Source organism: Canis lupus, chromosome 26 (genome assembly GCF_048164855.1).
Source record: "Canis lupus baileyi chromosome 26, mCanLup2.hap1, whole genome shotgun sequence".
Lineage (NCBI taxonomy): Eukaryota > Metazoa > Chordata > Mammalia > Carnivora > Canidae > Canis > Canis lupus.
This window is the reverse complement of record NC_132863.1, coordinates 30,435,000-30,507,088: the sequence shown is the minus strand read 5'-3', so window position 1 is coordinate 30,507,088 and position 72,089 is coordinate 30,435,000. Positions and strand designations below refer to the sequence as shown.

The following is a 72,089-nucleotide window of genomic DNA, read 5'->3' as shown; positions in this document are numbered from 1 at the left end:
TTCTCTTCCATCTGCCCCTCACTGCCAGCAGCAGCATCTTCCTGCTCAGAATTACCAATGGGCTCCAGTACCCTGCAGATTAATATCCAGAATTCACATCTCGGCCAAATCCCCTAACACCTGCCCTGAAAGCACCTCTCCTGTCTTAGCTTTCACTCATGAGTTCCATAATCTCCAGGCTCAACCAGCCTGATCATGTTCTCGACTTCCCAACTTAACCTCTTCCCTAGGCCAAAAGTACCCTTTCCTATCCCCACCTGTGACAAATTCTCACTGGAAAGTCCATCTTCCTTTTCAGTATCCAAATCAAAGGCTGGGTCCTCCAGGAAGTCTTCTTGTACCTCTAACTCCACCCTCCACGGTCGACTATCTAACCTCCAACCTCTAGCTTTTGCCCTCCAACCTCTACTCTCCAACCTCCAACATCTAACCTCCACCCTCCAAACTCCACCCCTCACCCTTGCCGATCCAGCCTCTACCCTCCAATCTCTACCCTCCAACCTCCAACCTCTAGCCTCCACCTTCCACCTTCCACCTTCCACCTCCTACTGTTTAAGCCTCGAAGCTCCAATCTCCAATCTCAACCTCATACCTCCAACCACATAGTTCATCATTAGAAAGGATCACAGGCCAGCTCAGAGCTCTCTACCCACATCTTCTTACCTCTGTTTTAGCTCCTTAAAGAATTATCTGCATTCACATCTACTGTGACCTCTGGCTGGGATCATCATGTGTGAATCACTGCATTCTCCAAACCCCAAACTGTTCTGGCACACGGTACACTTATGGGAGTATTGTAGGTTGCAGTGCTGTCCCCAGTTCTTCAACTCCATCTGTATCTACACCCTTTGGCTTATAATTTTAGAGCCCAGCCATCCAACTCTGACTCTGGGTTTCGCCATGACATTTATTTTGACTAATAGAATGAGGTGGAATGAAGATGCTCTAAGTTCAGGCCTGACAGGTATTGTTTTCAGTTGCTCTCTTGCAGTTCCTTGTAATCATAAGAACACAGCAGGGCCAGCTGCTGGAGGATAAGAGATACACGGAGCAGAGCAAAGCCACTCCATTTGCTGCAGCTGAGACCAGCACAGAGAAGCCAGTCAACCCCCAGACATGTGAGCATGTCCAGCCAAAGATAAACTCCCAGCTTACCCAGAAGCCATCTGCAGGTGCCAGTAGATAGATCAGCAGCAACATTTCTCCCTAAAACTCTTAGATCCAATGGTGAAAAATAGTTATCTCCAGCTAAAATAATGCCAGGTCACCCAAACCCACACTTACAGTGGTAACCTCCAGTGTAAGAATGTTTTACTTCTTCTTACAACGAATAGGTCACAATTTAATGTCACCCAAACCCACACTTACAGTAGTAACCTCCAATGTAAGAATGTTTTACTTCTACTTTTTACAACGAATAGGTCACAATTTAATAACTGACAATCTGATGAAAATAAGTAAAATAAACATGCTATCCATAGAAAATTTAAATAAAAAAGAATACAGCAAAAAAATTTTGAAAACCTCTTAAACATTTTGTTTACGGATTCTTTGCTTTTATGATTAGAATGCCTCCACCTTGAGAGGAAACCTCACTATTTTTGGCCAGTTCTTTTAATATTTCATCTTTACTATTTGAACTTTTAATTCGTGTAAATTGAATCGGGTCTATTATACAGGGTGGGGGGAGGGAGATGCTTGTCCCAGCACAACCCTGAAGTGTTTAACCAATCACCCATGCATGTTCATTTAATAATCTGGCCCCACAATTTCAATTATTTCATAATCTTACTTTTATTCCACATCTGAATTACTGTAGCTTTACAGTATGTTTTGGTATTGGTAGGGCATGTTTCACCTTTTTAATTGAATTTAATTTTTTACACGTTTGAGCCATTCTCATGTGTTTAATATCCTTAGCTGAATAAGAAATAGGCTGCCAAGTTTTCAACAGAGACCCAATGGAATTTTGAAAATTCTTCTCTCACTAAGATTGGGGAGTTTCGTTCCTCCCTCCCTTCTTCCTTCTTCTCATTTATTCTCTTCTTTATCCTCGTCTCCTTTTATTTCCACTTGTCCCTGTTCCTTTCCTTCTTTCCCCCCTCCTCCTTCTCTTCTTCTCTTTATTGATTACTACCTAAATGATAAAGATTTCAAACACACAGGAAATATAAACTTCTTGGTTTTTTTTCCACCCGGACCATTTCCAATGCTTTTCATTCCTGTTGCATAGATCTAGGTTTTCATCAGCTTCCATTCTCCTTCTATCTGAAGAAGTTCCTTTAATATTTCTGGTACTGCAGATCTGCTGTGGTCAAATTATTTCAGGGTTTATTTATCTCAAACACTATTTCATCTTTATATTTGAGATATAATTTTGTTAGACTATGGAATTCTAGGGTGGTAGTTATACTTTGCACTTTGCCCAGTGGAAGGGACATCAAAGTGTTGACTCGGGAGAGTTTATGAGTGCCATGATTTTATCTTCATTTCAGGAATATTCTGTGAACAGTATTCTGGAGAATTGTTTGGGTTGGGGAAAGTCTAAAAGCAAAAGGAATGGTAAGAGGCTGCTGAAGTAATCCAGAGGAGATAGGATGACATCTCAAATGAGTCGAAGGAAGTGGGGATAGAGATGAGAAGACTGGCTTGGAAAATATACTATGTCGTCAGCCCTTGGGAATTAGATACAAGAGGTGGTAAAGAAGATAACTTTGCCATGACCTTGGTTTTGGCATGTGAGTAAGGAGAAGTCCCATGTATTGAGATGGAGATTTACAGGAGGAAGAACAGGTTTATGAGGTCAGTGATGCTCAATTTCATAGCACCTTAGGTTCTAGATCTGGGTGATTGCTCCAGATGCTATGTCTGGAATTCAAGTTCTCTTCTGGGATGAATCCCTCATCTCTTCAAGGACCAGGTACACTTCTAGCTCTTGCCGTCCTGCTCTGCCAATGAAATAGATCCTTATTTTTCTGCAATCTATTGAGCATGGACTCTCACTTTGGACTCTGCATACACAATATTGAGGATCTCCCACTTCCAGAATCCTGGGCCTGATTCTCTTCTTCCTCTAACCTGGCCTGGAGATTATGGATAATGTCCTTAGATGAAACTAAGTTTGGGTCAGCACCTTTGTGCTTGGTGCTGGTCTCTTGGCCACTGGGCAGAGGCATTTCTAATCAAGTCAGCCTCACCAGGCCCTTGTTCTGTCTGCTTTGACTATCCCACTGGTTCCAGCAAGTCGTATGGCTGAGGTCACCCTAAGTTATGCCATTATTTAGACTTTTCCTTTCAACTTAGAATATGAAACAAGGATAAATCATTCAGCCTCCATCACCCATTTAACCCCTGTGTAAACTGTCTGAGGGATATAATGATAATTACCTTTTTCGGGGACAGAGTTGTGGGGGGAGACAATTAAGTCTTGCACTGTGCTTTGAGATCTTTCAATGAAAGGCTCGGGGTTATTACTGTTAACAAGATACCAAAGGGATATTTGCCAGCAATGACTCCCTTTGAGCCAGCATGTCTGTCATTAGTAATTTGGGGGCTTGGCACAGAGTCATGGGAATGTTTTAATGGCTTCTGTTCAACCCCAGAAATAGATCTTGAAGTTGCAAAAAGAAATGCTTGTTTTCTCTGTTCTCCTCCACTTCCGTACACATGGTGATCCTCAGGGGAGATCTCAGGTTCTCTGGCAGGAGCCGAAGAAGTGGGCAGCAGAATTTTATGCCGCCCCAATAAACTCTGACAGCTGATAGCATCGGGTCTGTTCCAGACACTGATTTAGAGATGGTTATACCACTAGCTAGTAACTTTGGCTTATGTTGCATTTCTGGAGCCACTTGGCCACCATGCTAATTCAATGGGGTTCAGGAATGGTAAGTCCAAGACTCTTTCTCTAAGAAATATTTGGGAAATGTTTGTTAATTTGAACAAGTTATTTTTCTCCTAAGCCAACTCCCAAGTTTGTTTTCAGAGCTGTCTTTATGAATCAAGAAAAACAAATGTTTTCTGTCTGGGAGGCCTGGATTCGTTTCTAGAGACAAGGGCGAGGAATATGTATGTCCAACCAGGTTTGTGTTTGGCCCCTCATTGCAAAAGCCCATGTTATAGCTCCATTTTCAGTGAACTTATAAACTGGTCTTTGAAAACTCCCTGCTGTTTCTCTGCCTTATCTTTTCCCTTCGTTTTTGCTCCATTATTTCTTTATGTTTAATCAAATCTTTTGCTTGTCAAGGCAGGATAAACTGTCAAAAAACAGCAGATATGTTAAAATGAGAAATGGCTTTGACCCTTACTGATGGTGGTCTTGGGTGGGTCGCTTAACCTCTATGCGCTTTACTCCACTCTCTTTGGTGGCCCAGAAGGACAGCTGGGATGATTGAGCCAACATGGACACAGTCACTTCAAGTGTTGCTGACACAGAAGGTCACACAAACCTGTGAAATGGCTGAATATGAGCAATACTATAGAATGTGGTGAGGACTGTAACAAACTGGCACACACATACCCCATCCATAGGGAGTAGTGGTATTCCACTGTAGCAAAAATTGGCCAGACTTTTTTTCTTTTTCTTTTTTTCAAACTCACAGGAAACTCAGAAATTTATATAAATTCTCCTGGTTGTTAATTATTGGAACTAATTCAAAACTTTTTTATTTTATTTTATTTTTTTAGAAACAGCATGGAATGAAAGAAAATGGTTGTGGTTGAGCTTAACATTTATGGTTCATTGAACTCTTCATTTATCAATTTCTGCCTTCTGTCCTTCTGTAATACTTTGCCTTTTCTACCCATTTCCCCCTGACATCAACAATGTTTTCTGTGCATTCTCCTAAAGTAACACCAGATTCACTGCTTGGGACATATCCACAGAAACCACAATTTCCTTATTCTTTGACCAGGCTAATTCCGACCCCCATCTCTTTTTTCAGAGCCGGCAATACAAAGACACCACCAAGCCCATTGGGTTTTGAAGCAGTTAAGTCTACTCTTCCATTCCCAAGAGGAACGTGGAGAACAAACCTCCTTACTTCTACTTAAAACAAAAAACCTCAAAATTTGGCTGTTGATCTGATCACCAGGAATGCTAACTCATCAGCCACTTCAGGCCATAACTGTGGCAGAGTTTGCCAATCCTTGGCCACATAAATAGTGCCAATCCTGACCCTGGGAAGGAGCTGGCCTGAAGGAGTCATGACAGTGTGGCTCCATTGCCTTTCCAGAAAAATATGCTAAAGAAGCCCAACCACTGATTGTTTAATAATAAACTGTACCATAAAAGGTATGTTCTATCCTAAAATGAGAGTGACTCTTCCTAGTTGTAATATCTTGCCTTCCTTTGACTCTTTTCTTGGGAGAAATGTGACTATTCCATTAGATCAAGAACACACCTCTTTGGAAAGGGTGCCATCATTCTTTTTTTTTAATATTTTATTTATTTATGAGAGAGAGAGAGAGAGAGAGAGAGAGAGAGGCACAGACAAAGGCAGAGGGAGAAGCAGGCTCCATGCAGGGAGCCCAATGTGGAACTCAGTCCTGGGTCTCCAGGACCACATCCTGGGCTGAAGGCAGCGCTAAACCACTGAGCCACCCGGGCTGCCCACACTTGTATACCACACTTCTTTGCTGGCCTACCAGTGGCAGGTGTCACGGATTGTTCAGGGAACTCTTTCTACCACATCTAGACGTAGTCACAAAATCCTTAGTATGCATGGCAGCTGTCACCAGTCACTTGGGGTTGAGATGAGTGTTACACTACAAAAGGCAAAAAAGTGAAAACAACTCAAATATCCATTAACTAGTGAATAGATAATAAAATGTGGTAATTCATGCAATGGGACATTATTTGACAATAAAAGGGAATGCAGTGTGAATGTGTGCAACCATGTGGCTAAGCCTTAAAACACGCAAAGTGGAAGAAACCAGCCATGTGAGAGCACATATTATGTATCATATAAGTCCACATACATGAAACGTCCACAAGAGACAAAACCATTGATAGAAAGTAGACTAGTCGTTACCTGGAGTTGAGGTAGGAATGATGAATGACTGCAAATGGGCTTGAGGTTTCTATTTTGAGGTGATGGAGATGTTCTAATAATTAGATGGTAATGATAATTATGCAATTTAATAAATTTATTTAAAAAAAATCATTGCACTGGAGTGCCTGGGTGGCTCAGCAGTTGAGCATCTGCCTTCAACTTGGGTCATGATCCCAGGGTCCTGGGATTGGGTCCCCTATTGGGTTCCTTGTGGGGAGCCTGCTTCTCCCCCTGTCTGTGTCTCTGCCTCTCTCAGTGTGTCTCTCATGAATAAATAAATAAAATCTTAAAAAAAAATCATGGTACTTTGGGCTTGAAATAAGTGAATTCAGTGTTATATAAATTACATCTCAATAAAGCTATTTTGAAAACATACAATAGGCTTGCCTATTTGTCAAGACATTAACTATCTGGAGTCAGGAAGCCACAGAGGACGTTACTCCAGAACCTGCCCCTTGACTGGCTAGGTGATATTAAGAAAGGGCTTGATTTTTCCTGTGTGAAGTTCCTTTATGTATAATTTGAAGTGTTTGGGCTAATGCCTTCTTAAGAACTTTTAGGCTCTACAGTAATCAAGAAGAAACAAAAGCAGGAATAATCACTGCTGTTATTTTGCCACACAAGCCAAGCAAGCTGGCAAACGTATGGGAAACTGTATGGAGAACAGGTTCGACTCTGTCAATACCTGGCTCATGCCCTACAGAGTGGTGGATGTTGCCTGACTATTGGTACCAGGAAACTGGGAAGAGGAACATTTAAGGGCCTCCAAATATAATATCAAAGCTATTTTCTAAGAATGCCATATGCTGCAGGATGCAGGGCAGTGTGGCATTCCTCCCCTTTCCATTGGGCTTTGTATTCTTCTCCAAGAATATGAAACACTGGGAGCAAAACACCTCCCATTACAAGCTGGTCTGGTTGGGTTGTGGTTTCAGTGAGGAATAGAGGTGTGCGTGTGTGCCTGTGTGTGTGTGTGTATGTATACCCCCACTTGTGTTGTGTGTGTTGTGTTGGGTGAGGATGGGCTTTGGGAGAAAGACAAATCTGAATTTCCCTCCTGGTCTTGTCATTAAATCCTGTGGGAGCTTCACATCACCTTTCTGAATCATCTGTATAATGGGAGGTACAGGTGAGATGTTTGGAAATTTAAAAGAGATCTTCAATATTCAATATTTAAAGTAGTTTCAGAAACAAATTAGGTCCTTCCTAAATGGTTGCTTCTTGATTCCTGTTCTTTCTGCCCCCCTTTACCAAGTTCAGGGTCTGTCTGAAGATGGAGGGACCTAGACAGCAGAAACTACAGAAGTTGTACAATTATGGGGCTAATTACATGCAATTACACATGAGCGCAGTCAACTGAGGACATGTGAGTTTTAAGGAGACCCAGCTCTTCCAAGTGACTGTGAACTCAGCCCTCTAGCTGGTGACCCTGAACATGAGTCCCCTTAGCTGCCACTTAGCCCATCTTTACTTCTCTCTTTGACTTTAAACTTCCCCAATTAGAGTTACAACTGTTTGGTAAGATTTTTTAGATAGTTAATATTCTTTTCTATCAAGGCCACACCAAAACCTCAGATGAGAGCTATTTCTAAAGCAAATGAGTCCAGGAGGCCACCCAAACCTTCTACTTCACATTTGGCCCAAAGCACCCAAGTTTCTCTTTCTGCTTGGGGACAAACCAGTGGCTATGTTTTCAGCCCACTTGTCCTTCTTAGACAAAAAATCCAGTAAACCTTGAAAGGCCGGGTGCTGTCAGATTTTGCAGGGCCACACACACTGACGGACAAACTGATGTGAGTAGGACTCTGCCTATCTTTGCACATCTCATTCCAGTTACAGAGAGGCAGAGATGTGATAAATATGTTTCAGGGGCAAGGGAGGGGAGGGGATGAATGTCTACTGGGCCTCCTTCCTGCACAGCACTTGTGATGTTTATTTGTTCTTCTCTTCACTTACTTACGATGTAAGGATAATTTTGATTGCATTTTTATTCAACAAAAGTATCTCAGACTCTTTGTCAAAACAAATTAAGCGTTGCAAAGCACGTGGGGTAAAAAAGCAAAAATATCCCCGCCCCAGCCACCACATCTCCTTTCTCCCCGCAGCCTTCCTTGTTGAGGTGCTGATCGCAAGTGAAAGTAACCATTCTCAATAGACCAGTATGGATTCAGCTCCTGGCTACCCCCCCTTTTTCTCTAAACATGTAAATTGTTCTACAATCCCCTCACCCTGTTTAAATACTCAGTTTACCTCTTACAGGATTACATGTACAGCTGTCTCACGTTTTTTGGTGACAACCAGGATTTTATTTCATGCAAGGATTTATGTTGGGTTAACCACGCTCCAACCATGGTTATAGGCATTGCTTCCCATGGGTTGCACACAGGTAACCCCCTATGTGTAGATCCATGTACACTTGCAAGTAATTTTGTAAAATTTTGTCAGATTCTTTGACAGAAATTTATGGACCAAAGTATATAGCAGGTGGAGGACTCGATGCTGTGAATACAGCAGGGACAGGATTTAATTGCCTCTTGCCTTCGTAGAGGGTGGAATCTGGCTCAGCATTGCATTTCAGATGTGCACTCCATCTTGCCTTTTCCCCTGCTCTGCCCACTAATGTAATGATTACTCCTTGTTTATAGATCAGTAGCCTCTGACTCGAAAAAGTCTAAGAAGAGTCCAGGACCACCCAGACCATTTGTGGCATGACTGGGAAACATTTCCACATCTGACTCTAGAACTCCCACATGATCCATTATCTTGCCAATGACTAGCATTTCCTTCCTTCCACCCAAGGAAGATGTATCCACGTGACATGTTGGCTCTGAATCTAAAGCTTTAGAGATCCAGGTGAAATGAACCGAAGCAAAGAGGCTAATTCTCCTTTGTAGAACCATGCCCCACAGCCCACAAGGGAGAGCAGGGAGGGACCCCTGGCCTCCACTATTCATTTGAGGGTCTTCCCCAGAGTTAGGCAAACCATGAGAGACTCCTAACTCTGGAGTCAACAAAGGGTTGCAGAAGGTGGGCGGGAGGATGGGATAATTGGGTGATGGGCACTGAGGAGGGCACTTGATGAGATGAGCACAGGGTGTTATACTATATGTTGGCAAATCGAACTTAAATAAAAACAAGTGTAAAAAAAAAAGGCATACCAGATTGAATGAGGTCTTCCACTTTGCATCTGAATAGCCTTGGGCAAGTCACTTCTCAGACTCAGGCTTCCTTAACTGTTGGGCAGAAAATATCAATTGTCAAGCTTTCCAAGTGGTTGTGAGCTCATGTGTGTAAAATGTTGACCCTACTTCCTAAGAGAGAGGGGGAGCTTCATAAATGTCGGCTATTGTGATTGCTCGTATTTTAATTTTTTTCTTGTGCTAAATCTGATTGCCCTCTGGAGTTCCTGGCTTGTTTTGCCAATTCTGAGCCAAGTACCTGATTTCTCACCACCTTTGCTGTCCTCAGGAGCCCTCGGGCAACTCTCAGTATGGCCTTAGCTTCCATCTTAGGAGAACATGAACATGATCTGTCCCCGATATAGTCTAGGGGTGCAGGGAGGCTGCTAATCAGACATGGAAGGGCAAGCACAGTTAATGGTTTTCTGAGTAGCCATTTACGCTCACAGTTTGGGAACTGGGTGTGATTTCTTCTTAGAATAACTCCTTAGAGATTTGTGGCCTGTTCTGATGTTGTCATTTCGTTTCCAGAGTCTCTTCTGTCCTTTGAAGACCCAGCTTTGGAACTTGGCTCTTTGGCTCGGCTCTGCCTGCCAGGAGGGACAAGTGCAGATGCCACTTGTCATGCTTGGGCCAGGTTGCTCGGCCAGGACACTCGCCACTGGGCCAGGCTATTCCTTCACCAAGCTGGGCTCTCTGCCATGGCTGGAACGATGTCAGGAGGGAGGAGGCGGGGTCTGGGCCGAGCAGGGGTGGGTAATTGCTGCCGGGAGCCTGAGGTGGCCTGCAGCTACACGGCAGGCTTAGTGACATCAGCCCCTCCCAGGCAGCAGGTTCAGACAGGACAAGAGGGAGGCCGCCCGCACCCGGGTCAGAGGGGGCATTGGCGGCCAGGAGAGTGAACCCTCCCACCTGGGCTCCTTGGGGCCTGCCCGCCCTGGCGTGGCTGTTGGGAAAACCTGTTGGGTAAGCTCCCATGTGTTTCCCCGTAAGACTGGGTCCTGCAGTCCAGGCTGCAAAGTGGGGTGAGGGGCAGGAGCTCTTCATTGGCTCTGGCATTTGCTTGAGAAGCTGCCAAGGGGTGGTTTATGTTTCTTAAACAGTGATGTGTTATGATAGCAGGGATGCTTCTGTGGAGGTGATAGCAAGCCCTGCCCGAGGCTGGGACTCCCTGACCTGCCCCTTTGCTAAACTGGCATGGCCAGATTTGGGGGGTGGCAGATGTAGCTGCCCCCTGCCACAGTGCATGACCTTGGGGCTGTCATGTCATTTCCCTGAGCTCCATTCTCCTCATCAGCTGGATAGAATAGGAGCTGCCCTCAGCAAATGTTCCTTAGCTCCATACTTACCCTGTGCCATTCCGGGAATTTCACAAATATGATCTCGCTTAATCCTATAATGTTCACACGATATCAGTGCTGTTAGGATCCTTGTTTTGCAGTTGAGGCACAGAAAGACCCAACAATTTGGCCAAGAACCAGAACACATAGCAGAGCTGCAGAGCTGCAGAGCTGCAGAGCTGGGATTTGACCCCCAAGCTGACTGGCTCTGACATCTCTCATCTTGACCATGATGCTATGCTTTCAGGAAGCTGCCCAGGACCCCATCCTCTCCCACTGAGCACTCAAGTCATTTTGGAATAGCACTCTTGTCGATGTGATTGTTCTGTTGAATACTCACTCACTCCAGTGTTGCATTCTGAGCTACCTGCTTCGGTTTTTGCACACCACCACATACCCGCCATCTAGCTCTGCACCCAGTAAGAAACTTCGGTGCAGTGCACGTGTGACAGGATTCCAGGAGGCTCACATGAGATCAAGAACTTGAGGTAACAGGTGGCTCCCTGTGAAATCACATGCCCTACTCTGAGCTCACGACAGGCACTTGGGGAATGTTTATGCCCGGACCAGACTCACTGTATACACTTGAATGTGAAGATCCCCAAAGTGCCTACTTTTGAACCTTGAATGCTGACTCAGACCATGTTCTTGCCTTGGGGAGTCCTGTTTCCATCACTCTGTTCAGGAACCAAAATCTTATGTTCTCCCCTCTCTTCTCTAGATTTGTGGGACCTGAAGGGATGAGAGGAGTTAAGGGCCAACCTCAAACTGTGGTCCTCAGATGGACACTCTTCCCATCCTTCCCCTGCTCCTGTAGCCAGCAGTGGAGCAACAAGGCAGGTGTGTCTCTGTCCAAGGAGACACTGAATAATCCATTTCTAACTGATGAATCAATGCCATGCCAGTGAAAAATCAGATATCTTTTCGAAGATGTCTTTGCTAAATTGGGATGTACTATTTTCCTTTTCCAGAATGTTCTCCCTGGCTCTTGTTCCTGAGCACAGTGAACCCTACCTCTGGGCATGGCTAGGTTGGCAAAGGGTTTGGCTGGTGTGATGCAGACATGCTACTGGCCTATCAGGGAGACAGACTGTAATAATCAATAAAAGTCTCATTGATCTTTCGGTTGGGATGGATGATTTGGATAACAGAAAAAGAAACATCTGCCAGAATATTATATTTATGTATTTAAGTCCTGTTAGCAGAGAGAATATTGTAGGAACAGGTTTGAAACAACACTCATAGAAGGAGCATCAGGTAATGTATAAATGACTTTGGTTTCTTTGCTCAAAATGGGATCTGGTCAATCAGAAAGTCAATACAAATTTATTGAGAGCCTACAATATGCCAGGTCCTATTCTGGAATTGAAAGATGCTTCACTGGGACTCAATGGTCCCACTCCAAATACTGTATCTAGAGGGATAATAATAAATAATAATAAATCCAGAGAAAGAGTGGGTCAGAAGAAGAAACTGATTTTTTTCCCCCCTTAGCGATGTCTTCATTACCTGTTTGAAAAGTTCACTAGGACCAGGCTGGTTATCTAAGATAGAAAGTTATCTTACTTTGGGGCAAGATATCTCTTGGCATTTGTGGCTGAGGTCTTTATTTTTCAAGGAGGTGTCCTCATTTGCTAAAGACAATTTCTTGGCTCAAACGAACCAACTCAGCAGTCACCTGCGTTCCTTGACAGACTGTTGCTTCCTAATATTGCCACACCTGGGGTGTGTGCTGAGGCTCTCAGAGTGCAGCATGAATATCTTTATCCATTTAGGGTGAGGTGGAGGCAGCTTCTGCTACACTCCCCACAGGTGGCTTGGCTCTTAATCAAACTCGTTTTGATTCACATGGGACGTCTTCTTCAGGAATTTCTAATAGTTGCTCATATACTTTGCTCAAGTATATGTCCTGTCACTGTGGGCAGCATGAGACTCAGAAAACATGGGGCTCAAATGCGGACAGGAGGTTGTGATCTTGTCAATAAAACTGGTATGTAAATCTGTGTGATTGTATTTATGACGTAGTAAGATTTGTTATACAAAGGCTATTTCAAAATAGAAAAAAAGAATATTTTGTTAGATTCTGTTGATTCTGAAATAGTGTCATTGATTTTATAAAGGAGGAAAATTGGAGCCAATCATTTTAGAAGTATGAAGAAGTCTGGCATTGTGGATGAATCAGATATACCTGTGCTCTTCTTACACCACCTTATCCCTGAATGGCTACGAGTATGGATGTTCATGCATGAATGTGCAAACACACACATTCACTCACACACACACACTCACACAGACACACACACACATGCATGCGCACATTTTCTCTTCATCTTGGTCTCTTTGGACAGCCCTCTATTTTCTCTTGGAAAGTGGTTTTGGATCTCTCACCAACTGTCTGAGTCTTAATCCTTTCAGAGTTATCAATACTCATCTGCCTGGCCTTGTTTGTTTCACAGGAGCCTTTGTGTACCCAACACCAGGATCTCCAGTTTCTGGGAGGTGGTCTCACCCAGGTCATTAGGCACCTGTTCTGGTCCCCACTCGAGCTGTCACTTTTGCCCTCGACCTTCAGCTATAAATTCTGCTCAACAAAACTTCCAATGCACACTGGGGCCACTAGAGGATGCTCCTCCTCCCCTGGTGTGATCAACACCAAGGCCAAATGAGGGTGTGCAGTGCGTGCCAAAGATTGTCCCAGGTGTTCTTACTAAGCCAGACTGAAGGAAAGTGCATCATCACTAGCAAAAATCCCTGGACTTAGTGGTGACTCATGCCCACCCCTGCCAAGGGCATGGCAAGGAAAGCCTCATCTAGAGGATTGAATCTTCAGATCAAATTACCAACCAGGTTCTCTGAAGGAGCATAAAGCAGACATGAGGAGAAGTAGATAGAGTGAGGCCAGATCCTGGGGTCCTGGGCCATTCATAAGCCACTTTGTAAGATGTTTATATGCCAAATAACATTTTAGGTAGGATCCTTGAGCTTCAGGTTGATTTTTAAAACTATCCCCAGCCCCAGTTGATCGAGAAACTCTTTGAACAGCATATATAATAATATTATATAACATTCACAGTAATAAGTTTATATTGATTAACACTAACCATTTGCCTGGCAGTGTGTGGCATACTTTACCAGGTGGTTCCTCTAATGCTTTCATCAACCCAGTATGATAAACTAGTATTCCCATTTTACAGATGTGGAAACCAAGTTACAGATAAGTTAAATAACTTGCTCAGAGTTCCAAAGCTAGTTAAGTGATAGAACCAGCATTTAAACCCAGGCAGCCTGACTCTAGAGTCAGTGTCCCATGATAGTACAAACCAGGGGTTTACATACTCTTTGTATAAAAGATCAGATAGCATATATTTTACTCTTTGTGGGCCATGTGGTCTTCATGGTAATTATCACTCTGCTTCCGTAGTACAATAGGATTTATAGACAATATGCAAATTAATGATGTGGCTATATTCCAATAAAGCTTTATTTATAAAAACAAGCCATGGACCCAGATTTGCCCTACAGGCTATAAATTGCTGACCCCTGGCATAAACCAAAGAAGGGATTGAAGTTTCATATTCAACAAACATTCATTGAAACACTTATTATGTGACAGGTACTTCAATTACTTTATTTTATTGAATCCTTCAAAAGCTGCGAAGTAGGGAAGGAATTCCCAGTTTACAAATGAGAAAAGCGAGGCTCAATGAAGTCAACTTTCCTAGAGACATACAGCTAGTAAATGGCAAAAGAGAACTGACCATAACTCATCATAACTCATGTTCTTTTGTCATTTTTCTCTGTAGGCTTTCCAAGTATACTGAAACCCCATAAATAATCAAGTCTCCAGAAGCTATATAGCTGCCTTTTTCTTTTTCAGGGAAGTGTGAATGTGTCATAACTTGGCCAGGACTGGCTGCGAGGCATGCTGGGATATCAGAAGCATGAGGCATCTGGAAAAGGACTAGCTGCTGGGGCTCAACTGGAGGGAACTTGCCTGCTGGAAAGCTGGCCATTGGTGGGGAGAAGGATCCCAGTTGTCCAGATAGATGTGGGAAATTCTGACAGGTTCCAGATTAGTCTCATCTCCACAGTGGGGCATGTGGGGTAGGGGCATGTGCAGAGAGATCAGAGGACCATGATGATATGGTGTGACATCCTAGTTTGGAGCAGAATCCTGTTGGAGGCTCTGGGGAGGAGGGAATTGGAGGGGTTGGCCATCACTGTGGCAGGCTGGTTCTCAGGAATGAGTTCTAGGCATGGAAGGCAGTCGGATGGAGAAAAACAAATCCTAAATTGAACACAGTCATAGAGTCGCATAACCAAGATAGAACACTGCCTCCACCTCCTTCTTCAACATAAATCACCCCCTCATCGAGGTCTTTGCTGAACGCTCCAGGTAGATTTCCCTCCTCTTCCTCGCCTCCACGCTGTATCTTTCTTTACTCAGACACACTCCTACTGCAAGTTCTTCACACTTCCCATTTCCCCTTCTAGGAATACTCTCCTCCCAGACCTGCTCATGCCTTCCTCCTTCTTCCCTCATTACTTCAAGGACTTTTTACAATGGTCACTATCTCAGGGAGGCCTTTCCTGACTTGTCATTCAACATTTCAAAGCCTCTTCCTCACCTGATATTTTATGAACCCCTTTTTCTGTGTACATTTTTTTCTCCTTAGCATTTACTACCAATCCATGGTGTATTACCTTTTTACCTTGTTTCTTGACTGTTCTCTAGAAGGTCCAGGAAGTTAAGAAGTGTATGTAGTTTTGTCACTATGTCCATAGTGTTTAGAGCAGTGCCTGGGACCTTGCAGGCACTCAGGAAATATTAGTTGAATTAATGAATTAATTTATCATAATCTGTAATTATTTACTTATTTATCCATCTCTCTGACTAGATGGTAAGTTCTGTGAGAAATAAAACTATGTCTATGCTTTCAACTGCATTCCCAGTGCCTAGAATACATTTGGTGCTCAATAAATACTTGTGTGAAAGAATGAGTGAGAGTTTGGAGCATATATGGCTCCTAACTGGCAGAAGAAGTCTAAGAGCTTGTATATTTCATTAACTGAGCCCTCCTCAAGTTGGATTATGTTTATGTAAGTATTTTTGAAGAGTTAGTTTTCCCCAGTCATCTAAACAAAACATCTAAATAAAATTCTTTATTTTTTTATTTATTTTTATTTTTTTAATTTATTTTTTTAATAATAAATTTATTTTTTATTGGTGTTCAATTTGCCAACATACAGAATAACACCCAGTGCTCATTCCGTCAAGTGCTCCCCTCAGTGCCCGTCACCCATTCACCCCCACCCCCCGCCCTCCTCCCCTTCCACCACCCCTAGTTCGTTTCCCAGAGTTAGGAGTCTTCATGTTCTGTCTCCCTTTCTGATATTTCCTACCCATTTCTTCTCCCTTCCCTTCTATTCCCTTTCACTATTATTTATATTCCCCAAATGATTGAGACCATATAATGTTTTAAAGGGCATATGTTGTGTCTTATTCACCTCTGAACTTAAGTTCCTTCATCACAACCAATGCTCAGTAGATGATGGTTAATTATCTGTCAAATGGATAAAGGCATGCCAGAATGGCAAAAACCAGGCCTAAAGTGCAACACTCATTTGAGAGTTTACTCCCCCATAAGGCTGAGCCTGCCTCATTTAGTACTGACACAGAGGAGGCAAGTCTGTGTTTGTAGGTGTGAGTGTCAGAGGCAATACCTGGGAAGGACTTGCAAGACTAACACAGAAGACTCTGGAGACCTCTCAGAGTCCCAGAGGATGAACCTCCTTCCAGACAAAGCTGAAGTGGCAAGAGCAGCCAAAGGAGAGGAGGCAGGAGGGTGAAGTGAAGTGAGACGGGATCATGGGAAGACCAGGCAAGAACGCATGGCCACTGGGCTTCATTCATGCATTGAGTGATGAGAGGCAACATGGGGGATTTGGGTCCCTATAGCTCTAAAAAAGAGGCCAGGAATCAAGGTGCTCTTCAAATCAGGTAGGAGAAGGGATGCTAACACTTCTCACCTCCTTCATGAAGCACATATCCTAATTTGCTTTTGTTAATATTCTAAAACCTATAGAATACCCCAACCAATATTGGTTGCTTACACGGAGTTGCTAAATTGCAAACCATCCATGAGATAGGTCCAGAACAATTCCTGAAGTAAGCATTTACAACAGGGATGTGTTAGGATGGTTATTTTTCTTAAATAGGTAAATGCCTTAAATGGATGCATGAATGCATATATGAGTGAATAGCCATAGCAACAAATGGATTAATGAAAGAATAAAACTGCATTTTTTTTTTTTTTAGGATAGGGTATAAGGGAGGGGTGGATTTAGGGATCATGGAAGCTGTCTAAATGAGAGACAAAGCCAGTTGGATTTCAGAGACATAATCATGACCATATTGCATGGAGCTCTCAGAGAAGGATCTCTGAAAGGGGAAGAATCTGAAATAGACTCTGAGTAGGGAAAACAACTTTTTGTTGTTTAATTGGTTTTTGAGATTGGAACCTAGCGAGATTTTCTGTTAGCTAATATATGGATGATATGCATATATGAAGGAACATTTTATATGTCCATTACTTTCCATTTTATGCCTGTGTATACTTCCTACTAAGGCATATTGAGCTGAGAAAAGCAAGATTAAGTCTTCTCATTTTATGGATGTGTTTCACAATGTCTCATTATTTCTACAGTTGCCTCATTGTACATTTTGGTGCTATGTTACTTGGCATCCAAATGTATATTAGTGTTTGATCTGAATTCTATTTGTTCCCAGTTAATGGGGACAAAAAACCCAACATGACAAATGGGGAGTCTTAAAGCAGAGAGGTGACAAAATGTAGAGACAATGAGGATCCTATCCTGTCTATGATGGATAAAATATAACATGGCAGTGGAAAGAAAGAGAGTTGTGTATTTGTTGAGTATTGTTTGTTGGTCACTGGGTACTTTGGCCCAGTGTTTTGAGATGGGTGTCCAAAGCTTCCTTTTTTACCCAGAAGAACTGATAATAGTGAGGATAAGTGACTTCACAGAAGTTACTCCTCAGAAATGAGCTGCAAACCCTAGTCTCTGTGAGTCAAGCACTTTTTCTGGTGGGGAGCCTAAGTGGCTCAGATGATTATGCCTCTGCCTTGGGCTGAAGTCATGATATTGGGGTCCTGGGATCGAGTCCCATGTTGGGCTCCCTGCTCAGTGGGGAGTCTGTTTCTCCCTTTGCCCCTCTCCACCTACTTGTGTTATCTCTGTCTCAAATAAATAAGTGGAATCTTAAAAAAAAAAAAAAAAGAAAGAAAGAAAGAAAGATGGAAGGTACTTCAGACTGCAAAGACAAGACTAGAGAAACGGAAGGTAATGAGAGCAGAAGTGGGGGCAAGATCATGGAATGTAGGAGCTAGAGTGAATTGAAGTCTTTGTGGCAATGGAGAGCCTCTGCCACTATGACTGAGATGTGGTTAGCCGCAAAACACTTCTGGATCCCTTGTTTTGGTAGAAGTTGGTGCAGAAGACTGGGTGCATGGAACTGAATCACAGGGCTGAACCTTAGACCTGCAGCTAAGAGTAACCTTGAAGTGTTGGGTCCTGATGCTCAACTGGGGATAGTAGGTCCAGTTTAGGAGAGTGAATCTGATATAAAAAAGGCAAAGGTGAGATGCTGAAAAAGTCACCTGGGGGATCATCATAAAAGTGTAGAACCTGGCACTATGGCCTTGATTAAACCGGGCAGCAAAAATGGAAGAGGATTGCAAGCATAGCCAAAACATTTGGAAGGAAAAAATTGTCTGATTTAATTGCTGATTGGGTATCTGAGACAGACAGACAGAAAGAAAGAAAAAAAAAAAGAAAGAAAGAAAGAGAAAATAATATATCTGGAGGACAAATAATCCCATGGGTGAATAGCACTGTGCTGGGCCTTTTCAATTCATTTTCTCATTTTACCTTCATAACAACCTTGTGAAAGAGGTGCCATGACCTCTTTTTTTACAGAAGAGAAAATTGAGGTTCCGGGAGGCAAGGTGACTAGCACATATGGTTACAGGTGGAATGCAAGTCCAGCAACTTCTAATTCCTGAACCTAACCTCTTCACACAAAGCAACTTGGGAACAGTGGGTTCTGCCAATATAAGGGAAGCATAAGTGAGCATCTCATGGCCATGCTATTCCAGAGACTATGTTAAAACAAATATCTGGTTTCTTTAAAAAAAAAAAAAAAAAAAAAAAAAAAACCAACAACCCAGCAAACAGAAAACAAGGCAGAGTGCTGAGTCATTCCCTCCAAAAAGCCAGAGGGAGGTGATTGCTAACAGCTGGACCAGACATCATGAGGCTTAGCTCAAAAAGCCAGAAGAGAAGCAGGAAGGGACTGGGTCAGAAACGAGAAGGAGAACTGAAGCAGGGAAGTTATTTCAGAGGACAGAGCACAGCCAGACAGAACTGGGTAGAGCCAGACACAGCCTGAGCTCGTGGTTGTGGACGAGAAAAAGAAATCAAATTCTAAAAACTCAGGAGTCCTTCATCTCCGTCATCTCTCAGTTAAAGAGTAAGGGAATGGACACAGGCCCCCAGACCCTGAAAGCAGGATGGTCCATCACATGAAAATAAGTTTGAGTTGGGACAATACAAATGGTAGACAATACAAGTGGGGAGGCTGATGAGAATCCTACGGGGGCAGTGTGGAGCTGAAGGGTGAAGTGCCATATTTGTACTTAGAGGTTACTCTCTTACCGTCTCTCTTGTAGGTACCGGAGGTTTGTTTATCTTGAAAGGCTGAGTAATTAACTTTTTTTAATTGACCACATGACTTTGGATATACCATCACTGAGTTAATTTTTCCTTCCTGAAATTGCTGCACCCCTGAATTGGCATACCTGCTTGGCTACCCCCCACCAGTGACCCTGCGATCATTTGGGCAACTGCCGAGGCCCAAGCCTTGGCTAAAAGAGCACTTATGTAGCACTGGCTTCTGCAACCTTGTCTGATATTAGAACATCATTCTATCAACCCCAAAATGGGAAGTCAGGAGGGGAAGTGAATTAGGAATGTGGGGTAAGACGTGCTCATGTTCTGCACCCAGCTAACATCATTTGGCACCTACTCTACTCCATGGCTTTAGCTAGAGACCCAAGGACAGATTGGATTTGGGGCATTTCGCATCAAGTGAAAAGGAGTTTGCAGAAGTGTCCGATGCATTCCTTTAGACTTAGATGAGTGGGAATGGGTAAGCAATTGGACATGAAGATACTAATTGCAAATAAGAGACCTGGTTGAGCGAGCAGGGTCCATTTGCAAACAGAAATAATGTAGAGGGAGAAAGAATGCATGGAGTACAAGAGGACTCATCATTTGTCTTTGGTGTGAGTGTAAAAATGTGTAAGTGTGATGCCAAGGGTCAGAGAGAGCTGGGGCATAGACAAGCATTAGATAGACTTGGGTCTGAACTGTAGCTCTTTATTTCAGGGCTTTCTGAGATAAGATAACCTCTGAAACCTCTCTGAACTCATCTATATATGGGGAGAAAGATACGTGGGTTGAGGATGAATGTGGATTAATGCCTGTATGGTGTCTGATAGGGTACCTGGTACGGAGTAAATTCTCAGCAAGTATTCCTTTCCTTTCTTTCTCTCCTGAGAAGAAACATGAATAATGAGGATACCATGGTAGGCAAAGCTTATGCTTAGAACTGGGTTGGAAAATCCCATATTTGTCACAATTTAGATAAACAAGAAGTATTAAGTGCCGGCCACATTAATGGTGAAACCGAAGCACAGTATGATAGTGTAGCTTGCTCAAAGTCACGAAATGGCTAGGTAAAAGACATATTCAGTTTCCCCAAAGCGGCTTGGAAAGTTGGCCCTGGGTTCCTCATTCTGTAGCTTATCATATCAAGGTCACAGAGTCTGTGTTTTTAATTAAAACCAAAATGCTTCCATTCTATGAACATACCTCATGTCTCAGCAGCCATTAGGGGCATAGTGGGTCCTCCCCCTAGCCTTAATAAGGTCAAGAGCGAAACAACAACACTAGTCACTGTCCTCCCTATCTCCCTTGGCTCCACACTGCGTGTCTCTTTCTCTCTGGGAAGTCTGTAAGTCAGGATCTGTTTCCAGGAATGTCAGCCCTGGAAGCTGCATTCAGCTTGCCTATGTTGTGCAGAGGACCTGGTCCTCAGGGACTCTGAGGAACAGCACTTGGTCTTAGGCTGTGTCCTGAGCTTTGTTCTTGGGTGGAAGCTGCCTTTGGTCCTCCAATTGCCATCCTGCCATCATTCTTGCCCAGGATGCATGAATGAATGAGCTCTGTTCCTGGTTGTTCAGTAGGCGCCCTCTGGGTCAGTTCAATGAGGAAGGTGAAGGGACCTTCTGCAAAGACTGGGGCAGAGGAAGGAAGCCCCTCTCCCATCTCTTTCATCACACAGAGACACAGAACAAAGAGTCCTGTCTTACTTGAGTTCTTGTCTCTTTTCTGCTACTTACCAGTTGACAGGCTCAATTGTCCAGCTACATAATATTCAAAGCTTGGTAAGCTTAACTCTGTCTATTGAAAAGTTCTGAAAGTCAGTGACTGTGGAACAGGACTCATGGGGATGCAGAACCTGCTCTGGATCAGACACACCTAGGTTAAAACTCCAGTTGCCGTCCTCACTAGTCCTGGGATCTTGGGAAATTACCTGTTGGGTTTCCATTTTATCAAAGAACATTGTGTGATGGATGTAAATGCGTAATATACAGTGCTGTTGTGTCATACATGCTCAGTAAGAATATATATATTCCTTGACCTACATTGCTAGCAAGAAAAGCCCCTTCAGAGTCTACCCTCGAGCCATTTTCTATTATTCAAACCAAGCAGGCAACATTTCTGATCCTGAGGTCTGTTAAGCAATAGGAAAACACCCTTTGGGGGTGATTGCTGACAAAAAGGCCTTCCTGTTCCAAACTGGAGGCGCAGACTGGAGCACAGGGAGGAAGCAAGCCAGCAGTGGTTTTGTTTGGGACCAGCTGGCTCATCCTCCTGAGGCGGGGACCCAACGCTGGGCCTTTCTCTCCCCACGCCTTGCATTCTGTGAGAGAAGCCATCAGAATGGGAGGTCGCCATATTGGCCAGAGCTCCTCCCTTGGGCCCCAAGAGTGACAAAAGTGGCACAGAGTTCTTTTTTCAGGGTGGTCTCTGACGGGAACAGGGACTGCAGGAAAAGTCTTGACGATAGAACATTAAAACAGAAACACATTTTTGGGGCTGAGATTTCCAACTTGGGGTCTAACTTCCCAGGAAATAGTGAAGTCTTAGTGTAAAGAAAATGCTCTTTGGGGTTCAGATTGCCTAGATTTCCTCCCTATTACTGCTTCCCCCCCTCCACCCCCCTCTCCCGAACACACACAAAAGAAAGTTAAGCTCTGCACTCCAGGATGGAGCTAGGGAGAGAATGATCCATTTATTTGGAGCAGAGGAGATGGTTTCCAGAGGATTTGTAGGAAAATGCCCTTTGCCTGCAGGCCCCTAGCGCCCAGGCTGGGCTAAGCTGATTAAAGCTCTATTCAGAATTGCAATAACCCAAAAGATACGCCAGGGCCACTGATGGGCCTCAAGATTAGCCACTAAACTGATCACTCTCCTTGGGATTGTGGCTGCTGTATTTTTGGAAACCAAGCACTTTAAAAAAAAAAAAAGAAAAATTTTCTATTTTCTCAGGCTCTGTGTGCGGACCTCATTAATTTCCCAAAGTCTCAGCAGAAGAACAATTGCTCTAATTCCATCTGGCAAGGTTCTAAGGCTTGAAAATTTCTCATATAATATAAAGTATACAGAAAATGAATAGACACACTTATATATGACCTCTGTAATAGATGGCCCAGTATGCATAATAGGCTACACCTCGTACACAAACACGCACATATGTGTATATAAATATTTTTTTTCCTTGCCTTCCTGCCCTAATCCTGGAATTCTTAGCAATTTGGCCTGTCCTTGCTTATTAATGATGTTTCCAGAGCAGAGCTCATTGGTGCATTTTCAGCAATGGGCTGATTAATAGGTGGGCACGGGGGAGCTCTCTGGGAGCCTGAGCATTGCCGGCTTGTTGACCTTGATGCTGGGGGATAGTTGAGCTTCAAACTATGGAATCTCAGTTAGCATCATAAATTGTAGAGCCACTGGTTTTATTACCCTTCTGCCTCCTGCTGGGAATGTTGTTTCTCTTTAATAATGGGCTGAGCAGCAGCAATGAGCACTTCCCCTCCTCCTCCTTCCTTTGAGGCTTGCCCCATCCACGCTTCTCCCCCACCTCCACTCTCTACCTCCCAGCGCTGGTCAGCAAGGCGGATAGACAGACAGACACACTGACACAAACACACACACACACACACACACACACACACACACGTATATGTATATACCTATCCTTCCCCCTCTTCTTAGCTCCAGGACTTGGTAAGGAAACACCCCCCACCCTCCTCCTTGGCACAGCTAAATCAGGCAGGGATTTTCAAAAGGCACTTTTGTAAACATCAAAGAAAAACAGAAAGTAACCAATCTTAGAAAATATAAAAATAGTCATGTTTTCAAAATAGTGATTTCTAGAATCTCAGTAGAAATAGAGAAAAACTGGCCTGCCTACTAAATACTGTTCTCAAAAGAGCAAAGATAAGTCTCTTTGCTTCCTCATTTCCTCACTTCCCGTGGTGTCTAAGAGCCATCCCACTCCTTGGGCCTCAGGGACTCATCTCCATACACAAGTGCACCCTCGCCTTGGACCCAAAGGAAGATTCACTTCCCTGCCTGATATCAGCTTCTTCCACTTCCAGATCTACCCCACTCCCACATCTAGAAAACTCTGTCTCAAAACTTCAGACTTTTGCTCAATTGTCACTTCTTAGCGGAAGCCCTCTGGGGCCTCTTTGTCAATCAAACTCCTCTCTTTATCCAGGAGTACTGTGTCCCTTTCTCCCCTTCACAGCAACCATCACGGTTGTAAATGCATGTTTATTTGTGGGAACATTTGGTTAATGTCTGTGTCCAGAGCTGGAATGTAAGTAAACTCCTTTGGTGCAGGGAAGCCACATTGATGGTGTTTGCCTTTAAATCCACAGCATTGTTACCAGAGATGTAGTTCACATTAAATAACATTTGTTGATTGGGTAGACAACCCTCTGTATTGCACCACACACACAAGAGAAGTGGCTTCCCCAATCCATTCTAGTTCAGATGTCTAGGACAGCGATCTGTTTCCATCTTGTAGGAGATATGGCTGGTGTCCTGCTGAGCTGGTACATCTGTCTCTCAGTGGTGCTGAGCACTTTTCTAGAGAATTACTCTGAGATGAGGAGCTATCGCCCCCCAGAAATGCCTGGGAAGCTATGTTCCCCCAGAAGGCTGTCAGTAGCCAATGGCCAAATAATATGGAGGTAGAAAAGCCTGGTTCCCTGGCCTCAAGGTGGTAACATTGTGTGCTACTGTCCAGACTGAGGCAAGTCATCAGGGTCACTCACGTGTTTGCCTGCCTTTCTGTCTTGCCACATGCTGCTTCCCTCATCCCCTCACAGATCGAATTTGAAAGCACTCCCTTAATAACTCATTTGCATATGAATATCTCAGGACTGGTTTCTAGTATCTAAACTAAAGCACATTCAATATTTATAACCGAGGGGATACTGGTAAACCAACTCTCTGGAAAAACCAGCAACAACAACTCTGGTTTGTACTATTTGCCAATTTTCATGGTGTAGGGAACTCCCACTATGGCCAATTTCAAGCTACCAGCATGGTATCATTGAAAACAAGGTTGGAAAGAGATGCACACAACTGGTTCATGCCAGTCTGTGGAACCATGTCTGGCATATCATTGCTCACAATATAAATGAGCTAAGAGTTGTATACATATTAATATTAGTAATAGTACCACTGTGAGTACTAACCATACGCTAGGCATTATGCTAAATTCTTTATATTTACCTCAGTTCTCGCAACTCTGAGAAGTTTGTACACATTAGTATCCCATTTTAAAGATGTAGAGACTCTGGCTTCTGGAGTTACATGGTTTATCTATTATCACACTGCTTATAAATGCTGAGCTGAGATTCAGGACCATGTGATTCAAGAATCTTAATGTATGACCATATTTGGTGTTACCTACCAAAGGTAATAAATGCTCCTTTCATGCATGTGGCATTTTATATTCTGCATGGTGACTTTTTTCTGCATAATAATTTGCATTCCTTAGCATTTTTTATTATCTCAATAGTATAAATTGGGGACAAATACCATTATTTTCAAGATGGGACATTGAAGCTCACTGATTGTTCAGGAGTTCTGAGGAGTGGATCTAGAACTACAGATCAGGATTCTCATGGTCCAGGCATCCTTCGAGCAGACCCTGCTCCTTCCTCCCCAGAATTTCAACTCTCAATGGCAACTTCACTATTTTCTGGATATAAAATCTACCCCACCCTTAGCTAGAGAAGGTCAGCATTCAAGGGATCGTAGGGACTGTCATTCATCAGTTCTTCAGCAGATTGAACACCTACTGTTGTCAATCTAGAATGGAACCTCAAGTAAGGAAGATATGACCAGGACTCCTAAGTAGGTTTTGGCCAAACCATTCAGTTTGGTTTAGCCCCCAATTACCAACCACCTGAAGCAGTTGCCCAAGAACACCTCAGAGGTTTCTGAGAGTTGGGTGTCATGCAAAGGACTTAATGTGTAACCTGGCTCATGATAGGCAGTCAATATATCTAACTAGATCCCTTCTCCTTCTGTGGTTCAAAACCATTAGCAGGTCCTGCCAGAGAATGACAATGTGTTTATGCTATGGTAGATCTTTGTATGTAGGATATCCAGACCTGGAGGTGAGGGGGCTCCCCTCTCAATGCCATCTTGTGGGCAATGGAAACTTTTCCAGGGTTTGGGGAAGCCTGCCTAGTTTTGTGTAATATGACTTAAAATCAGAATTGATAACCTATAGGGCTCTGGAAGGAAATCTAGACGTCATCTCAATATGCAGAGGAGTTTAGAAGTCAAGAATAATGGAGTTTAGGGTCACCATCACTGATGCTGAGTTCTGGACAAGACATCTGCCTGCAGTAGGTTTACTTTTCAGTTTCCAGCACTGGCTGCAAAATCAGGCAGACTTAGGCTTGATTTTGGCTCTGTGGCTGTGTCCTTGACCAAAGCCTTGACCTTTCTCAACCAAGTTTCTCCATGTGAAAAATGGAGATAAAAGTAATGCTTATTTTACTTCTTTCTTCAGAAAATATGACAAGATTATTCACAATTAGCAAACTGTCCAATGCTTGGCTCTTTATGTGTATTCATCAATGGTAGATATTATTGATATTATTATTCTGACTTATTACTTTCATAATGGGCTATTACTTTGGTCTTCTGTACCAGCTGGAGCTGCCATCTTGATTATTCTATACTTGCAAATCTGATTATTCTAAATCAAATTCTAGGTATTATTAACAGATAAACTTTCTTCCCCTTCTGCAGGAGAGAACCTCAGGAAAGCATCACTTGTCTCAGCAATTGCACCATGGATAATTTAGGTGGATGTTAAATGGGACAGAAAGCCAGTGACTGAGCACAGTCCATTTAGCAGCTGTAAGTCAGTTGTTCAGAAAAGCGATCAGGAAGGTCTGATGATTCCCCTGAAACGCATGTTCATTGAGTATTTGGTGTGAATAAGGACGTCTAGAGATGACTAAGGGGTAGATCCTCTTTCAACGTTCTTACATTTGATAATCTGATGAAAGCTATCTGTCCTCTCTTCTGGGGGGGGAGGAGGGGGATAGAGGAACTATATAGGCTTTCATGTATACTGTTTCACTTATAATTTCAAACTAAACTCAGTCATAGACTTCAAACTTTAAATTCATTTGGCATTTATTGAGTACCTAGCATCGTGCCAGTTCCACTGGTGGATGCAAATAAAGCTCATTAGCATTGCTTTAAGGCAGTGAATCATGAACTTTGATAGATGGACTTCGGACCACAGCCAGAACTGAGTAGACCCAGGTGGGAGGGGCATTTTAAAGGGCTATGGGCTATCCCCAGGAGAGAAAATGTTCCTGGCTGGAGGTGGTGAGATTTATTAATCACCCAAGACACACAGTATACTTTGCTCTCTCTGCTGTTCCATGACCTTTCTGGGTGGCATTACTGTCTCATGGCCAGCCTCAAGCTCATCCTAGCTATCAGTCTGAAAATATCCATATCACCCTGAACCCAACCTTCCTCCGTATTCCAACTTGTCCTGGATGTATCAGGGAGACAGGTAGAGGTAGCTGGACTTCTTTAAATCTTCCAATGAGACAAATGCCCTGGCAGACATATACATACCTATATAAATAATGCAGTGGGCATTATTATACCTATTCCACTGCTGAGAAAACTAAGGCTCAGAGAGTTTGAAAAAGTTATCCAGTGTCTCATGGGTGGGGGCAGGGGACAGGGATCAGTGTGCTTGACTATAATTTCCCATGTTTTTCCATCACACAGGCTGGCGGCTGGGAAGGTAGGTAAAACATCTCATTATGGGTGAAGATGGAAGATCAACATGCCTTCCATCAGTGAACTCACAGTCAAATAAAGAGGTTCTTAACCTCTTAGGGAAAAGGGACAGAGTGTGGAAATATTACCTAACCTGCAGCATCTTCCCAGAACAATACTGAAAACTCTGCATCTAGTTTTGGAGGAATATTTGTACCCCTCCCCCATCCCGATCCCAAGCAAAGACTCTAAGGCTCAAAATATCCTGGAAGCAGGCTCTTTAGCAGTTCCAAGGTGTGCCTTCCCTGTAGAGGAAACGGTTCCAAGTGTTCTATTGGAGCCCACAGGAAAATAAGTAAGTGCTGGTTGTGGAAATCACCTGTTCCATGTTGGCTGCTGCCTCAGAGTTTAGAAGGATGACGTGCAGAACATCAGTCAGTCAGGAGGGTTCAGGACATTCATCCAGGCATAGGGCCAACTTCTGAGTGACTGCATAGCCAACAGCCACCACGAAGGGCTATAAGTCCATTCCGTGGAGTCCAAGTGAATCTCCACTGGCCTTGCTGGGTAAGCCAGAGACAAGGCGTCTTTCCCTTTGTAGGAAAGATCTGTACAAAGAATATGCGGGAGAGTGAGCGCCTGCACACTGTATCGGATTTCCTTGCTTGTTTTCAACTTAAATCAGAAAGATATTTCTTGGAATTGTCAGAGTTGCTAAGTTAGAATTTTTTTTTAAGGGAAGAGTTAAGAGTTACAGAGACTTTTGGGGGTACTGGTGTGCTGTATTTCTGGTTTTGGATGCTGGTCGCATGAGTGTGTTCAGTTGTGATACTCAGTGAGCTCTGCAGTATGTATGTATGTTATACTTTTCTCTAGGTTTGTGATACTTCTCTCTATATGCATATGCTACATGTATATATATTTCTCCATGTATAGCAAAATGTTTTTTAAAAATGAAGCAAGCTATCTAAAACTCAAGCTTTTATGAGGAAAAACAGTGTAATTTTCTGACATAATTTAAATGTTCAAAGACACAGTCAGCCAAATGTCTGCCATGTTAACTTAAAGATTCTGTGAAACAGGATCGACAGCTCAGCACATGTTAATACACTGAGCTGAGAGCTGCAGTAGGATCTGCTAACTCCCTTCCAGTGTGTCTGGCGGCAGGGACCCTGTGCCCTCTCTGGGGCCCTTCTCTAGGGCCCTGCCCCTTTGGTGCTGGCTCCTCTGGATGGAGTCCTGGCCGCTGTTAGCTACATGGTTGGATTCATGAATCCCGACCTGAGCAACCTTGAAGACCCACCAGATTGTGGAATGTGAAAGGGGTCTACGGCTAGATGCTTAGCATTGCTTATACTGGGATGGTGGGATGCACCTTGCAAATCCCACCCACTCCTGTCTTTCCGATGGGCTCCATTCATCCACAAGTGCTTCAGCCCTGGTTTGCTGAGCAGCACTCAAGAGTCCCAATTCCAAGTCTCACCTCTTTGGCATATGCCGGGGACTTTGAATGTGAAGAGTCACCTGGACCCCCAGTTGGCTTCTGTGTCTGACATCCTCAGTGTCAGCCTCTAAGGCTCCCCTGCACACATGCTTCTTCAGCTCAGCCACTCAGCACCATTTCATTCCTTCCTCCCCTCCCTGTTTGGTGGCTGAGTTATGACATCCTGTGTCACTGTGCCTAGGGAAGCTGCTGGCTTCAGAAATAAGAAAGTCTGGCTAAACTACACGAGGAAGGGAAGCAGAGTCAGAGCTGAGGTCCCAAGTCAGCAGCAGCAATATGGAAACACGAGGGATGGCCCGAGTGCTGAGCCACCAGCAGTAGGAGATAAGGCCCCCTCTGGAAGGGGAGCAGGCACAGGCTGCTGCCTCCACCATCCCCAGGGACTCAGGCTGGTTGCTCCATCGGTTGGGGATGGGGAGAGAGGGTGGGCTATAGTGACACACAGCGATGTGTTTCTCTGCGTTTTTTCTCTGTCACTGTGAAAATACTCTAATAACAGGTTTAGTCCCCTATGTATTTCTTTATTCACTTTCCAAAGGACTGAAGGAAGTTAGCTCTTCATATGTCAAGGGTCATGTGGATCCAAAGTGCCCCTTGAAGACCCTGAGCTTAATTCCTGCAGATAGGTCTCAGAAGACACAATTCTCTAAAGCCAGGGTCAGGTAGAGAACAGCAAGCATGTTGCAGGATGCTAATAAATCTGCAAGCCCTCTGACTCTATTGAGCCTCTGTAACTCATTCATTCCTTCCTCCTCTGGATGAACATAGTGACGACAGCCCTGCCTGACTCACGGTGGAGAGGCCCCGACCAGATGGGCGAGAGCTCTGACTAAACTGTAAAGACTTGTGAAGAACAGAAGGTGAGCAACTTTCCAGAAAGGAGAAGCCCCTGGATGGCAAGAGCCTCATGACATGCACGCAATGTCTCAAAGTTTGGCTTTGTAAACGGCTGTCACAATACGGACAACACAGGACCTATGTCGCTTTCTGACCTTCTGGCCTCTGTGTGAGTGGCCTTCGCCTTTCTAGGCTGCAAGGACAGGATCCCATGGATGCCGCCTTTCTCTGCATTCCCTTGCAGAATCCTGGATCTCCTACGTTTCTGACTTTTCCTTTCTCTATCACTGCAACCTTCTCTCTACTTGCATTTAAAATATCGAGAGTTATCAACAGTTGTCTTCTTTACCTGTTACAGCTTCTCACTCCATTCGTTCAGTTTGGCAATCTTACTCTCCTGAGGCAGCTCCTGAGAAACCCAGACTCCATTCTGCCCCTGAGTTCCAAACCCATGTGTCTTCCTGCCAGCTCTTTCTGTTACCCTCGTCTGTCCTTAACTGACCTCATGAACTTCCCTTACCAAGTTGTTCTTCCTTCTAATTTTCTGTAGCTGAGTGGACAACACCATCCACTCATCCACTCAAGCCAGGACAACTGGCTAAACTACAAGCGCCCTTGAGCACAGCCCCCACATCTGTCTCTGTTTACCATGAAATCTCAGTGCCTTGCACACAATGGAGGTTCAGCAAATTTCTTTTTTAATATATAAAAGCTTCAGCATCTCCTTCTGCTTCATTTCCTATTAAATAATAATAAAATGACAAAATTATATGAGATAGGTATAGATAGATGAGGGTTGCAAAGTGCTTACCACATAGCTACTTGAGTGTCTTCTGGGTGTCAGGCACCATCAAGCACTTTATACCTTCATGTTATACATATACATATCATGTTATACATACATATCTAGGTATATAGTGCATATGTATGTGTGTATATATACATTTGCATATATGTGTGTATGTGCACCTGTATAGCTAGATAGGTACGTAGGTATATATGCAGTATATATGTATTTGTGTGTGATGTAGATACATACACGTATATATATATTTGTGTGATTTTCGTATCTATAATCCTTAGCTGTTTAATTTATCAATTTTACAAATAAATAAACTGATTCCCCAAACTCTTGTAGATAACAAATGGTGCAACTGCATTTGTATTTCATTTCTAAGGGCTTTACAAATGTTAATTCATTTAATCCTTTTAGCAACATTTTTGTGTCTGAGGCTATCTTCCCTACTTTATAGATAGGAAAATGAGGTCAGTGAGGTTCAATGCCTTGCTCAGGGTAATAGGTGGTAAACCGTAGAACAGAAGTCTCACCCACAAGATCCTGGTTCCAGAGTCTGTGCTGTGCTGACTCTCCAGGCCAGAGTCCATAGCGTTACTGTTGGGAGAGCATCTGCACGCCTACCAAGCACAAGGCCCCAGTGCCACTTCCTGAGCACTTTCTAGTTTGTCTTTTTCTCCCTCGTGTCAGGCAGGGTGCATACAGCACTGATGAGTGGTGTGTATTGACTAAATGAATACATGGGTTGAGAAACATAAAATAACTAAATGAATCTCCACATTTGCTTGGACTCCTTTGGCCTCCTTTCTCAACTTTATTATTATTATTATTATTATTATTATTATTATTACTATTATTATTATTATTTTGCTAAAAGGTATTTTTCTTCCTGCTTCATGTTTTATGCTGTTCAACATTGCTTTCTGGAGATGGTTATCTTTATTCCTTCAGGTCTTCTCATCCATTATCATTTTCCCTTTAAACAGCTGATTGAAAAGGATTTGTTTCTTTCATACAGGTCACTCTTGCCTAGTAGTGAGGCCAAATGTTTTGTCCCATGGGAATGCATTTTCATTTTTTTAATGGAAGTCAATGGGAGTTAATAAAAGGAATGGAAAAAGCACATCGCTGCCAACTGCTTAAGTATGTCTCCCTTCTACTCCAAGAGCCTCACCTGTCCTCACAGCATGCCTCCTGAGGAATCCTCCCAGCAGCTGGATGGAGATTCTAGGAGACAATGGTGGTATGACTGTTGGGAAGGCTGGGGTGCTCACAGATCTCAGTTTAGCAAATTGGTCATTAGCAGTCTTGGAACAATGATCCATAGTCTTCCATAAAACTCTTGTGAGACTGGAATTCATTTCCATTTTTTTTTTTTTGTCCAAACCAATTCCAAGACACTGCCAAACTTAGGGGCCAGTTTGCTCCACACACCATTATGACCTTCCATTGTGCTTAGTTCTGTGCTAGGGAAGAGGAAAAGTGGCAATGAAGATAGGAGCCAGGCTCCCTGGGGTTTTAGTTCTAGCTCTGAGGGATGTGAAGGAAGTGACTTAATTCCTCCATGTTCCTGTGTTATTCATATAAGACTGAGTGGTAATCATACCTTCTGCTGGGGTTGTTGGGAGAATTAAAATGAAAGAAGCCCATTCAGGCAGCGGAGGGTGGAGTGTGCATGCTCAGCTGATATGACCTGTGATGATGATGATGATGATGATGATGGCGATGATGCTGTGTGATAGAAGATACATAGCCAACTCAGACACAATCCCCTTTCTCAAGACCCTGCAGGCCAGTTGGGGAGATTGATAGACATGCCCTCATGTAGTCCTGTGTCAGGAAGGTACAACAGATGTCTGTAGAAGGCATTCCTGGCTAAGCTTTTCAGGGAAGCCTTCATAGGAATGTCAATATCTAAGGCAGATTCTCAAATATATAGGCTCTGGAGATGCAGGGACATACCGGAGAGCCAACGCTGTTGAAACAGAATCAAATCTGGCAATAACTCCTTCTGAAAAGCTGAGATATCTTCAAGTTGTCTCTGCTTCATATTCTGCTATGAAAATTGTGATTAGGATTTTACATGTATACAGCACATTTATTTTTAGAATCTCCAGTGATATTATTAAAAACTAAAACCTTCCATTTTAATGTTGGTCTGGCTTAAAAAAAACACCTATACCTTTTCTTCCAATGAGCTCTCTAACTCATGCAAGAGTTAGTGAGATGTTGGGACTAGCTATGAAATCTAAAATTATTCGGATATTAAACACGCAAAAAGTGAGCTTCAAGAAACCTTTCAAAAATAAAGTGTGCTGAAAAAGCCCTGGTAACAAGGGAACACCGATTATGTTCAGAATTGCCGGGGAGTCAGAGAGAAAAAACATTTCAGGAAAAAAAATGTTGAGATGAAGGGTATGTTAAATATGCTGTCATGGTATCCTTGGGAGATAGTCTACCCTGGAGGCAAACAGCAGAGGATTCTGCAAAATAGGCCAAAGACTGATGGAGAATGTCTCCTGGGAATTGTGCATGGATACAGCAAATGACTTTACTTCCCATTGCCCAGTGATGACACTCTGAACCCTGGATCATCAGTCTGTGCTCACAGGTCTTGCCTGCTATGGCATGGTGATTGTGCCACATTCTTGCACATGATGGCCCCTCTAGGTGAGCATTGTCAAAATCCCGCCTCCCTGCCAAGATGGAGCAAGATCTGCTGGCTTTGGATCCACCAACATCCTGTTTTAACACCACTGATTAATATAATGGTGCACAAGTACGTAATCCTAGCAGCCTGAGAAGAGGGAAAGCAGTGACTATGCGGTCTAAAGTAGCCCCAAATCCTTCAGTGACACCCCCTAAGCTGTAGCTCATTCCCTTGCCTTTCCTTACTGAAAATATTCTCAAGTGTTTGATCGTTTAATTTCTCCTCCAGGTTCTGTAGCCTGGTGTCCTCGGCATTTAGGAGAGCATTTGATTTACAGTAGAACTTTCACAAAAATGTCATCTGGTCTACCACAATAGCCTTACAGTGACCTCTAACTTATTTTTAAATTTGTAAAAACCTTTTTATTGAAGTCTATTCAGAAAAGCACAATATTGTAAGTGTGCTTTTTCTGGAGCAATGAATTTTTACAAACCAAACACACCTATGAAATCAGTTCCCAGATGGAGAAATAGAACACCGCTAGCCCTCCCCACCTCTCCCAAAGTCACCTTGTTGCATTCTTGCAGACCTACATTGTTTCCCCGGCCACGAATAATCGTTATCTAACAGTTAATCTTAGTTTTGACTGGTTTTGCACTTTTTATACCCAGACTCATTCAATATATACCCTTTTGAGTTTCTCTTCTTTCATTCAATATTGTTAGGAGATTTCTCTGTATTGCTTTCATAGACATAGAGCATTCAGCTGTATAGTAACCTCTGGCATGAACACGTGGCAGTTTGTTTATCCACAGTGTACTGTCCAATTGGGTAGTCTCCAGGTTGGGGCTATTGTGGATACCACTGCTGTAAACAGTCTTGTGCTTGACTGCGGGTCTACGTGTATGCACAGAGCTGTGGGACATGTATCTGGGAATGGAATTGCTGGGTCATAGGGCCTGCAGATGTTCAGTATTAAACTTGGATATTGCCAAGAAGTTTTGCAAAGTGGTTGTACCAATTGAGACTTGCAGTGATTGTCGTGTACAAGAGTTTTGGTTACTCCATGTCCTTGCAAACACTTTCTATTATTTTCATTTTAGTGCAGTAGCTCTTTAGCTATTCTTTCTTCATACAAACTCGTACCCCGGGACATGCAACACCTCCTCCTTCCAGGCTCCAGAAGGACTTGATGAGGTCAATACCTGGTATAAAGTCTTTAGCAACTAATTAAGCCCAAGCAGGGTTGCCAACTCAGACCCATCAGGGCTACCTGGGAAGGGGTGCAGTATAAGACAATATGGCACAGTGGGCTCTGTGGCCAAATAAGTAGTACATGCTCCATATTCAATGCAAAATTTAAAGACACTGACCTCATTAAATCAGGGTTGCTGGGTGGCCATGTGTTTAAAACTCCTAATTTCTAGGAAAATGTCCAAATCCCTTCATTCATGTTACAGTATTTTCTGGTTCTTGCCCTTTCCCCCATGTAACTTACTGCAGCCATTCCTTTTACTTTTGCCAGAGTCAATTTTTTAGTCTCTCCTGTTAGGTCATGTGTGTTCACACCTCCATGCTCCTGAACATTCTGTTCTCCTGGTCTAGAGTACCTTTTTCCTCTTTGCCTGCCGAGTACATTCAGAGCCCTGCTTGAATAACCCACTGGGGCATTCCTAATCCCAGAAGGAAGAGCTAATCCCATCTCACTCAATTTCCCACAGAACCTTGTGCTTGACTCTGTTACCTACTTATCACTCAGTTCTGAAATCATTTGTTTACTTGCCTGCCTCCCAATTTGGAACTGGACCACCAGAATTTCAATAACCAGGGCTGAGTTTAAATCATAATTATACCTCAAGGACCCCCCACAAGCGCTGGGATCTAGTAGCTGCTCAATAAACATTCACTGAATGAATAATGGAATATGTGAAAGGCTTGGGAGTGTCGTCCTAGACTTCAGATAGATGAGATCCAGGCTAGGAAAATGTCATTCACCATGTCAGATGATAACAAAAATACTAAAAGTGCAGGTTTCAAAATACTGCTTGATTGAACTGAGAAGGAGTGTGGAGGAGGTTAAGAAGAGAAGGTAGGAAAGAATGCTTGAAAAGTAGGACTTTCTAAACTGGGATTACTGTAATTACAAGACTGGTTCTAGGTCTTGTTATAATGCTTACCCGTTTTATACAAGGTAATCCTCATAATAATTCTTTTTTAAAAAACTATTTATTTATTTATCCATGAGAGACACACAGAGAGAGGGAGAGACATAGGCAGAGGGAAAAGCAGGCTCCCTGAGGGGAACTCCATGTGGGACTCGATCCTAGGACCCCGGGATCATGTCCTGAGCCAAAGACAGGCACTCAACCACTGAGCCATCCAGGTGCCCCTCTCATAATAATTCTATGAGAAATCTCCATTTTCCAGTTCATAAAACTGAGCATGAAAAGTAAACTTTCTCTGGGATGCCCAGCTATGGAAACAATATTTAAATCCAAAACGTCTGGTCTGTCTCAGAGTCTAGGCCGTCTTGCACATGGCCTGTAAATCAGTTGTGTTTCTCCCAACAATCTAGTAATACAGGCAGAGCAGGCGTTGGCCCAATGCTCTGGGTGAGAAGGTCACCACTCGTGGGCTTATGTAACTTATCCACGATCATACAGCTATTTGGTGAAGGATCTGGGCTCTCCAAATCCAGCATTCTTTCCACTATTCTAATAGGTAGGTGGCCTTTGATGCGAGGGGAGTGGCAACTCCATAAAAGAATGTCACAACTCTTTCATGGTCCACCACAGAGGTAGCAACACTGGCCATGCTCGGCACTGAGGCCAGAGCAGACACAAATCAGGAAGAGCGGGTCTGGAGCTGGGCCCCTCCTTGCAGCCTCATCCCCCTGCAGGGATCCTGAGCATTTCCCAGGGCCTGACCACTGCAGGCACTGCGCCAAACAGAGCCAAAGGTTTAGTCTATAAGATGCCTCTGGGGACTCCTTCTCCAAGGAAGACATTTCAAAACAAACCCCAATCATTATTCTGGAGGCAACCCTGGGAGAGATGAAGGTCATGTTCTGGTTCCCATCTGTCTGGGCGCCTATTTAAAACTTAGCAATGTCACACTCACACAACATACATGCATGTGAAAAATTATGATTTACAGCCATTCTCATTTGAAGAAAAACAAGTTTTGGAGTTGAAGAATTTGTCATTGTCTGAAACTGATTTGAGTAGTAACTCAGATGTTCCAACAAGGAAATGTAGCATGACTGCAAGCCGATGCCCAGTTTTGCTGTATTTTTCATCATAGCTTTCTTTAGTTGTTAGAGATTTAACATTTCTTTATCTTTGCCTAAAAAGTGTAGTTCATATTTAGTAAACAGTTCTTTTGTTCATGTCCTTTGCCCATTTATCAATTAGCGTGCTGTTTTTCTCATTGATTTGGAAGGCTACTTCAGTATGTACTCTATTGTACACATAATATTGTGAAATATTATGCATCCAGGAAAATGATGTTAAGTGGAATTTTAATGATATAAAACATTATCTGTGTTATAAGTTAAAAACCAATATAGATACATTGGGCATAAAATATAATCTTGATTATATTAAAAAAAACAAAACCCAAACCATGGAAAGACACATCCCCCCACTGTCACACACACAATAAATAAAAGTTTTAGAAGAATATTTATTGATATTATCAACAGAAGATTTTTTCAGTTGCTTGGCCTATTGATGATCTTAGTTTATTTTCTTATATTTTGTTGTATGTGTTGGTTATCAGTTTATACCTCTCAACTACACATCCATAAATCAGTGTCCTGCTTGCCACACTGGAATACCATTCTATTGCGGTAGACATAATGGCAAAATGTATCAGTAGAGGGCGCTGGAGAGACCCTGGTCTAGAAAAGTGCTTTTCTTCTGACTCTGGTATTGAGTCTTGCTTCCATAGCAGGGGTGTGGCTAGTGGGTCACCCAGTGATGCTCATCTCCAGAGATGTTCAGCCACACTCCTACTGGGGATCAACATTTTACTCCAGGAACACACATATCAGGGAACTTCCCCACCATCCTTTGGGCCAAAGCAGTATCATCGCAAACCAAATTTGGATCTCTGCTCTGGGAAGTTGATGGATCTTCCGAAGTTGTTCCTCTCTTGGGTTCTCTGCCTCAACCCTATGGTTAGGGGCTGTTTCCTATCCCACCATTACTGTATTCCTTGGAATTCTCTTTACCCCGTAGTAGGTTATTCCATGTTATAGTTAGTAATTCTTTGTGTGAAACTTTTCTTGTTCAGAGTGCTATATGACTTTTGTCTACTGTTTAGACCCTGACTGTTTGGTATGTTGTATTTTCCACATTGTCTACAATTCCTATCATAATCAAAAGGTAAATTAATGCTTATTTTCCCCTTATTAAGAGGACCATGATGTACATATATGATTATATGTACATATAAATCATATAAACATAATAATATAAATGTACAAAAAATGCAAATATAAACAATACAAAAATAACATAATGTAATACATAAATATATACACACAAATATATACTTTTATGGTAAATATACACACAGACATGTTATACATAAGTGTGTGTATATGTGCATGTCCTCTAATATAGAACTCTGCTTTATTGTATGAAATAAAGCATTCCTTTTTATGGTAACAAATAATACAGTGATTAAAAATAATAAAAGTAATCTTTTTCATAAACCACTCAGTACTTTTAACTAATTTTGGTACAATTCTTGTGTGGGCATAAATATAAGTGATAGTTTTCTTTGGTGGGAGGTAAAATCATGAAGATTTGATTCATCTTACTGAATTTGCCATTTTCCTGGGAAAATGAATATGCTGTAGAGATCATCATATAGAAACTTTAAAGAGATCATCAGCAAAATCTTCTGGGTTGTTAGATGCTTGAGGAAGTAATTCTTCTTCTTTGGTTATTGGCAGGATTCTGTGTCTAGCTGATGATGGACCCAAACCATGGACCGAGGACCATGAAGAATTGTCCAGAAATTCAACTCAGTTTCCAACAGATGTTCAGTGGAAAGCAGTGCACATCCAACTCTCTTCTGTTGTGAAAACAAGGTAGACATCCTTCTTCTGTATCCTGATCACTCTTAAGCCAGTTTAAATCAATAATGTTTGTGATGGCACAAAGAAGGAGCTTTGAGAGATGCTAAGTCATACAAGGACTCAAGGAGTTAGCAGTCCAATTGAAGAAAAGGAAGTTACTCTGCAGTCACCATGAGCCAAACATAATGGTAGACTCTTCTGCCTCATTTCTCATACAACTCTCAACCAGTCATGAGAAGGATGGATTATTATTCCCTCTTTGCAGAAGAGAGCAAGTCTCAAAGGTGAAGAGAGTTGTCCAAGACCATTCACTTAGCACACAGCAGGGACAAGCAATAAACACAGGTCTAATGGCTCCTTGTCTCTTATTGTTTCCCCTAAACCATCATTTCTTATAAACATATAATTACCCAGCAAATCTCCTGTTTAAGTTACTGATTAAGGGCTCAGAGAACCAGAGAGGATGTGAGGTGAGCTGGGAAGAGTTCATGGAAGCGCCAAATGGTTGCTTGCCTTTGCTTTGTTGGAGCATCACCATCTTGTTCCCCTAAACTGACACCTCATCATGTGCTGCTTTGTGACACTGCTTGTGTTTGTGCCTTGGGAAGTCATTTCTACTCCATAGCGTGGCTCGTCTGCCCTTCCCAGTGAGGTTGTCAGCACCCAAAGACTTGAGCACAAGTCTTTGGGACCCAATGATCCCTCATTCTGATGCCAGAATCTGAAGTGACTGGATTCCTTGGAATTATTGGGAGGGAGCCTTTTCTGGCCGTGGGACACTGGTCTCATACCACTTTACATTTGTGCTGAGACTCCTTTTTAGATTGAGAAAATTGGCTTTAGCTTTATCTCTGCCACCAATTTACTATGCGATCCTGGGCAACTGACTTTTCTTTTAGAGGCTTCAGTTTCTGGATTTGTAAGTGATGGATTGATGTTCATGGTTTATAAGTTCTTTTCCAGCAGCTGCCTTATAATTTTTTGGGGGGCTGGGAGGGAAATTCCTTGATCTAGGAGCACACAGATCTAGGATAACCTTCCAACTCCTCCCACTCTGCTCCCTCTTGCAGGTCGGAAGGGTTGCATCGTCTGTAGACAGTTAAAAAACAATCAGAAAATTAACTTAAAGACCCACTCTATTTTCCTTTTTTTTGTGTGTGTGTATATATATATATTTTTTTTTTCTTTTACTGGAGTTTGATTTGCCAACATATAGTATAACACCCAGTGCTCATCCTGTCAAATGTTCCCCACAGTGCCCACCACCCATTCGCCCCATCCCCACACCCACCTCCCTTTCCACTACCGCTTGTTCGTTTCCCAGAGTTAGGAGTCTCTCATGTTTTGTCACCCTCTCTGATTTTTGCCACTCATTTTCTCTCCTTTCCCCTATGATCCCTTTCACTATTTTTTATATTCCCCGTTATGAGTGAAACCATGTAATGATTGTCCTTCTCTGATTGACTTACTTCATTCAGCATAATACCCTCAGTTCCATTCACATTGAAGCAAATGGTGGATATTCATCTTTTCTGATGGCGGAGTAATACTCCATTCTATATATAGACCACATCTTCTTTATCTATTCATCTTTCAATGGACACTGAGGCTCCTCACCCTCTTTTTCAAGTCTAAACAACGTTAGTGACAAAAAAACATGCTTCACTGGGGCAGATTGCCCCCTCCCTCTACCTTTTGGTAGATCACTGCCCTATTCATAGGGCACACTGCTGTTCTGGTAGACGTTCTTATGCCCTGTCTTCTCATAAATGGGTTGAAGACACAAAGAAGGCAAGCGTTGGAACCCATGTCATGTGGAAGAGCTTGGAACTGGCTTTCCTAATTCTTAATCCAGGGCCCTCTGTTCCAAGTCCTATCCTTTGTGAGCTGACTGTCTCTCTTAATGACAATGACCTGGCCAGAAGAGGCAGAGGAAAATCTCCCGGCCTAAAGGACCACATTTCCTGGCTCTTTCAATAGAAACATCTAGGGGTGGGGGTCTGGTTTTTATCACTTTAAGAAGGCACTTGAGCATGGGCAATTCAATTGAGCAATTCAAACTCTTCAGCTGCATCAGATAGAACACGCCAAGTAGTCACGCAGGCTTCAGACACAAGAGACCTGGAGATCAGATTCCAAACGCTGGGCACATGTACAGACACAGGGAAACCTCTGTAAAATGGGGATAATATTACTTCAACCAAAACGTTGTTGGAAAGAGTAGAGAGATAATACTCATTAAATCTCTAGTTCGGTTCCTGGCCTGCAACAACCGATGTCAGTTTTCTGTTTCTGCTGCCACGGTTAAAATTAACAGCCGGCTGGGTCCCAGGGCTCAAGCACATGGAGGGTGAAGGATCCTCCTCACCCTGAGGTTGTGAGAGCAGGAGATGACGGCAGCTCTCTGCCTCCATAATTCAACCCACGTGGGTAGCGTGTGTGCTTCCACGCTGTGCTGAGGCTGCAGAGCGTGTGAGCTGAGAGCACGACCAGGGAGGCCAGCTACAATTTTAGCTCCAGCATGGAATTTCCTGGTTTTGGGGGGTCTGGAGTCCGAACCCTCTCTGGTGCTGGTGCTGCTTTTGCTGCCAGAACCGGGCGGCAGACACAGCTTATTTCCACCCGACCGCCCAGGGTGAGGGGGGAGCCCTCCTCCTGGGTCCTCCAGCACTTGGTGCTAGCCAGGGCCTCCTGGGCAAGTTCCAGCAGCTCCCTTCCTGTGCAAGCGCACGTGGGCTCGAACAATCACATCGCTAAGTCAGGCCCGGGTGGAGAACTGTTTGTCTCTGCCTGGGGAGGAGGAGGCAAGGGTTCACAGCTTCCCTAATAAAAGGTTAATTATCCTGCCCTTGGGTCCTGAAATCCAGTTAAAGAAATCATGGCTTCCATGTACCTCCATTTGTACACGAATAGAAACAGCCTCATGGCTCTGAATGACTTACAGTCCTGACGTTGCAAGAAATAGAATCCACATCAGGCTAAAGGAAGCAAATAAAAAAAAATTTTTTTGAGGTATATAGTGGATAGTTCAGAGAAGTAAAGAAGCTGAATTGCCAGGCTTTGGGAAGGACAGAAAGCAGGACAGCCTGAGGGAACTCAGGGAAAGTCTCCAAAAAGTTCTTCTAGAACTACTCAGTTCCAGTGATTTATGACTTTTTAATACATGGCTCAAGGTTCAAGTTCCCTCACAGGGGGAGTCCCGTGGGCTAGGCTAAAGAAGTGACAGCCCCTTCAACTTTGTGTATCTTGAATTATGATTTGACTGATTGTTGTTCTGATGATCCGACTCTTGGAACCAACTCACAGTAATAAAACTCATAAATAGTAGATGTATAAACCAGATAGCAGACTCAATTTACAGAGTCATCTCTACTTTCCAGGTGAATAGATAATTTCTGTTTATTATCATGCATCTCTCTGTCAACATTCCATGAAAGCTGAGTCAGGTATTAAAAAATGGTTCAGTGAACTTGGGGATAGGTGATCTTCAGTGGTAATTCTATCCAGTCTGAGGATAATTCTGGACATCTTGCTTCTTTGTTCCATTTTTTTCCCCAGCCTCCGTTCACATTCCTTCTCATTACTACCCCATCCACATGGCAGATATGATACAGATGGGTGTCTAAATTTCTAGTGTAGGGGGCTCAACAAGGCTGTCCCAATGAGATTCACAGTTTATAAATTTCACCCTAAAAGAACGACTCTGCTTCTCCCTATAACTGGAAAAAGCCTTCTTTAACAGAGTTATTCTCTCCACAGCTAATGTTGTGCAGCAATACATCTGTGTCGTTTTTGGAAGCCTTCAAGGAGGGTTGTAAAAACTTTTTGTATCCAATAGTTTACTGATAGAGAGTGGAGAATAATAGGACATTGCCAAAACAGAAAGTGCATTCTTGTTATGATATTTCACTGGATTGTCTCAGTTAAGTCACACCCCACGGCCCGTCCTAGGTCAAAACAAAAACATAAAACCAAATGAGAAGATCCCTTATCAGACCACGATTCTTAAACACATGTAAAACACAACAGTCAAGAATGGGCACTCCTCAAAAGGTATAACAGCTGCCGTTCTGGGCTAGGACGAGTATTTTGATACTGTGCTTGGTTGTGCGAACCAGTTGGGTCCTCACGTCCCACAGCTGGCAGGATTTTGCTTATTCAGATCAGGCTGAGATGGCTTCACGAATTACACGGCTATGAAGGACACATTGATAATGTGTAGAAGAGACATTTGTGCAGGTTGTTAAGTTAACAGGAAACATAAGGCCTTAGGCTGTGTCTGGTTCTGTGTGATGCCAGGAGAGTAGACATATCCAAAGATAGACAGATTGTGGAACGCTTTCAATCATGCTGAAGTAAATAACACCCCCTCTGTAAATCAGAGTTCAGACTTCCAGCAATCGCAAGCATCTGGAGGAGCACACAGGTAAACAATGTGGGAAACAGAGAGACAGATCGATGCATACATACGGAAACACATCAGTGACAAAGCATCCACGAGGCAGCAGCCGGGACATCGGCTCTGGTGTGGCAGCATGCCCGGGCACGGTGGGATTACAGAGGACTATAGGGGATGACCGGGTCCCAGGAATGAATGGGGTCCATCTCCTTGGGGAGTTCCCAGAAGTTACCTTGAGGAAGATGCTGGGGCCTGCTTCAAGGTCTGGACATCCACCGCCCTTTCCTCTGCCCTGTCGGTCTTGACACCTTTTTATAGTCTGAGGCCCCTGGCGATGGCTCCCACTCACAGAACCACCAGTTCAGGGTGGTCTTTGTTGTCCTGTGATGTAGGAGGATGCAGAATAAGCTAAAGCTTACTCACATCTCAAAGGACTTCAATGTGTCTTGGGACATCTTACACTAAGGGGACATAAAGCAGATGATGAGTCATTTAGGGATGTGTAGTGGCAAGTCGAATCCTTAATCTTGTGGGAAAATGTGCCACCCTAATGCTGCCCATGTGAGGCCCAGGGCACGTCTGACTGTTCCAGAGGCATAATTCAAAGATGAGAAAGCCAAATTTTCTCAAGTGCAGAGGAAACTGGTAAGTGACACAAGCACCCGAGAGGCAAACCTTCAGGCAAAAGCACTACGAGATGGTTCTTTGATGAGAGTTCCATAATTTTTCTGGAGAGAATCTGCAGCTATTCATTTATTAAAAATGTTATTCTTGACAAAAAGGTGGCGGGAGGAATAACACTGCGGCAGCATCCTTGGAAGTGTGTGTAGCTGGCTGGCAAAGAAGCAGCTCCCTGGTCCAGGCACGCCGGCCAGAGGAAGCTCAGGGGGACACTGGCATACGCTTGATGGAAGCACCAGAGCTAGGGAGGATAGTCAAAGCAACAATGGGGGTGAAGTCAAGAGTATACTGGATAAGATAATGGGGAACTTAATGCAAAGAAACAGAGTAAAGGCAAAATCAGGAGAAAATGTAAAATTGTGGTTGAGACATTGGGAGAGTGGAATCGATGGGAATAAAGGTCTAGAGGAGAATAGATCAGAAATACATTATGCAGAGCAAATGATAAGATCTGCCTTTGTGGTGAGTTTAGTGTCTGGGCTTGCTTGCAATCCTCACCCTGTCATTTAGAGGTGCAGAGCCACAGAGGGATGGGAACTTTAGGGTACGAGTGATGGCTGCAGGAAATTGGAATGTTGGGTGTATGTTGGTGCAGCAGAATGTTTGGTTCTGGTGTGTTCAGATGTTATGTCATCACAGACGGGTTAAGGTTCTGAATCCTCTACGTCTGGATGACAGAAGCTACTGTCTTAGTTCTATCCCCTAACTCCAAGCGGGTTAAGGTTCTGAATCCTCTACGTCTGGATGACAGAAGCTACTGTCTTAGTTCTATCCCCTAACTCCAAGTGGCCAGAGGGCTACTGACAGGCAAATTTAAGTTACACCCTTTCTGAGTACAAAGTCCGGGGTTATGGAGAAGACCTTCATTGATAAACTAAGTCTAATTTTGTAATGAGTAATATGAAAGATTGGACTTGATCCATTCTGGCTTATGGATGAGGGAACATGTGTTATTTCTTGGGTATCCAAAGACTTTTCTGTAGTGTCCTGTTGCATTTTTGGATTATGAAGAAATGGTCTTCTCATAGCCATATGAGACTTATAGAACAGGGATTTCTCCATTATCACTTGGCTCAGACTCTGGAACCAGTGAAGGATACTCCTTCTTACCCCATGGTTTCATGATGTACAAATGAGACAGGTGAATGGTAACTATGGACCAGAAAGGGGTATGTTCTACAACTTGAAAGATACTGAACATAACAGGAATTTCTGCAAAGTGAAGACTTCACAGAGGAGTAGCTTCTCTGGCTTAAACAAGGCATCTTTGTTAAGATATAATCAACCACACAGCCATGACTTCACCTTTATGAGAAAGAGAAATACTTGGAAAGACAGGGTAAGAGCACTGGCCTTCTAAGAAAACAGGATCTAAGACAGAGGGGGCAAAAGATTTTTTATCTCTTGGGGCAAATCTAACAGGTCCATAGTTGTTATTTGGAGAGGTAGACTAGCCTATGCCGACCGGCGTTATCTGGCATGAATGTGAGAATAAGAAGATGAGAAGTTGTGTATGTTTCACTGCATGGCTTGGGTTCACTGAATCTGGAATTTTAGTCCTTAAGAAATGTTTTCATAGAAAAGATGAAAGAGGGACACCTGGGTGGCTCAGCGGTTGGGCATCTGCCTTTGGCCCAGGATGTGATCCCGGAGTTCCGGGATCGAGTCCCACATCGGGCTCCTTGCATGGAGCCTGCTTCTCCCTCTGTTTGTGTCTCTGCCTCTCTCTGTGTGTCTCCCATGAATAAATAAATAAAATCTTTAAAAGAAAATAGAAGAAAGAAGAAAAGAAGGAAGGGAAAGAAAGAAAGAAAAGAAAAAGAAAAAGAAAAAGAAGAGAAAAAAGGTGCCAACAGGTAATGAGGATCTACCAAGCTCTGGTCATGGTTTTTTCCATGGTCTCTTTTATAAGAGAAGGGTGGCTATCTTTATTCTAAGAAAAATAAGATATGTTGGGTAAGATTGGAAATAGGATGGCTTGTCTTGTTATAAGGGTGCATTTATTGCTCCTAGTTCTGGAGGCTGGAAGTCAGAGATCAGGGTGCCTGGCTGGTTGGGTTCTGGCGAGGGGTTTGCTTCAGGGTGGCTGATGGCAGACTTCTCACTGTGTCCTCACTTAGCAGAAGGGGTGCGGGAGGTCTGTAAGGCCTTTTATCAGGGCATTGATCCCATTCCTGAGGATCCACTCTCATGTCCTAAGCACCTCTCTAAGGCCCCGCCTCCTAATACTCGCAGTTTGGGCAAAAAACACATGAATTTGAGGGGAGATGCAAATGTTTGGACCATAGCATTTGTTTACTAATTTTATGGGACAGATTGTAGATGGACGGTATGAAAGCTTATCTTTTTTCCCATCAAAAAATGCCTTTTTGGGGACACCTGGGTGGCTCAGGGGTTGAGTGTCTACCTTCGACTCAGGGAGTGATCCTAGAGTCCTGGGATTGAGTCCCGCATCGGGGTCCCCTCGAGGAGCCTGCTTCTCCCTCTGCCTGTGTCTCTGCCTCTCCCTCTGTGTTTCTCATGAATAAATAAATAAAATCGTTTTTTAAAGTGCCTTTGTTTTTATGTGGAAAGCCCATAAAGGGGAGTTTTGCACTTTTGCACTTTTTGCACTGGGGAGTTTTACGGGGAACTGTACTCAGAATACCTGATGCCCAGATGATGGTCAGGTGGCGTATCCTGCTGGAGACACCCCTTTACCTCTCCCCCACCGGGGAGAGTTTTGCACTTTCCATCCCGAAGCTGCATGTTTCCTCCACAGGCTGAGAACTGCTCCTAAGAAGTTCATCAGCTCTTTGCCCTCCTATTTGCCCCCTGGCTCCGCATCAGCGGAGGAAGGAACCAAGGGAGGCACCCGGGTTGGGGCCGGGACCACTCTGATCCCTGAGGCTGGGAGCGCCCACCCCGGCTTTCCCTTTCAGAGCCGTTTCTGTGGGTTAATGAAGACGTAAGCTCCCAGCCTCAGCCACACTATGTAAAAGAACCACTTATTGCCTGTTCCATCTCACTGACTTTTATGGTGATACTTAAACCAAAATGGTGAACTATTACACTTCATAGCCTGCAAATAAAAGCAGCATGTTAAAAAGTAGGGGCCGTAACCCCTGATCGGGCTGAAATGGCTTGTAATCTTGAGACGACTTTGTTCAGCTCCCCAGGGCCAGGGCCCAGGGCGCGGTGTCAGAAGCACACAATGAATCCCGGGGCCTCTGGTCCCAGCCCCTGTGCTGGGGGAGCTGAGCAGCCTTCAGCAGAGGCCCCGCTCAGAGCTTGCACATGCAGCCGGGTTCAACCACAGATGGTTGTGCGAGGGGGTGGGCATGGGAACGCAGGAGCGGGTCATGCCCTATGGGCGAGGTGCTGTGAGGGGCATCCTGCTCCCAGCCTCACCAGAGGGACCCCCACCCCACCCGGGGTTCCTTAGACTCCACTGTGGCCTTCAGCATACGCTCCTGTGCATGGGTAGAAGCCAGAGCCTCTGCCGCAGGCCCAGCGGGCGCGTTGGGGACAATGCAGCCCTCACTGGAGGCTGCAAAGAATGTGCTCTTTCCTGGTTTTATCAATCTGAACATAGCGGGGCTTTTGTTTGCTCACTTGCTTGTATAGGTAAAAGCTACACAAGCACAAAGAAAACTTTAAATAGTATTTGTCTTAATTTGGGTTCTCCCCAAAGCAGATGCGGAGACAGGGACACAAACGCCTGCAGGTGTCTTGGGGAGGAGATCCAGGGCGGCATGGTGAGGAAGTGGGAAGCAAGACAGGAAAGGGGAAAGGCCAGCAAAGGAGGTGCGAATGAGGAGGGGCTCCGTTCCAGGTAAGTGGGTCACAGTCCCACGGGGACTGACCTCAGAGAGGTCAGAGGATTTTTCCATCACTGCCTTCCCACGTCGAGGGAGGTTTGCTCCAGGGGCTTCTGACCTGCCCCAAGCCAGCAGCAGAGACACAGACACACGTGCACACACACATACACACACAGTAAGGGAGACAGAGAGAGAGGTGGAAAGCCAAAGCCACCTATATAGGAACTACGGACAAAGCTGCTAGTAATCTTTGGGATGGGCCAAAGAATATGGGCAGAGGCCAGGAGCAGCACCTGCTATGATTATAAATAATAAAGAAGAGGAAGAAAACATTCTTCTTTCTTCTTGTCAAAGAAACCCAGCTCCTGTTTCTTGGTATGAACTGCATGGAAAATGTTTTTAATGTGTCTTTTTTTTTTTGTGGAAATGCCCCCTCTCTTTCTATGTGCATTTGTATGCATGCCTGTGTGTAATATTTATGTAGCATATATATGTTATATATATACTCTCTCTCTTTCTCTATCTATATATATGTACTCCTACAACTTTGTTTTCAAAAATAAATGCAGGCATCTACCTCATTTTTTATGATAGTTACATAGTCTTCCATAGAAAAGACATACATAATTTTTTGTGGTCTGTTTTAATAAACTAGAATGAAAGTAATTCATAAAGTATACAATAAAATGTAATTTAACATGTTTATCTTTACAGATTTTCCAACTACATGGCGGTTCAGAGCATAGTTACTGCTGTTAGCTAAATTGGATTGCTCTCATCCATTTGCTACTGACATGCTGTGTGACCCAGGATCAGTCACAAAGTTCTCTAAGCCTTATTCTTATCTGGGGAATGCAAATACACAGAGTACCTACCTAGAAGATTTCTGGAAAGGATAAAATTAGATCATTTGTGGAAAAAAAAAAAAGCTCTGCATATCAGTAATGTTCAAAAACATTAGCTGTTAGTATTATACTCCCCAAACAGCCTTTGTCAGGCTACGTGTGTTAAAGAAAATGGGAGAATCATTCATCATAACCACAGAGATTGTGATCGAGTTTTGAGAAGCATTTGATGTGGCTGGCTGTCCAGTTTTCTCAGCACCATTTATTGAAGAGACTTTCTCCCCTTGTATATTCTTGCCTCGTACATCAACTATACTTCAATTAGAAAAAAAAAATAAATAAAATTCCCAACAAGAAAAAAGAAAATTCAGAGGACAGAATAATGAACAACCTACAGGTAAAGACGCAGGACTGTCAGTTGGATGAAGGTTAATAAACAATTTATTTTACTGAAGAAAGGGAAGTGTTCGTGAGATCTTTACATTATTTAAGCACTGATTAATATGCTAGCAACAGTACCAGGTGCTTTCAGGTGCCTTATGGCAGTTAATTTGTACACAAGTTGACGGTCGCCTTCAGTTCCTTCTTTTTGTACCACAGTGCTCCCTGCATTGAGAGGTAGAGTCTATTTCCCATTCTCTTGGATCTGGCTGGAGTGGCCCTAGTGATCTTTGTGACCAATAGGATATAGTGGAAGCAACTTTATGGGACTTTAGCGACCATGTTATGGGAAAGCTTAGAGCTTCCACTTGAGTCCTTGGGAACACTCACATTGGGGGAAGCCAGATGTCATGTGAGAGCCCGACTCTTCTGGGCTCCCATGCTGTAGGGGAGCCATGTTCTCTAGTCATAGTGGGGGAGCTGGTTGGAGAGTGAGATTCTTGACCAACCTCCAATCATTTCAGCCACCCCGGTGGTCCTAGACCAAGAATCAGACATTGGGGGCAGCCTGGGTGGCTCAGCAGTTTAGCACCTGCCTTCAGCCTAGGGCGTGATCCTGGAGACCTGGGTTCGAGTCCCACATCAGGCTCCCTGCATGGAGCCTGCTTCTCTCTCTGTCTCTCTCATAAATAAATAAAATCTTAAAAAAAAAAAAAAGAATCAGACATTGGAATAGAGAGGTGTTCAGATATCTCCAGGCCCAGATGCGTTTGACTGCGGCTGCTCCAGAGTCCCTAAGTAAGAACTGCTTAGCTGAGTTCAGCACCAGGACCTCCCAAGATGATAACAAAGTTTAGGAGTGGTTTGTTACAAAGTAATAGCTCAAGGGAATGGGCACATAGATGGACAAGCTAAAAAAGAGGCACTCCAGGCCTCGGCTTGCTTTCTTTCTTTCTTTCTTTCTTTCTTTCTTTCTTTCTTTCTTTCTTTTTTTTTTAAAGATTTTTAAATTTATTTATTCGTGAGAGACACAGAGAGAGAGGCAGAGACATAAGCAGAGGGAGAAGCAGGCTCCCTGCAGAAAGCCTGATGCAGGACTCGATTCCAGGACTCTGGAATCAGGACCTGAGCCAAAGGCAGACGCTCAACCCCTGAGCCACCCAGGTGCCCCCAGGCCTCTGCTTTCTTCATGCTCCTACTCATTTCTTCAATCTCAGTTCATTCACCAACTGTGCAGCAGTGTTGGACGCAAACTACCGAATATCCGCCTTCCCTGATGCCAACTAGGAGCTTTATGAGATAATCGAAACATGTTGCCCTCATTTGTTAACATAAACACTTCAAATTCTACTACAGAAGATTTTTGTTTAGAAAAATTTTATACAGGTTAAACAATTCTGTTATGTATGTCAGAGAACGTAGCTGTGAGAATTCTTATTATTAATTTATTTGATTATTTTATTAGCTAAATCTTCTAACAAAGGAGATGTTTTCAAACATCCATTTTCAAAACTCTCTCCCCATAGCCTGTTTAATTCACCTCTCAGATACTTTGTTCCTCGTTTTAAAAATGTTGCCTTAATTTTGAAGTGAGAGATTGTATTTATCAGTACTACTGGCATCATGGTCATTATTACTTGATTATCTTGTAGGTGACATTATACTGAGAGGTTTTGCCCTGGTAGAAAAGAAAATGTTCAGTAAACTTAGAGCCCTTGTCATTTAAAAAAGAAAGATAAATAACCTTAAATCTAGCAGCTTCTTTACGTTCTTTGCTATATTATAAAAATTACTTTTTATTGACAGTCTCTATTTCATCATAAAAGTATTACTTTGTATTTTAAGCATCTTTTTATAAAATTAAGCATGCTGATGACAAACTGTAAATGCTGTTGCACATCTATGGCTTCAAGTTTTGATGGTTTTGCTAACATCCTAATCTACTCTATGAATTTCGTGTCTGGAGCTATCTTTGTGATTTTACTTGGAATTTTTTAAAACTAAATTCTACTAGTAACTTATAGTTATTCCATAAAATATTGGTTTCCTAACAGTCATTTATTGCTGAAATATTTTTTCTCCATTACATACATTCTTTACTATGTTTAAAAAAGTTCATTCTGTATTTCATGGCAAATTCCATAAGGAAAAAAACGTTAGAAGCATCTGTACTTTTACCCAATTGTATAGCAAAACTCACACACCAAGTAATTTAACACTTGACTTTTCAGATCTTCAGCGAGGTTTTCTCTGTATCTTCCAGCAGAATCTGCTGACAAAGGAATACGTTTTTATTTGTCGCCATATTGTTTTCCGTATATTATTTCAGCTGTTTTTTTGGCATTGGGAAGATTGAGTATTTTCCCCAATGACTTTTCTTTTGGGCTTTGCTAATATGCAGTAAAACTCAAAATAGGCTTCTAAACATTTAACGAGAAGTTTAGTGAAATTTTGTCAAGTACATCATTGGGTATTGCATGACTTTAAACATGGCTGAAAATATATAGTCTTGCTTCCATGTTCTGGATGCTTAGTTTCCAAATGTCTTGAAAATTGTGCCTAATGGTGCCAGCTTTATTGGCTATCTTGTAGGTGAGAGATTAAAAGGGAAAAAAAAGAACCCAGGTTTGGGGAAGCCAGGGGCAATTACACTAAGCAAAGCTGATAAAATTGAAATTGGGTGAGAGTTTCCAGAATAAAATCTCTGATAGTTCCAGATAGTGTTATGTAAAATATATTTGATGATACTAATATTAACGCCATCCTGAAAAAGGCATTTTGAGACTCCACGAAACAGGTAAAAGTAATTTAGATCTTTACTCACCTTAGGATTATAAAGAAGAAAACAAATAGGCGCAGGATATTAATTTCTTTACCCAGGTCTCTACGGAGGCTGACAAAATGAAATAAGCTGCAAAATATCCTGGCAAAGGTTTTAAAACTCTGTTCTCTTTATCTAACATTTTCAGTGGTTCCTTTATCCATGGCGGTTTCTCTTTCTAAATTATTCCTCTTTCTGAACTCCTCAAATAAGGCAAACAGGTAACATCCATGGCCTTTTACCCCAAAGTGTCCTCCTCATCCTTTCTCTTTGGCCCATGGTCATTTCTTCTCTATTTCCCTTCTTACCTCAGTGTATGCCCTGCCATCCTTCAGAGAACGGTCTCCTCCTCTGAGCTTCAAAGAAGGACCCAGGAAGGACAGGGTGGAGGGATGAGGAGCAGCGAGAGGAAGGGACGACACCAGAACTCTCTTTGGAGCAGGGCAAGGGAAAGAGGCTGGGGACCCGCTTGTGTTGGTCTCCTTTTTCTTCGCATTGTACTAAACAGCACACACCCTTGGAGATCATGACCTTGATCCTTGTCAAAGAAGGAGCCTGTGATTTAAGTAGCTGTGGCAGCATGAGGTATGAGGATAAGGAGGTGCAGTGGGGGGATTGCAGCATTGGATGTTGGAGCAGAACAAGTGAGTTTCCCAAAAATGTCATCAGTGAGATCTTTGGGGGTTGAAAACCAAAACTCTTCTTCTCTCTCTCTCTCTCTCTCTCTCTTTCTCTCTCTCTCTCTCTCTCTCTCCAGTGTTCCTCCCTCTCTCTGCTTCTCCCTCTCTTCCTCAAGGAAGAAGAGAATCCTAATGGCCAGGGGAGCAGGGAGTGGATGGAGAGCCCCAAAGCAATGCAGGTTGACACTGCGAGTTATTTTTGCATCTGCCCCCCATTCTGGGCAGTCAGCCCCCTGTGGACAGGAGATGGACTTTGCTCGTCATTACATTCCTGGTGCCCGGCAGTGGCCGTGCTTAGAAATGTAGACTCTTTGTTCACAAATGAATTCTTTTAAACATTTTTCTGTTCTATAAATATCAAAACTTGTACATTTATGAAAGTTTGCCTTCTATAAGTGTGTGAATGAATCAATGCATGAGTGAGAGGCACCTGAGTGGTCTCTTCAGAAGCAAGCATGTACCATCCACCCAGGTTTGCCACGCTCCCTACTCCTTCCCCACGCCTCTTCACTGCTTTGGCAAAACCCATGTTGCCCAAGTACGTGGCTGCTCCATCCCATTGGCTCTCAGCCAGAAGGAATAATTCATTTCTCAACAATCGCAGCCCCCTTCCTGCATACCTCTCCCCGAGCCAGCACACATTCATCCAGTCCCAACCACCCATCATCCAGCCTCACTTTTCCCTCCCTAATGAGCACTTTCATCTATTAGGTAGATTTAGAGTCTTGCCCAGCTTGCTTCTTATTTCTAACCCATACCCCCTCCCTTCCTTCCTCCATTTCTTTTCAGGTTAATTTATCTGATTATATGCAACGCACTGCAGCCATGTTAAGACACCAACTGAGTTTGCACTTGGAGGCTTGGAGGAAAGATTACCATTAAAACGTGACTTCCATCCACTCAGCTGAAATTACTATTGATTGCCAAAGAAAAATATTTGTGCTGTGAAGCTGGGAGCTATGATGTTGAACCATATTAACATAATGTTAGCATAGCTACGGGTGTTTAGTAGCACGCAATCAGATTTGAAATGAACGTTGATTATAGATGGAGATTAATGTTCACATATTCATAGGAACACAATGAGAAGAGCAATTTCCTTTCTACTACAGATCAATGGTTTCCCCATTCAATTATACAGCTGTAATAATTGCATTATGCTGAAATATTTCTTAATGGCTAATTTCTTTCCTTTTGTGTGTGTGTGTATGAGATCTTTTGTCAGTGACGGCTTCTGCAGCCCAAGGACAGCATAAGATGTTTTAATCACTGGTGTCGTTTTGCAAGCTTTGACCGAGCCAGTAATTTCCCCCGTCCCCCTTCTTAGCTATCCTTTCTTATTATCACCCAGAATCACTTCCTGGATGATTGAAACATAGGGAGTTGCCTCAAGTCTTGTTTTTTTGTTTTGTTTTTTTTTTTTTTGTTTTGTTTTTCTTTTCTTGTTTAGGGAGTGAAGACAAAACCCAGAAACCTACAGGGTCATAGATTGCTTGATCCTTTCTGCACATTTGTTGGGGGAGAAATTGATGCTGAAGATGCACAAACATTATGCATAGGATGCCCCTCACCCAAAGACTCTTGTTGTCTCTATATAGAAATATAATTTTGGAGCCATTCAGTGATTAAAAAGCAAATGAAAAAACTGGTGTCTTCTTCAATACTCACAGCAAATCTTTGAGGACTGATGAAGCATCGATGTTTATATTCTAAAAATAAAGTATCCATAAGACTGTGAGCTTGCCTTTTCTAAGGAAAATGATGTCTTCCTGCTTACCCAGGCGGATTACAGCTCAGAGGAAGGCTGGCTAGCACTTTCTTTCTTAAATGAGCACTGTCTTATGGTAGAGTCTCAATGTCCCTGTCTCATGCCCTTCTCTACCGTCCTGATGGTGATGGCAGGGCTTTCTCTGATCTGGTGTCTTACATCCTTGCGCATGAAGCCTTGTTCAAACTTGGCCGAACCGAGTATGGAACAGTAGAAAGAAAGCCAAATGTAAAGATCTGCCTATAAACAGAGGCTCGAAGGGCACTGTCCATTTGTGTGCCCTTTGGCAAGTCATTGACAATTCATGGCCTTGATCTTTTCCCACTGGAAAGTAGAAACTTTAACACCTAACTCACAAGGTCATGGTGAAGAAAAAAGGAAAATGAAATTGAACTTGAGCTGTAGTGAGCGTAGCAGAGTTTCAGGTGGCCAAACACCACATCGCTAAGCCCACCTATGATTTCGGCTACGGTTGTGGAGCTCAGTTCATGAGACCCATGCTGCCAGCACCTCTCCTGAATGCTTGCTGACTTCTTCCTGCTTTTCTGACTCAAAATTATGTCAAAGCCTCTGGAGCCTGTTCAGTCCTCTTTAGACACAACCTGAAAGAATAATAGAGTTAATGCTCTCAGGAGTCATCATTTACTACTGGGAACTGAAGCAAATGGATAAATGCTCCTTCTCCCCAGACGTCCAGGGAATTAGGACCTGATACCCCAGAAAGTACCCTTGTAGCTGGCATCTCCTTCTTCCTGACTTGTTCTCTCAGCAACTCCATACCTGCTTCCAGAAATAGTTCCCCAAATAAACCACCTGCACCCAACCTCTTTCTCTTTCTTTGCCTTCTGCTGGGGAACCCAAACTAAGGCAGTAAGTTTAAGGATTTAAGTAAGACTTTGAAGACAGACCCTCCAGGCTTATTCCTTTTCCTATTCCTCACTGACCATATGATCTGAGGCAAATTGTTTCCCAGCCCCAAGCTTCTGTTTTCTCATCTGTAAAACGGGTATAATAATAAGATCTGTGTCAAAGCATTATAAAGATTAAGTGACATCCCGCAAGTACTTGAATAATTTTATTTTCTATCATTAGTATTTTTATTAAAAGTGTCGAGACACGTGGAATACAACTTCTTTTCTGCCTTTTATGCTTGAGAAAAAAGAGATCCAAGAGTAATAAATATAATCAATGTTTTTTTTCCCTGTATGCCATACTATTTTTGCTGGCCTGCTATATATGAATAAACAATATGTGGATACAGTTTTCATCATCAGGGATGTTTCAAAGTCTTGCCCATCAATTCTATTTTCTAAAGCCTTTTTAAAATGCATCCCCAGGGAAAGAGAAGATTTTTTTTTTCTTTTGCTCCCTGTGCCCTCCCCTTGTACAGCTGCATGGGAAAAAAAATACTCTGCTATCCGGTGATGAATAGGATATAAGAATAATAACTACTCTGTACACCTTAAAATCATTTATTGGCAGAGAAAGCACACAAATGTAGGAAAGTAGTCCAGAGCAGGCAAACCAGGCTGGAGACAGCCTGGGGTTTGATGAGCTGTACTAGGGAGTGGCAGGTGGTCCCCAGGAAAGATGTCTCTTTTCTGTGACCCCACGAAAAGCCAATATCACATGTTCAGTTTCTCATTCTACCACTCAAAAAGGATGCATCGAGTACCGACTCTGTGCTAAGCAATGTGTTCAGTGTTGCAGATAGAATCTTGAACAAATAGCTATACTTTCTACTCTATGGTTCTTGTGATCTAGAGAAGGGCTACTAAAACAATCACACAAGTCAATATGAAATTACAACTCTGATGATCAGAAGTTTGTAAAAAGGAAAGGAGAGGGGCACCTGGGTTGTTCAGTGGTTCAGTGTCTGCCTTCAGCTCAGGTCATGATCCTGGCATCCTGGGATGGAGCCCCACATCAGGTTCCCCGCAGGGAGCCTGCTTCTCCCTCTGCCTATGTCTCTGTCTTTCTCTGTGTCTCTCATTTATGAATAAATAAAATCTTAAAAAAGAGAGAGAGAGAAAGGAGAGATTCAGAAGTCCAGCAGACACTAAAGGAGCATGATACATGAGCTAAGACTTGGAAGAAGAACAGGAGTTAAGTTAGCTGGGCGGGTGACAGTATGGAGGGATGAAGAGGTCTTCCCCATTAGAAGGAAGGATGCACAACTTCTGTTCTATTCTATCTCCTTTTCTCCTTCCACTTTTCTTTATAGCACTGTGCTGCCTTATAAATTATGTCTATTCATTATTTTTTGTATTTCTTGCTCCACCTCCACAAGAATATAAAATCTTTGAAGTTGGGGACTTGGTCCATATTGATCATCCTGCTAATTCCAATGTATGAATAAGTGTGCAAAAGCCCGAGTATTGAGAGAACATGGCACAGGCACACAGAGCTGTGCTCTCCCAAGCCCTACATCCTTTCTCAAGGAGATTCTGCTTTTAGGTGGCTGAGCATTGGGTCCTTGTTCTCAACACTGAGCTGAAAGTGCTTTTGTTGGCATGGGACACAAATATGTTGCAGTGTGACACAAATGTGTCACTTGTCTTGGAGGGTCACGTGCTTTACTCTCCAGGATGGATTCGACGTCAAAGAGTCGGTTTAAACCATGGAGGTTTAAACGTCAAAGAGTCAGTTTAAACCATGGAGGTTTAAACTCCTCCACAGGGGCTGGTGCACAAGTAGGTCTGTGATGGGTTTTTGTTGACACAATGAGAGAAATGATGGAAGATTCTAGAAAGGCTTCCTAACCCTTAAGAAGCACACATTGGAATAGACGAGGTACTTCCTCATCCTCAGAATGTTTTTCATGGCTGGGTTATATTGTCAAACCACCTGGCCTTGAGAGGAACCATCCTGAGGACAAAGGGTGTAAGTTGAAGGTAGCAGAGCAGAAAAATGGAGAGCACTTGGGTCTTTGGTGAAGTGACTTAACCTTTTGAACTAACCAAATGTAGGGTCTTATACTTCTGGCTTATTTATTTATTTAGCTCCATTGGGTTTTCTCCTGCAACTGAAGATGTCCTTAAAACTCACTGTATCTGCTGCTGATATTGAATACCATGTGACATCCCACTCCCTTGCTCCTTGCTTCCTTTTCTTCCTTCTTTCTAGTTCGGATCCAGATGAATGGAGCACACATTTACACTATTGCTGTTGCTTGATCCCTAAAGTGCTCCTACATAGCAGACACACACACACACACACACACACACGTGTATGTGGACACACAGAGATGCTAATCCTGGTTAGGATGAGACTCCAATTAGTGTACATTTACACTTCAGAGAATCCCTGTTCTAGGAGCTTAAGACCTTAAGACCACCTCCCAGGTTAATCAAGCAAGCCAGGGGTCACTGTTTCAGTCTGCCAGAGGTGAACGGCATGGCTTTGGGGAAGTTACAGAGCCTTTCTTAGCTTCCCATTTTCTCCTCTGGAAAATGGGAGTGACAATAATACCTGGCTCAAAGGGTTGATGTGACCTGCTAATCTATGTAAAGAATTTAGCACAGAGCCAAACACAGAGCCAAGCAATAAACGAAGCTCTCTCAGGGAAACTCAAGCAGAAGTGTTGAATGGGTTCAAGTGAATCCATAGAGGTTGTGACTCATGCTTTCATCCTTCCCTATCAGAAGCAAAATGAGATTTATATATGGATAAATTAATGATTCAATTGTTCCTCTTCAATATCATCTAATAGCAAAATTTTTGTGATAGGGATCCACTTTTCAGTAAGTAGGAATAAGAAAATAATATGTATCCATACCTACTTGTGGGCTGAACCACAAGATTCCTCCAAAGTGTATGTGTGTGTGTGATGTATAATATAGTGTGTATATACAGAATGTGTGCATATATATCATATATTATATTATATATATTATCTAGTATGTCTTTTCTTAGGTTTCTCTTAGAGATTCTGTTAATAATTTTGCAGATTTTCTTCTTTATGTAACAACCATCAAACAATAGCTGGTATTCTGCAAAGGGGCATTATGGAAAATGGCTAAGGGGAAAGAGTGAGAAGATAAAGGAGGAGAAATAGCAAATGAACAAGGTAAATACACTAGATTAGCAAAACATACATAATGACAAGTACCTCGTTAAAAATATAAAAATCAAAAAGAAATCTCAGTTTCCCAGATTTGTGTGCCTGCTATTGGTGGTTGACTTCTTTCAAGAGAAGGTTGCAAACTCAATAAAAACCAACCTTGGCCCTTGACTCTACCAGCTTTTAGCTCTCAGGCCATGGCTGGCAATTTCCAGGAAAAAGGCTCCATAGGATGCAAAGAGTGGTACTGGAGAATGGAAATATTTAAATTTAAAACCTGACTTGGGGACTGGGCAGACTGGAGTTTGCTTTGGGATCTTGCCATTTCCTCAGTCTTGTACTTGACAAATTATTCAAACTCTCTGAGCCTCAGTTTCCACATTTGTACAACAGGAATGCTCATAGTTCCTACCTTGGTCCTTCCCTTTGTGAAAAGTTAGGTGAGTGGGACTACCCAGCTCCGTGTCTAGCATATGGTAAACACCAGATAATAACAGCTAGCGCTCTGCACGATCATCTGATGGGGGCACTTCTATTACTTCTGCTTTACAAAAGAGGAAACTGAGCCACAGAGAAGTCAAGCCAAATTATCCAAGATTGTATGTGATGAGAAATGGATCCTGGATTTGGAACCAGGTAGTCTGGCTCAAAGTTCATTATCCTAACTACCAGGCTTATACTTCTGCATTAAATATTAAAGTGAAGGGGTGGGATTTTTTGTGTTTTTTTTTTCTTTTTACCTAAAAGTTTCAAGATGAAATACATATCATGTTAGCTGACCAGAAATTTCAGGAATGCTTTGGTTTAGCATTTTAGGCTTGTAGCAATTCCATCTCGGTCTGTTTTGTCAATCTTCTTCCCACTGAGACTCCACATAATAAGCTTTCCTGATTGTGTCTTTCAAACACATATGCTCTAGCCTTTCTGAAGTCAGGAGTGAGGCGGTGACTTCAACAGATTATATTTTGTTTGCCAAAAGGTTGTAACTTCCATATTTCCAAGTTGAGGCTCTGTCCTGTTGGCAAAGCTATTTTCCTATGTATATGGAGGCAAAGCTATTTTCCTATGTATATGGAGGCCTGCCTCTACTTAGCCCTGGACACCCTCTGGCCTCTCAGCACCTCTGCATTGCTCACCCCATGCCCACTGGAGCCAGAACCATAAGGGAGACGGGCTGGGTCAGATGAGGCCATGCTGGAAGTCTTCCGTAGGGATAATCCCAGAGGTAAGATCATCAAGGTCAATCAGGGGGCATGCAGTCAGTCCAGATACCAAATGGCCAGGATCTAGTTATGCATTAGTGTCAGCTCTAAGGAAGACCAGAGGCACAGGCCATCAAGACAGAGAAGAAATGGAAGGATGGCAGCATAGCCCATAGAGAAGCCTTGGGGGTGGCAAGGTGTAGGCATGGAGTGGACCTACCCGTTCATGCTGCACACACTGGGTTTGTTTCTATCCTGTGCAACAGCACACCAAACCTGGCTTGTGGATGACACAAGCGTGTTGGCAAATAGAAACATCTGCTCCGTCTCAGGGTATTAGGATTTATGGCTCACATAGGGAGTGAGGAGAGGTCGCCATGACATGGGTGAGGGTGTTTGGAGGGGGACAGAGGTTTAATGCCTAGAGTTTAGTGGTGTGAGGGATGTATACACCAAGCAGTGTATAATGGTCATAATCTAAAAGGTATAATTTCACCTACAAAAGCCTTCGAGAAGGTAAGGTTCCATAAAGCATCACTAGAGATATTAGGATATTTGAGGACATAGCCCTAACATTTTACTGGACAACTCACCACAAGATAGCTTCTAAATTTGTACTTGATCAGACAATCAGAGTGCAGGAAAGTGATCTTAATTTTAGCTGTCACCCTGTCAAGTCTTCTTGCTTAATAAGGAGGAAACCGAGTTTCAATATTGTAGTTCTCCTGTTATTTTAAGGCAAGCAGTAGCAAATGTTTCTAAAAAAGTTAGATCATAAATATTTCAGGCTCAGTGGACCCCACTGCCTCCTTTGCAACTGCTCAGCTCTGTTGTTGTAATGCAAAAGCAGCCACTGACGATATGTAAATGATGAGTGTGGCTGTGTCCCATTAAAACTTATTTACAAAAACAAGTTGGCGGACTGGCTTTGGCTTGTAGAACATACTTTGTCAACCCCTTTCCTAAAACCTAGCAATCTTTTAAAAAATCACTTTATAACTAATATAATTTTAATAATACAAGATATTATAACATATGCTTTAATATATCACAGATTACATATTATATCATCTATTTTAATAACCTGCTACAGTAAGAAAGAATACACTTCATTATATAAGATCCAGGCAAGTGTTGAAAACACTCATTCCTGTTCCACATCTGATAGGAAGTAGCAGTCATTTAAGAGTTAAAACATTAATTCCCTGGTTATTGAGAAAGGTAATTTTCTATAGAGTTGCACAGAGGTATGGAATTTGACCTAAGGCTTGATTTTCTGAACGCGGAAGCACATGGCATGACCATCAACTTGAAGGGAGCGAGGAGCAGTCAGCTTGACAACTCGAGGTCAGAGGTCATATCTGGAAAGGTACAGGTACAATTTAAAACTTTATTACAATTGAAGGGCAAATTACCGTGCTAATGATGTGCCTTCCTCCTACAGGCAGAGGGGAATTCATGAAGATTTCTCCCAAGGTATAGGAAATTTTTATAAAAAGAAAGTCTTTGAGGGCTAGTTTTGGTTAAATATTACGTTAGAAAATAGGTGTAGTTTTTGGTCCCTGTATTTCCTTTTGTTTTCTCCATATCCAGCTGTCTCTAAGTTGAGGGAAGTCCACATGTCATTGGCAAGGCTGACATCACAATGACGAAAGCTTGGCTCTGAATGTTTCCCAGCTGATCGGCTGCTGCAGAAGAACACAGCCCCGTACGTATATGACAGCCAGAGATCTGCATCTAGGAGTGCTTGGAATATTCAAGAATACTCGTCACTTCTTCCTGATGTTTAGTTATCAATATGATACAGGGAGGTATCTGTTTCTCCTCCTCTGTGCAGACAGCCTAGCAACCACGCTGAGATAATGGATTTTACATGGAGTTTTCTGGGCTGTGGGCAGGGGAAAGCTTAGGTTTAGGGTAAAGATCCTATCTTGGGTTTTGGAGTGAAGATGCTTGGCTCTGTGCTCCAATGTTATGACTAGCTGATGAGGGGAGCCCCTTGGATCTCCAAATAGAGCCCCAGCATTATTAGCATTAAATGAGATAATAAATGTGAAGCACTTAATCTGGTTCCCCAAACCTAAGGGTATGGAGTAAACTATAGTTAAATATAATTTTAATCATAGTTTTCACTGCTGTTTTGTTTAAAAATTTTGCTCCTGCCTGTTTCCTGATCCTCATACATCGGTTTAAAAAAATTCCTTCAGGTTCCATTACCTACAGTCCCACCCTGAGATTAATTCTTCTTGGAGGGCTTCCCCTATATCTTTTCTTTCTTTCTTTCTTTCTTTCTTTCTTTCTTTCTTTCTTTCTTTCTTTCTTTCTTTCTTTCTTTTCTTTCTTTCTTTCTTCTTTCTCTCTCTCTCTCTTTCTTTCTTTCTTTTAATTTTATTTATTTATTTGAGAGAGAGAGAGAGAGAGAGGGAACAGGGGAGAGGCAAAGAAAGAGGAAGAAGCAAACTCTCCGATGAGCAGGGCTCGATCCCGGGACCCTGGGATCATGACCTAAGCTGAAGGCAGATGCTTCACTGACTGAGCCACCCCAGGTGCCCCTTGTCTTCCTTCTTTGAATCTATGAATCTCATCTGCCTCGTTTCTTTTTAGAGTATGTTGCAGACCCCCAAATCTCACAGAAGGTCTTTCTTTTTCTCTTAATGCAAGAGTCTTTTCCTTCTGGATGTGAGAAATTTAGTCTTGGCTCATTTTCCCAGCATCTTTCTGAAGAGCTGTGGGGATGCCCCAGATTATGGGTGCTGGAGTTCTAACTCTGTGCTATAGGGAAAACATTTCTGCTTCAGTTCACACTGGTTCTGTGGGACCCCTGTCTGGCTTTAAGAGGTATTACTATTACTATCAGCATACAGAACTAGAAATAGCAGCTTGAAGAATACAAAGCATCCACTTGTAGCTTGCACCAACTCAACCAGACAGCTCCTTGTGTAGTGGCTACTGTTACCGCTCCACCTAACAAATGGGAAATGGACAAATGGTAGTTCATACAGAAATCTCCCTAGCCCTTCCATTTAGTGCCTAGTACGTCAGAAAGTCCCACATTTCCTAGTGTAGCTCATCCTGTGAAATATTCTCAATATTCTGAGCTATGCATCCATCCATGCTATAAGCTAAACCTTATAGCTTTAGACATGAAAACCAACACAAGCCTAGCCTTTTGTCCATACCCCAAACCATGTGTATCACGTGTAAAAAGTAGTGTTCCTTTTTTTAAAGATTTTATTTTTTTTTAATTTTTATTTATTTATGATAGTCACAGAGAGAGAGAGAGAGAGGCAGAGACATAGGCAGAGGGAGAAGCAGGCTCCATGCACCGGGAGCCCGACGTGGGATTCGATCCCCGGTCTCCAGGATCGCGCCCTGGGCCAAAGGCAGGCGCCAAACCGCTGCGCCACCCAGGGATCCCAAAAGTAGTGTTCCTAATTTGAGTGATTTCTGAAGGTGCCTTTGTCTACAAGATTGATTGATTGATTGATTGATTGATTGATTCATGAGAGAGACACAGAGAGAGGAAGAGACATAGGCAGAGGGAGAAGCAGGCTCCTCGCAGGGAGTCTGATGTGGGACTCAATCCCAGGACCCTGGGATCACACCCTGAGCTAAAGGCAGACGCTCAACGACTGAGCCACCCAAGTGCCCCTGTCTATAATATTTAAACTATAGGCTAAAATCCAACTTCAATTACAAGGCAAATCCACTGTTTTAAGTGACTGCTCTGCACCAGGCCCCAGCAATGAACTGTGGAGGATACAGACCTCTCATTCCCCAAAGTGCCCTCACATGTTCAGAATACAGCAGGAGTGAAAACGCATTGCATTTCATGGATTCTTTAGATTTCAAGGGACAGAATTGTCGCAGTTCCTTCACGTAAAAAATTGAATCTAAGGCACCAGCACTTTTGACGTTTGGGGCTGCATAGTTCTTTGTTACGGGGGCACGTCCTGTGTATTGCGGGATGTTGGCAGCATCCAGGGCCTGTCTCCATTAGATGCTGGGAGCACTCTCTCCACCCCAGTTATGCTAACCCAAACTGGCTCTGGATACCGCCTCATGGCTCCTGGGAGCAAAAATGTCCCTGGTTGAGGACACTGCTCTCTGGCTACCCATGGGGGTGACTCACCAGGCATCTGAGCCTGTGGCTGGGCCTCACGGGCTCCAGGGTGGTGAACAACCAGGCCTTGTGTTGGACCTGGGCCTCTAGCACTTTTTCTGAAATCCACGTGCTGCAGAGTCTGCCTTATGCTCTCCCACCTACCTGTTAGCCACCTTGCTCCTTGTCTTCATTTCCCTAACTTGTGGCTTTGAACTGCACGTTCTTTCACCTTTGTGTTGTGTATCCATTTTCTGATTCAGTTTCATAATAGGGAGAATCCTATGGGCCTGTATCTTCCCTTGTGGAATTTCTTGCACTCCACCTCTCAGAGGCCCGGGGTCAGAGACATGGCCAGCTGCCCTCGGGGTAGGACAGAACAGAGCCACATGACCTAGCTCTGGAGAGTCTGTGTCCACGGGGTGGTCTGTGCGCATAGCACATGCTGAATGTCTAGCACAATTGTGAGCATGAACAAAGTACACGCCAACGAAGAAGGCAGGCTGCGGTATGCTGTAGGCCCTCCCCATGTCATGTCCTTTAACTGTCCGAGGGCCACACAAGGTAGGTGTGGCCATGCTGTGCTGCGCGGGCGAGGAAAGAAGTGGAGGGGCCGAGCGAGGTGCCTAAAACCCCACGCTCGAGCTGTCTCTGCTTCAGGGCTCGGTCCGGTGGGCTTTCCACTGGCTTCACTACTATAACCCCCCAGATGAAATCTAAATGTAAAAAAAGCCTGAAACATTATCAGGAATTGGGAGGAGGGGCAAGCTAAGGGCAATTATGAAAGCTTAATTCTAATACTAAATACATAATTAAATACTAAAGGACAGCAGTAAGGAATTATAAGCACATTTCTTTTCCCTGTGATCTCAGTGCCCTTCCACACCTCACTCCCTCTCCCCAGTCACCTCTATCCAGATATCATTATTTCTCCCTCTCTAGGAGAGAATTTGTCTCACTCTACGATGTTTAATAGAAATGTTCCCCACTCTGGTATCAGAGAAAAATAAACAGTGTGTTTTCTAAGGCCTTATAGCTAACACAGGCAAAAAAACACCTGACGCATAGTAGGTGATCAATAAACGCTATCTCTTTCTCTCTCTAGGCTATGTGGTTCTTAAAGACTAGGTTTATCCATTTCTTACTCCCCAGAGCTTAGCAGAATAGGGAATGATGATAGCTAACATCCAGTGACCCACACACTGGTCTCAGAACCTATGTTCTCTGACTTCCCGAGTCCTTATAACAACCTCATACTGGATACTGTTTTGGCTTCAAACCTACCGATGAGGGAACTGAAATGCAGAGAGGTTAAGCAACTTGCTCAATATCATAATTAGGAAGTGGCAGAGCCAGGATTGGAATTCGGGCTGCAAGGCTCCGTGGCCGGTCTTACTTGTCTGCCTACTGTGCTGTATCACCAGGAGCAGAAAGCCTCATGGGTTTTGCAAAGAGCATACGCTCTTGCCATCTTGTGAAATATACAGTCCCAAGGACCCTAACCCTGTCTCCTCTGCCTCCTCTAATGGATAGAGGCTGCTGCTGCTGTTGGTTCTTCTGTCCGACTGAGTCAGAGCTCCGATCCTGCCTTTCTGGCAGTGTTGGCTGCTGCTTCCTGGCTCCGAGGGGCTGCTGGGGCATGGCCCATTGAGTTGTGCAAACAGCTCTCCTGCAGCTTTGGGAGCAGCAGCATCAATCACAACTCCTGCATCTCCAGGGGGCGCTTGACACAGAGCCGCCAGAGTTCAGCCTGATGGAGGTGACGCCACAGGTTCCTGGGAGTGTGAGTGGCTTCTCCACACTAGCAGGGTGGCAGGGAGTGCTCTTCCCACTGACCAGGAAGCCAGAGAGCCTGGAGGGAAGGGCTGCAGGATAGGCAGAGACTGTGCTTGGAAGAAGAGCACCCTTGAATGCTAAAGTAATATGCAGCCAGAGGGACCCTTTGCTGTGCTCTCGTGCACTTGAACTCTCTTCTGGAAGCTGCCTTCTGGCCCTGTTCAATCAGGATCTGCTGGGACCCTGCTTTACAGAGTGCTGCATTCAGCATAAACCCACCTCCTGGCTCACCATGCTCTCAAGCTGTGGGCCAGCTTCTTTCTCTAGCCTCTCTCCTGCCACTCCTGAGCTCCACTCTCGCCCTCCCGGACTGCTGGCCCTTGCCCCAGTGAGATACCTCCCCTCTCCTCTCTGGATTTGGGAAAGAACATTTCTTTGACACAAACACTTTTTGCCCTGAATCCTGCTGCTCAGTCAGGAAGTCAGTTCTTCTAGAAAGCCTTGTTCCGGCTCTGTCTTCAATAGCCCTTGAATCCCCACAAGGGAGGCAACCAATGTACTTTAATGAAATACCCATTGATGGGGCCGTAAACCCTGCAAGATGTTTAGCTACACAAGGGCAAGGACTTTGTTTATGTTATTCACCCTCACAGGTTCAGTCTGGCTGGGTGCCTGGGCCACAGAAAATGCACAGTTTCTGCTTCTGAAGTCACTGAATGAAGGATGGGCTTAGGATAACAGATGGTAACTTTGACTTGACCGCTTGGGATAGCAGCTACAAGGCATCCTGGGTGATCTCTTTGAAATGTCAACAGAGTCATGGTCACACTCTTATTTAGACCTTGCCATGATTTTTATAAGCTTCTTAGCATGGTCCTCAAGTCCCTGTGTGATTGGGTCCTGCTGACCACTCTATCCTCAATCTCTACCACTGTCCCCTTACTCATGGTGCTTTAGCCACACTGGTCTTCTTTCTGTTTCTCAATCACCAACTTCATTCCTGCCTCTGGGCTTCTCCATTTACTCATTCTTCCATCCAATGTTGGCATGTCTGGCCCCTCCAACTGGAATGTTCCTTTCTCAGTTGGCTCTGCCCTACCCTCTGCTACCCTAAGCAATTTTTATCACATGGCCCTATCTCACAGCCTTTCCAGAATTTATTGTTATCAGAAAAAAATCTTGCTCATGTATCCTCTCTCTTTCCAACTTTCATATCTCTTGCCACTGGGCCATCAGCTCCCTGAAGGAAGAATTCTTCTTAAGTCTTATTTTCTGTAGGAATCTGAGGCCTAGAACAGTGTCTGGCACATAGTACATACTCAATAAATATTTACTGAGTGAGTGGACCACCATAATCAATGTAGTTATTTAGTATTCTAATTATGAGGCTTGGATGGACTTCTTCTTGCTGTCTTACCCAATCTGTATGATTCAAAGAGCTTATTTGAAGCCCGTAGCATAGGGAAAGGCTCCTAGCAAACTACTTGCCACAGCACTGGTGCTTGGTCTGTCTTCCACAACCATTATGGTCATAAGGAGAAGTAACTTCTGACTTCAGAAAGAACACCAATCAAGTCAGGATTGAACCTTCATCACAGGATCTCGACTGCAAAGGGTTGTTCCAAACAACCCCATCACAGTGGCTGGCACATGGTAGGGACTCACTAAATGCTGGCTATATTGCAATTGCTATTATCATTGTCATTGTCACATTGCACTGGTAAGTACTGTTTCCTCCAGCCTCTTCCTCCAGGTAGGAGGGGGTGGCTTGCCTCAGCCAGTAATGCAGTAACTTGAGAGATGCTCAGTAAAGATGAAGAGAGGTTGAGAAGGTTGAAATTGAAGACCAAAGTGTGCAATGTGGGGACTCAACTGAAGCAACATCCAGATGTCAAAGGGATGGAAAGTCATACACAAGCTTTCCCCCTGATTTTTAAACAAGTTATTATTTTTTTAAAAGTGTGTTTAATATTGCTCTCTACTTCCTGGGAATCAGGTATTACTGGTCGCTTTGCACGCACTACTTCAGAAGGCTCAATTGCCCACATCTGGCAGGTCTCATCACAGCGGAGGCACCTGTCATGCGTCAAAGCCATACAGAGTTCAGGTGAAGTGCTGGGTTCCCTGGTGGACATCCGACCGCATCCCAGAGAGCTTTTCAGAGCAGACACAGTGCCAGCAACTCTTGGCTGGCACCCTGTGCAAATACATAGCTTTTGCATCGTAAAGGAAAATCCTTTGCTAGGAGGCCCTCCCCTGTGCTAATGCCACCCTTGCAAACATTAAATGAATCCCCTCTATCCACCATTACCATGCTGGGCACTGTCTCTGCTGTTAGTCCATTTACATTTTGGCACCCTTCCTATGGTATGGCTGTTGTTAATCTTATTACATTGTGGATAAATTCAATTTAAATATTTTATGTATTGGAGTTCATGCTATGCACCTGGCATCATGTGAAACCTGTACCCATGTTGGGACTAAAATACAATCATTCAGCACGAATCTGTGGGGACCTGGCATAAGTCAGACATTCTTCTCTGTGTGGAGATAAATAGGTGCAGACAAATTCCCTGCCTTTAAGAAGTCTTGGTTCAAAGGGAATCACAGACTCATGAAGGAGGGAACAGGCCACGGATAATATGTACCTAAGACAGTGATTTCCTGACCGCACTGACGTTTTTTCTTAAAGTATGTTCATCAATCCAAATTTGGATTTGTGTTAGTTTAAACAAGAATCTTTTTCAATGCTAACCTAACCATGGCTTCTGAAATTCCTCCAGAGGATCTCACATCTTTAAGACACCTTGCACAGTTCCTGGCTTGCCATCCACACTTAATAAATACCAGGTTTTCCCTTCGTGTTCTGGTCTGACCTGCCTGTGCCCTGTGGAACTCAGGCTGTCTCTGCGCCTCTCAGGACCATGTTGTGGCTTTGGTTGACCCATGGCGAGTTGAGGGGAGCCTTGGGGTAGGGGCAGAGCCAAATTCTAACCAAGAGCCTCTGAAATCAGAGAATCGTGTAATTTTACCTTAGTAGCTTTTCCCTCTTATTGAATTTGATTTCTTCCAGCCTGGTAGTTTCCAAAAACAGCAAACCTGCCCCAATTTCAAGGAAGTGCTTATATAGTCTCTTCCCCCACTAATGACTTTCTCAGATGGGCAAAGCCATATTCTGTGGGCATGGAAGGTAAAGAAAATGAAACAGTGAATGGGACCTTTACCTTCTTCCTCGTACTTTTGGATGTTTTGATTTCTACCTTGGCAGCCATTGGGGAAATCCTATCCTTGGAGGAGGGACCATGAGCGGTGAACTTGAAGGAGAAAAATCTTTCAAGTACAGTTAAGATAAGTAAATCTTCGCAGTTTGTTTCTTTGCTTTTCTCACAGGGGAAGGAGTTTGTGGGGACAAGCTCCATCGTGATGATGGACACAACATTAGCTCAGCCTCTGACTTCCATTCCTTCCTTGGAAGAGGGGATCATAAAAACCAACTCAAGCAACCTTGGAAACAATGACAATCCAAAAGGCCTCTGCATGTTGTATTTGGGAGAAACATATTTTTAATGTGAAAAATGAAATTAATCAAGAACTACATATAATGTTTACAAATAATTCTTCAATTTTCTATTAGGTGAAATTTGTTTCCATTCAATGTCCCTGATTTGAATTTTAGCTGAATTTCCTTCATGGTAAAAAGTTATTTATGATACCCCACCCCAGGACCCCACAAGTTTGCTCAGACCAGGCTTTGTCAACCTCAGCACCAGTGACATTTGGGGTTGGATAATGCTTTGTTGTGAGAGGAGACATCCTGGGCATTGTAGGATGTTTAGCAGCATCTGAGGCTTTTACCTTGTATATGCCAGAGGAAACTCCCCTCACCCTAGTGGTGACAACCAAAAATGTCTCCAGACATCATCTAATGTCCTGTGGGGCATTAAAATCACCCCAGATCGAGAACCACTAAGCATTTGATTTAGCATCATTCAAAATGTTCAAATCATAAAAACAAAGTTCAAGTCACAGCATTTTTTCTCACTCCCTTTTGAGACATAGAATAAAACCATTATTTCATTTACTATAAAATCTGTAACATGCTAACACACTGCCCACAATTAAGATCTAATTTACTGTAGTCTTTACAAGTGTATCCTAAAAAAAAAAAAATCATTATTTACTGTTGGGGGAGCACATTTTAAATAAGCAGTTACTCTTTGAAGGAACAGTGAGACATTGTTAAAAAAGAAACCCACATGCCCAACATGGAGTCAGTGATGGTAAGTCTTCACGTCAGCGAACCAAGACTTAATAACTAACCTAACCACAGTTTTAACCACCTCCCTTCCGAAATGTAACCTTTAACCAGCCAACTTGGAGTTTCCTGGTCAACACTAGGAGGTAGTCCACCTTTTTCCGTTCCACTTAGGAGGGCAATCTTCCCTAAAACAATGCATTCTTTGGTAATAATTTCCTTTTTTCCATTCTCTTTCTGCCTTTAAAAAACTTTCCTTTCCTGCAACTCGATGGAGCTCCTTTCCATTTGCTAGAAGGAACACTGCCTGATTCCTGAATTGTTGAATAAAGCCAATTTGAGCTTTAAATTTATTCATATGAATTTTGTTTTTTACCATCATCAACAATGAACAATTGCTTTTGACCGATCCCCATTGTTTTGTGCTATGTACGTGTGGGTCATTAGAAGCTGGTTATAGAGATTTGAAACATACTACCTCATGCCAAAGATGAGGTTGTGGATTTGATCCTGCCTCAGACTTCTCTCTGTCCCCTGGCTCTTGCCCGTTCTTAATTAGCACACTTCCCAGCCCCCTTTGCAATACACATTAGTTGCCATTCAACACTAGTCCATAACCTCTGTTCTACAGTATATGTTTATCACATGCTGAAAATTCCACCAGCATGCTCTTACCAAATGGCAATGCGTCGAGGCCTGAGAAAAATGATCTTTTGAGTGTCAGGAGTATTCTCTCTTTGCTCTGTCCAGGAGTGAAACTTAGCCGGTCATACAATGGAGCCTTTGCTGTCAGTCCAAACAATGACAGCTATTAATCACATAAACAACAGGACCAAAACAAAACAAAAAAAAACCAAAACAAAACAAAACAAAAAACGCGTTTCTTTTCCCATGAATTGAGTCTTAAGGTTTCATGATTTGTATCACTGGTAGGGTTTATGCCTCAACTTAATGGGGCTGAGCTGCAGGGATTTGGACCATTTGTGGCAGTGTGGGTCCCTGGCTAGGGAACGTGCATCCTTAATCACTGGAACGGAGGCAGAGGCAGAGACCAAGGGGTGGAGGAGTGAACGGGTCTTAGGTGGATAGAGTCCTGGGGGGCAGAACTGTAGACCATACACCTCTGACAGTCTCCAAGCTCAGGGTCCATCAATCTGGGGAGCTAGGCTGTGGGGTCTGACCTGGTTTTTATCAAAAGGATCCCCCCAGATTAACTGCCCAGCTTCCTCATCAGGGTTGTGTGGGTACATCATTTATTACATCTGAGGATGGGCCCCAACGCTACAAAAGAGAACCGGGTGGGGGAGGTGGGAAGTCACTTCTATCCTAGCCTGCAAAGCATTGCTCTTCCTTCATTCCACTGAATACGAATAAGAAAAAAAAAAAAAAGAAGAAGAAGAAAAAAAAAGAAACTTCTGGATCCTTCCAGTATCTATAGCTTCTGTTGCATTGGGCCTGTGTGGGTAGGAAAATATCCCACCCATTCCAATGTGGCAGTCATTGAGGCGGCTGGCGGAGCTCGGGAGCCCCCCCTGCAGGACCAGGAGCTCCCCACTTTTCCTATCTTCTTATTAAATGGTGTCGTAATCACAGGGCCTCCTTCTGAGCTCCCTTCTCCTTCGCCCTCTCTAACAACCTGAATTTGGCATGCTTCCCCTCCCCTTTAACCCTCACAAACTAAAAATAATATCCACTTGGAACCAGCCAAAGAGTGTCAGTTGGAGGAGTTTAATTAGCAGGAGCGGGCAGGAGACAGCTCTGGCCTTCCCGGTTTGCTGCCTTCTCTCCGGGGAGCTGGAGCCAAGCACAATTGGAAAATCCAGGTTTGTGAGCGCGCCAGACATGGGCTTTCTAAGTGGCAGGGAGAGTCTGCCTGGCAACCGAGCTGCATCTCATCCCTGCAACACCCCGCAGGGGCCCTGGGGAGGCGAGGGCAGGCGTATTCACGTGTGAGAGTAGGATTCAAAAGCATGCTGCTGGACTAGATTTTAGGGGTTTGCATCCTGCCTCCCGTCTACTGGGTCTGTGACTTCGGATGAACTACCTGACTTCTCTATGCCTTGGGTTCCACATCTGTGAAATGGGGATGATGATAGCACTCACTTATTAGTCTGTCATGAGAACAGGTAAGCTGAGTAGAGTAGTTTAGCCTTCTGCGTGGCACGGAGTGAGTGAGTTGCCGACTCACAGATGTGTTCATATTATTATTTGTCCACTCTTTTTGGTTTTGGTGAAAAACGGCTAGGCCGCCCCCAGCTGACAAAATGTGGGCTTCTTCATCTTTTTTATTGATACCACCTAGGTTCAAACAGCCTCTCAAGAGAAGTTTAAATCAAATGATATTGAAATGAATTTAGAAAATGGAAATTTACCTAATTTGCATATGCATCTTGTTTACTTATTTTTTAATGGAATTCAGTGTACCTATGGAATTCTGAATTATTGGACCTGGAAGGCTCTTTGAGGTCCAGTCTCCTTCTCAAAGTCCCCCTGACACAGCGGCAGTGTTAGCAGGAGGGGCTGGATCCTTATGAGATAATGGTGATGATAACACTGACATCTTGCAGATTACTCTATAGTCTATACATGTTTTTTTTTTTTTTTTTTTTAAACCAACAATGCCCTTGTCCTAACTCTTGGGTACCTCCTGAGATAGATTAGGACCTCCTAGGCTGTGGAAAGAGGCTCAATGATCTATGGTAATTGGTAGGGGGGGTCAAGGGGAGTCTTGGGGGGGGGTGTCACAGGGACAGACTGGGTGTAAGCTGGACTCCACAGTGACTGAGACTCTTCCCTGTGGTGTCCAGGGAAGAGTCTCAGTCACTGTGGTCATTAGAGGGTAATAAACACCAATCAGGTGTAGTTTTGGTGTTCAAAGGGCTCAGCTGAATCATGAGTGGCATATTTGAGCAGACTCTAGGTTCTCAGCTGGATGGCACTGGTATCCAGTGCAGGAAAGACTGTCTAGATCGAGATGAGAATAAAGAGAAGTTGGGTGTAAAAGTCCCTCTCAGAGACTGCTTGTAGGAAGCAGATTAGCAGACAGAGTCTCCACCAAAGACAATGAACTCAAGGCAACCAGGCTCAACTGGTTGGGGGTGGGGAGATAGTTCATGGGAGCAGGTGGGTGGTACAGTATGGGGTAATCTGCACTCCCACAGGCACAGGGGCATCTATCTAGGGCCCATTGGAGACACGTCAGCCCAAGTCTGAGCAGTAACTACATCTCAGATTCACCTGCAAGTAAAGAATTGACTCACTTGTACTCATAGAAGTGCAATCTCCTCCATATCACCACATCCTCCCAAAGTAGATACTGTAACTGTCGGCTCCATTGTACATACTTAGGGAGAAAAGAAATTATCTATGTACATGGA

General features: G+C 43.4%; 3 long non-coding RNA genes across 3 annotated transcripts; 1 reads left to right on the top strand and 2 right to left on the bottom strand.

The window, feature by feature from the left end:
- Positions 1 to 41,880: 41,880 nt before the first annotated feature.
- On the bottom strand, positions 41,881 to 43,608 carry LOC140617885 (uncharacterized). Its single transcript, XR_012018035.1, has 3 exons — positions 43,518 to 43,608; positions 42,571 to 43,260; positions 41,881 to 42,349 (listed from the first exon to the last, which is right to left on the bottom strand). It is a non-coding gene; the product is annotated as an uncharacterized lncRNA (long non-coding RNA).
- Positions 43,609 to 43,778: 170 nt separating this feature from the next.
- Positions 43,779 to 47,794, top strand: LOC140618455 (uncharacterized). Its single transcript, XR_012018584.1, has 3 exons — positions 43,779 to 44,358; positions 44,788 to 44,875; positions 46,696 to 47,794. It is a non-coding gene; the product is annotated as an uncharacterized lncRNA (long non-coding RNA).
- A 5,245-nt stretch (positions 47,795 to 53,039) lies between these two features.
- On the bottom strand, positions 53,040 to 60,232 carry LOC140617884 (uncharacterized). Its single transcript, XR_012018034.1, has 2 exons — positions 59,995 to 60,232; positions 53,040 to 53,916 (listed from the first exon to the last, which is right to left on the bottom strand). It is a non-coding gene; the product is annotated as an uncharacterized lncRNA (long non-coding RNA).
- Between the last annotated feature and the right edge of the window lie 11,857 nt (positions 60,233 to 72,089).